Source organism: Rhinichthys klamathensis, unplaced genomic scaffold (assembly GCF_029890125.1).
Source record: "Rhinichthys klamathensis goyatoka isolate OS25496 unplaced genomic scaffold, OSU_Roscu_1.1 h1tg000242l_1, whole genome shotgun sequence".
NCBI classification, from domain to species: domain Eukaryota; kingdom Metazoa; phylum Chordata; class Actinopteri; order Cypriniformes; family Leuciscidae; genus Rhinichthys; species Rhinichthys klamathensis.
This window is the reverse complement of record NW_026606764.1, coordinates 829,378-901,466: the sequence shown is the minus strand read 5'-3', so window position 1 is coordinate 901,466 and position 72,089 is coordinate 829,378. Positions and strand designations below refer to the sequence as shown.

Below are 72,089 nucleotides of genomic sequence, written 5' to 3'. Positions count from 1 at the left end.
AGAAATCAAAACAAACTGACATTGTGACAGTAACATTATTTAGTAATTGTCAGTAATATATGAACATTATTTTATTATTTTCATTATTTTTTGTCTCCGGGATGAGAGGACGCGGTATAAAACTTCAACAGTTACTAATGCACCTCTTGGGGCCATGGGAGTGAGGTTTACAGGCACAGCTATTACTAGCTTGCTTCCATTACACTCATCACTTTAAATCTAACTCCCATTTGGGTCATGGCACCAAATGTAACCCCTCCGGTTCTACTCGAACCTCTCCAACCAGGATTCGAACCAGCATTTCTGCATGGCAGAAGGGCGTGCTAACAAGGATGCTAAAGACTGCAGTCATAGCATTCTGCATTCGCTTGTGTGCCTATTGAGGCCAGGTGAGTGAGGTTATATGGCACAGCTCTTTACTAGATTGGCTCCATTACATCCATATTTTTTTATACAGTAACGTTTTTTTTACCATTAATTTTATGAATTTTTATTTATAGCTTAATTTCAGGGAGTTTTGCATGAGCAAGCATCACTCTCAAACACTAATAATAAACTACACAGAAATGCACAACACTCACTTACTGTCGTACCAATAATTTTCTCTGATTTGACCGTAAAATTTCAATTGCAGCATTAATACAGAGCTATTAAATGAGAACAGGCATGTTTGCTGTGACTCAACATGAACAGCTGGTACACGGGGTGGGTTATTTTTTCCCCAGAGTCTTGCTTGTTGATTGGAGGATGTTCCATGTTTCTCCCTGTCGTGCTGAGAGTACTGTGATAACAGAGTTTGTGTTGAATGCACAATTGTTCAAGCTGTGTGATATTTTGCTGTGCGTGTGTGTGTGTGTGTGTGTGTGTGTGTCTGTGGGTGGATGAGATCCGACAAAAGCCATCAGACAGTTTTGCCGATGTCTGGTGGCAACAATCACATCTGTGTGCCTGGAGTAGATAAACAAGAATTTACTCAGACTCGCACCACAAACATGCAATAAGCTTCTCAAACTGTCTCTGTCATTTACCAGTATAGCGCCCAGACCTCCGAGTTCATCTTAGGCTCAGCTCTCTAGTGCTGAGAGTCTCAGTAAACTGAATTCATAGAATGTTCATTTTACAGTTCTGCACATTTTTGGAGCTTGTTCCCCATTTAATTTTAGCCTAGGAGTTGGGGCTGTAGAGGGGGTTCAGTTAAGTGCAATCCTTCCCTCTTATTGTAGGGATACGTTATGAGAATGGTTTAGGGGTAGGATATAGAGTTAGAACTATGTTTTTGGGCAGGATTGTTGTTCCAGGATCAACAAAAGATCTTGATCCAGGAACATGTCTTTCTTGGCAAAATCACAGCAATCCATAGATACCATTATTATTAAGTGATGCCACTATGCCTCTACCACCTATTAAGGCACTAGTTAGCATGGGTTATATCTATACCACTTGCATAGTATTAATATACTTTGTTAATACATAACTAGATCTACATAACTAGAAATAACTAGATTTATTTTCCAGTTACCCAAAAAGGTCTCAGATGTTGCTATTATATATATATAGATATACTCACTTAAAAATGTTGGGTTAAAAATAACCCAACTATGGGGTGGTAAAACACCTTCCCAACTGTGGGTTATTTTAACCCAATGGATTGGTTTAAACTCCAGTTGGGTTAAAATAACCCAACAGGTGAGTTAAATATTTATTTTTATTTATGACCTTATTTTAATAAATAAAATACACATTGGTTTCAAATATGTTTTGTTTATTTGTATAAAACAAAACATATTTTTCAACAAATATATTTTTAAATTACAACCTATATATTGGGGAGTCTAGCATTTAATGTAAAAATACATAATTGTGTACATACATTCAAAATACACAAGTGTACATACAACACATAATAAATTCAAAACCTATGCAAATATGTGTAAATATGTACAAACAGTACACATTCAAAACCTACACAAAAATGTACATAGAGTACAAATACAACAAATATATACATACAGCACACGGAAATTCAAAATGAACACTACATTTAAAACCTATACAAATATGGACAGAATACACAAATTAATAACATTAAATCCTAATCACAACTTTATTAAAATATCTTCAACTGTACACTGAATGCATTTTTTGTGTTGTTGTAAACATACCTTAAGTAATAAAACTACAAATACATATGTTGACTACTGGACCTAATGATGATGATGATCAAAGTTCTTAATGAGGCAGCAATGTGTTGAAGGAACCCCTCCGGATATATTAAAGTTTGCATGCTACAAAAACTCCCAAATGGGTGCAGAGGTCTTGAAATAGTTTATGTCATAGATGTTAAACATTTTTTAAACACATCTATTGCTTGAAATAAAGTCTTTTGTTCAACTGCTTTCACACTGAATATGATAAAAACTTGTGAGTTCTCTTTTGGCGCTTTTCCACTGCTGGTACGGCTCGGTACGGCTCAGTACGGTTCGGCTCGGCACGGCACGGTTTGGCTCGCTTCGCTTTTCCACTGCGTGGTACGACTCGGCTCAGCACGGCACGGCTCGGTTCGCTTTAGCTCGGTTTGGTTTTCCACTGCAGTTAGTACCGCTTCAAAGTGGGTGGGATTATAGCAGTGCCCTCGGATTTCTGATTGCTTAAAAAAAAAAAAAAACTTGGAGGCAAAATATTTTTTAGTGATTATGTGAATTACACTGCGCAAACCAAATACCCACCGGACGAAGAAGGGTTGGCTCTCAGTCTCCACAGTACATAAAATATTCATTTTATTTTAATTTATTTTATTTGATTTTTCGTGTTCGCATTTATGAGGAAAAAACAATGTTACGGACGTGTTCTCCGTTACGGACGTGAGCGCTCTGAAAGCGGCAATAAAAGATGCTTTAAAACTTTCACTTAGACATCCAACAGAAAGCACAAAACCTTTCTTTAACCTGAATTTCGTTTTGTATTAATTGTATCTTAATTTTAATCAATGTTTCATCAACCAATTGCCTGGATTTAATAAATAAGAAGTAGTAAATATAGCAGACGATAGATAGGAAACAGAGGCGCCGGCTGTGAACTGGAGCTCGTCTCATAAATGAACCGAAACTCAGCATATAAGGAAGCCTACTTACCTCACATGTCTACTTTTAAACAGAACAATTCAAAACGAAAGAAAACAGACTACAGACTGCTCTCTGCTTATGTAATCCTTATGAAATGTGCATTTCTCTCTGGCGCGTTCACTAGGCTAGCTACTGAAGATCGCGAGTCAGCATCGTCAACTTCATAGCCGACAAAGAAAACACTTGTTTATTAATAAACAATTAAAATATCTCCTTGCTATATTTTACATATTCATAATCATTACTTTTGCCGGTTCTTTGTGAAGAACAGCGGTGGCTGTTACTGGCTATTTAAATCTAGCGGGTTTGATGTCTCGCAAATACAATGACGCTGGTAGTGACGATTCTGTCTGACCAATCAGTGATCTGCAGTGTGTCCACGTCACATTTTAGTATCGGTACGGTACGCTTGGAACCTCGACAGAGGTGGTACCATTTAAAGCGAGCTGAAGCGAGCCGTACCGTGCTGTACCATGCAGTGGAAAAGTGCCACAAGTGAGCCGTACCGAGCCGAGCCGTACCGTACCATGCAGTGGAAAAGCGCCAAAGCGTGCCGTACCGAACCGTGCCGTACCGTACTATGCAGTGGAAAAGCGCCATTTGTCCCCATGCATCAAGTCACGTGGATCCAGGCTTGTCTCACTGTTCAGATAGGCACCATATCAGTTCCAACCTTAAAAAAGAATAAATAAAGTTCAGTTAGGCATGCACTGTGACAACATCAACAGTGTTAAATTATGAAAAAGTTACATACAAAAGTTATAAAAAAATAAATAAAAACTTCTCTCCTGGTATGTCGTCCAGAACTGAGCATGGGGGTTTCTCCTTACGAGAAAGGAGATGGTCACGAGCACGTCTTCAAAATCTTCAGGTTCATAGAAGACAGTGGCGGGCGGCAGTGGCTCAGTGGTTCATGTGGGTTGTCTACAAACCGGAAGGTTGGTGGTTCAATCCTCGGTTCCACCTGACCAAGTGTCGAGGTGTCCATGAGCAAGACACCTAACCCCAGCTGCTCCCGATGAGCTGGATGGCGCCTTGCATGGCTGCCGTCGCCCGTCGGTGTATGAATGAGAGAGTGAATGGGTGAATGTGAGGCAAATTGTAAAGCGCTTTGGTGGCCATTGGGTCAGTGAAAGCGCTATATAAATGCAGTCCATTTACCATTTACCATTTACATCAAAGCAGTGCTGTATTGAATTAAACTATGGTCACTCTAATTAGTCATTACACCTGCTTTTAAAGGGTTAGTTCACCCAAAAATTTAAATTCAGTCATTAATTACTCGCCCTCAAATCATTCCAAACCTGTAAGACTTTCGCTCATCTTCGGAACATAAATTGAGCGTCAGCGTCAGTTCTGGCAGGCCAGGTAGTCAAGATGCTGCTAACGCTATCGGCCGACTACAAGGTCTCATCAGCGATCGCTCAGCTGAGCTGCATCAGCGCATCTGCTGTTCATCTCCCCTCGCTGCTAATGCCTTCGCTCAAATTAGGGCGCCCTATTTAAGCAGATTCAGTTCGCTCCTAACTGCTTGCTGCTCGCTCTCTGCAACCCACCTCATCCTTGTCTTGTATAACGTGGCATTTGCTTTTCTGTCATCGTTGCTGCTCTGTTCATATGGGGGAATAGTTCTGCTCTCCCAGTACTTAACTGTGAGCGTTCCCTAATGCTGCTGCTGTCCTCTGACTCTCTTCTATTTCATGGTGCTCATGAAAGGTCAGAGGACTCCCTGAACAGAGCCATACCGCCAAAATTTTAATTATCAACTTTAATTGCAATTCATTCAATACAATTTCCTAATCATTTTTATTGTCTTATGTGTTCTTGACTTAAAAGGTAGCAAAGACATCATTAAAGTAATCCATGTGACTCCAGTGGTTCAACCTCAATTTTATGAAGCGTGATGAGTATATTCTATCCCTTAACCATAATTTACACCTTTATTTACAAAATATTAAACTCAAACGCATGTTCACGAGAGCACCTCGACGCATGCGTGTTGTGTTAATGCGAGAGCAGACAACAAGAGCGTGAACGCAACAATTATGATTTTTTGCACAAAGCACTCACGTCGGTTCATAAAATGATTTGTTCATTTTGTGCTGAGCGCACATGCGCAACATCCTATAAGTTCTACCAAAAAGACTCGGGAGAATAAATACTGTAACAATAAATACATTAATTGATAGCCCAGCAAGCAATAAAGTTCTTTGGCGAAGTTCATAGCTCACAATCCGAGGGTCCGGACTCTGCATTTCCTGCCTGAAGACGAAGGCAGGGGCGTAGCCGACCACCTGGGAGGTATAGGAAGGGACCATCCTGGTGGTGGTGGGGAGGATGGCGGGGAAGGGACCATCCTGGTTGTGGTGGGGAGGATGGGGGGGAAGGAACCATCTTGGAGGTGGTGGGGAGGATGGAGGTAAATGAAAGCGTCAGCATCTGCGAACTCAAACATGTGTAAGTACCGGTCTTTTATACCGCAAGTATTAGACACGATTGGATATATGAGAAGGTAATAAGTGACGTAGCAATTGAGTCTTCCTGGCAGAACTTAACGCTAAAGCTTCCATTTCTGTACTGGAAACAGAATTGATTAGTTCATCTCTCGAGTCTTCGGGTTCGGGTCCGAATCTTTCGTTCTTCCCGTCAGTCCCATAGAGACTATGCTGTCAGTACCGGAAAGAGAAATGATTAGTTCACCTCTCAAGTCTTCGGGTCTGATTCTTCTGAGTCTTTCGTTCTTTTGTCACGTGATGTGATGTGACAGCGCTGGACACATAAATAAGTTAATAATTCCCAAACTGTCTTATAAACAAGCACTTAGTCAGTTCCCTTTCGAGGGAACTCGCGATGCGTCGATGACGCTTTGGAAACGCCCCTGCGTGATTGCGTCTGAAGCACTTATGTCAACTAGTCCAACGGCGAGAGCGAGCGTCAGAGGCGGGTGACGCCACGACCAGGAAAGGATAAAAGCACATCCGGTTTAGAACCACGCTAGCTTCTATGCCTTCAGCAAGCGCTCTATGTGTGTCTATTTATTGTTGTTTGTCGTCAAGCATATATATTTATATATTAGACAGGAGTATGGCGAGCAAACAGCTTTGGATCGTGTGTTCGTCCCTGCCCTCGCTTCATTACGAGTGGGGACACACGCGATTCATGTGTTGTTTGTTTGGGAGTGGATCTTACACGGTCAGCTCTAGTAAATTAGGGCTGATAGTGTTCATTCATAAATTCCCGACATGTAACATATGCACTATTGAGAGTTTTAGCTCTGCTCTTGTTGGCTTTCTTCTCGAGGGAAGAAAGTCAATAAAGATTATTTGGCTCGTATCTCGCGTTTGCCGAGGCAGCACGTAGATTACGGGTCTGCATTAAAGATTCTGTGACTCGATCTCGGATCTCACTTGTGCCGAGGCAGCGCGTAGATTATGGGTTTGCAATAAGATTCTATTGGCTCAGATCTCGCGTTTGCAGAGGCAGCGCGTAGATTATGAGTCTGCATCTCTACAATAAGAATCTATGGCTCAGATCGCGTCCTTGCAGAGGCAGTGCGTAGATTATGGGTCTGCATATCTGCAATAATTAAGTGGCTCTTCTCACGTTTGCCGAGGCAACGTGTAGATAATGGCCCGCAATGTATAATATGCACAGGGAACTGAGCAGACGGGAATCTCCCTTTCTCTCGTTCTCTTGTTATTGTGTGCAAACTAATTTTGTATTCTTTATTGTTTGAGACTGTCTATATTAATACACTATATACAGCCTTTCAACTAGACCGTTTCTACTTGTCTTGTTGATATTTGGCTGCATTTATTTTGTTAGAGAAAATTAAATATGTACTCATCTAATCTCTGAGGAGTTAAATGTCTGTATTAATATACTGTTCAGCTTTTCATCCAGACTGTGTTTATTTGTCGTGTTGATATTTGGCTGCATTTAATTTTTGAGAAAATTAAATATGTACTCATCTGATTCAAAGAAAACCGGAGGGGTAGAGGAGTGCTTCCTGGACTCCAAAGTTTGTTTAAGATAGAGGTGCTCTTTGGATGGGAAACTAAATACCAAAAATTATAAAAGAGAACTCCAAGGCACTCTCAATTGAAAAAATTAAAAAGCCTTTATTATTATGGCTTGGTCAAATTAACCATCTAAAAAACTCCAACGCGTTTCGGCTACATCGAGTTGCTTCCCTCACTGGCTGACATCCTGTTGAGGCAGGGGCTGAGGCCCGGGGAATGGAGGCTCCACACCGAGGTGGTGGAGCACATTTGGGGGTTTTATGGCCAGGCACAAGTGGATCGGTTCGCGTCTCAGGATACGATGCACAGTCCACTTTGGTTCTCCCTCACACACCCAGCTCCCTTGGGGCTGGACGTTGTGGTATAGACATGGCCGAGGCTATGTCTGTACGCCTTTCCCCGATTACTCTGCTCCCAGGAGTTCTGGAGGAGGTCTGCCGGGACGGAATAAGTCTACTACTAGTAGAACCGTACTGGCCGTGCTGACTGGTTCTCGGACCTGGTGTCTCTCCTCGATGGCTCTCCCTCGGAGATTCCAGTCAGGAGGGACCTTCAGTCTCAAGTGGAAGGGGTGACCCTTCACCCCACACCAGAGATATGGAACCTGTGGGTTTGGAGTCTGAGAGGGACCAACTCATTGACTTTGGTCTCTCAACTGAAGTTGTAGAGGGGGGAAGGGGGGAGGGGGGCTTTAGTCGTTTCCTCCGTGGCTTTTAGACCAGGATAGGAATATGGCGGCTTAGAAGCCTTATTATATAAGTAGATATCCCTGTAGGATGTGGTATGCGGCGGGCTGGTCCTCTCCACTCACATTCATAAGGTTTTACAACTTCGACCTGGGCGCTACCCCAGGTTTACAGGTGCTCTTGTCTTAGTTGTGCTCTCAGCATTCACACAGACAGGCTCTTGTTCGTATGGCGTGTTGGGAATTCCCGTTCCCAAAGTGTCATCGACGCATCGCGAGTTCCCTCGAAAGGGAACGTCTCCGGTAACGACTGTAACCCTAGTTCCCTGAGAAAGGGTTGCGTCACTTTGCCATACTTCCTACATCCCTGCGATCGACTTGTTTCGGCCACAGGATGTGCTTTTATCCTTTCCTGATCGTGACGTCACCCGCCCGTGACGCTCACTCTCGCCGTTGGACTAGTTGACATAAGTGATTCAGACGCAATCACGCAGGGGCGTTCCCAAAGCGTCATCGACGCATCATCTCGTTCCCTTTCTCGTGTTTTTGGTCTCAAATTATAGCTTTTTAATTTCTTTCAATTTATAATTTAAGAATTTCTGTTATGATGGTTTTTTCCATATGAATGTGGTACTAAAGAGTTGGTAATGCTTTAAACTTTATCTATGATGGGGAAAATCACTTTGCTAAATATATATATATTATACGTATAGTCTAATAACAACACACAGTTACGTGACATAAAACTGAACGACTCAAACCCGAGACGTGAACGAATCAATTCTGTATCCGGTACCGACTGCATAGCTCAGTTTGTGAGGATGTCACGGGATGAATGAACAGCTTAGATCGGGAGGTGAGGTAAACTAACAGACTGCATAGCCTGAAAGACCCAGATAAATGAATTAATCGTTTCTGTTTCTCATAATTTGGCCTCTTCCTAGCATTGCAATTTTTTTCTTATTCTAAATGTGATCAACATTTGATGTGTTTGGTGAATTTGGCGATTGACAGCTAACATTTTAAATACATTCTGCTGAAATAAATGAAATTACTTGAAAAAAAGAGATTCAAAGATCCGAGTCAGTAAACTTATCCGAACTTCCAACGCATTCTCATCCTTTGGCGTCATATAGGTGACGCCATATGACATTTTGTCGAAATCTTATGCACATGGCATCCTTTAGCGTCAATATAACACGCACTGTTGTGGGTAGGTTTAGGTCTGGGGTAGGGTACGGTTATGACGCCTTGGGATCTGCGTCTCATATTCACGCTAAACGATGCCATGTGCGTTGGATTTAGACGAGCGTCACCTGTATGACGCCTTGGGTTCTGCGTCTCATATTGATTCTAAAGGATGCCATGTGCGTAAGATTTCAACGAAATGTACAAAGCGTCACATGTATGACGCCAAAGGATGAGAACGGGCTGGAACTTCCCACTACTACTATACTGCCCTACAAAGGCAAAAGACCTTAACTCACCAGAGTGTGAAACTGAGAAAAATGATTTTAAAGTTTTTTTGTTGTCCAGCCAATTGTATGATAGGTAGGACAATGAAAATTTGCCAAGTAGTTGTCATAATGAATATATTTATCTACATTAAAAAATTTTTAGCTCAAACTTGACCTTTGACCCTTATTCGGAAGTTACTGTATTCTGCCTTTGCATTATCTGCAAAACAATAATGGGTCATACAAAGGCAAAATACCTTAACTTCTAATTTATTGACCATTTTGGCTTTTATCACTCTATACAAACATTTCTATGATAACAACGATAGCCTTAAAATAACATTTAGTAAGTTCTGTCTAGTAAGGGTTAATATTACATCAATAGTTACAAAATATTACAAAATAAAAAAATAATGAGAAAGACCTTAACTCAGAGTGTGGAACTGAGAAAAATGACTTTAAAGATTTTCAGTTGTCCCTCGAAATTAATTATAGGTAGGACACTGTAAATCTGGCAATTAGATGTTTTTGTAATGAAAATTATCTACATAAAAAAATCTTGAGCTCAAACTTGACTTTTGACCACTATTTTAAAGTTACTGTACTCTGCCTTTGCATTGTCAGCAAAAAGTGAGAAGTCATGCCAAGGCAAAAGGCAGTAACTTCCACATTATCAATATTTGGTTGCTGATCACCATTAACAAAATCATTATAGTAACACCTGTATAAAATCTAGTGATCATGGCATTTATTTAGTATGATTTACACTTATAGACATCTACTTATTGCTACCCTGTGCTTTGGTTGCATTCTGGTGGCATTATTAATACATGAGACATGGCAAAATACCTCCATAGCGGTAAGATCTTCAATTGGTACCGAGTGGCATAAGACTTGATAAACGCGCGTTCAAAATGATTACGATAAAACAGGTCCTCGCGCACATTCGACCCGGGGACTCGTTTATAGTATATTCGTGTTCGAAGGTGTCATGCTCCTCGTACGTTCACGAAAAGTACGAAGTACGAACGCAGTGCTTTCCATCTTGAGACTCGGTGGGGAGCGCGCTCTGGACTACCTAGACGACTAATGCATTTATAGCACAACCTTCTGTGTTCTGCATCTTTTCAGTAGCGGTGGTTTCAGCTGTCTGCCCTATTATTGTGCAGTGCACTTCGCTCGTCCCGCGGATTTATTCCGGACAGTGTGATTGTAGGTACAACCGCTTGTAACAGCTTGTCTGATGTTGTATGCACCAGCAATTCTTGCTTCATTATGTTGTAGGCACCAATATACCGTTGTTGCTTCATTATTATCACTCCCTGTGACATATTAGTCCCGCGTCGGCCCGACTGTGTTCAGGGCGGAGCTGAAGGCGCCGGTGAAGTTTTGGCACTCTGCCAGCTATATGCATGATTGTTTCAACCAGGTCCGGTACCCGATCTGGGTGAGGCGGGGCTTTAGTTCTTTGTTGTATTCACCTGCTACGGCGTGTGTAACATTTTTTTCTGTCAACTCTGCATATATCATTCGCGATGGATAGACTATCGCACGTTTGTCGATGGAGCGGGTTCAGACCATACTAAATGTTCTGACCGCATTTGTGCTGGACAAAGCTCTGAGGACATCAGAAGTTACAGGGACTGATGGCAGCTGTACAAAGTACACCGGCTACATCGTAATTTCAATTTTAATGGAGAGCAAAACAAAGGCAGAACACCGTACAATCTGAAAGGTAGCATTATTTGATAGAACGCCAGCACCGTAACTTCATATTGACGCGCGGCTAAACAAAGGCAGAGTACCGTAACTCAAAATGAGCGTTCCAAAACAAAGCCAAAGAGCGGTAACTGGTGTTACGGTGTTCTGCCTTGGTTTCTCACGGGCTTTTGGAAGTTACTGTTAAGACAACCCATTATTTTCTCGAAAAAACGACGGAATTGACTCAAGATACTTATCCACATGATAAAGGGGGTCTTGAATGTGCCAAAAATATAAAAAACTAATTTTCGACCAAACACGAAGTTACGGTCTTTTGCCTTTGCACGGCAGTATACAGTAGCTTTCGGCAGTCTGTAAAAATATACCTCCGATTTCTTGTCAAATCTAGTTGTACAAATAAATCGAAAAGCTCTTTCCCATTTTTGATGTGTTTTGTGTGTTTTTCGCGGCAGTCATTCTGCCACTCAGTGGGCGTGACCGCAGTCACTCGACAGTTAGGTCACGCGCATACTCTCTATACTGAACATCATTCAACTCACCATTCCAAGAAAACTGTGAAGTCTGGGATGTTCTCTAATGATTTCTTCGATAGTTTTTGTTCTAGAGGATCAATTCCACGCACTGCAGTTTGTTGAGGTGGTGTGTGTCTCATGAACTCCTCAACTTGGCTGTGAGGACTTCTTGCTTTCTTTTGCCACTCAATCATTGTCAGTCATCAGACAGCTCAGACTCTACTGAAATGAAAACATTCTGTATTAAAATGAGGGAAGACAGCTGAAAAAACAAACAAACATAAATAATTAACTGTACCTGGATCTGTAGTAGCCCCAGCACTGTACATTTGGTCTCTCTAATCATTATTCAACTTACCAGCTTGTTAGTAGAGGGACTCCAAGACTGGTGCCAGATAAGGAAGACATCCAAAATGTGTACTATTGTACACTGTCCAGGTCCAGAGTTGAGAACCATTGTCATTCAGCAGTGTAAAACTTTCATTTACTCCTTCCTGTGTTAGAATGAAGCAGAAAATAAGAAATATTTTCAGAAAAGTAAACCTTAAGTTTGTAAAAAAGCTTTTATATACCACTTATTTCAATAGCTTACTCACCTTGAAAGGTTTCAATTAAAAGGCAGAAGATCAACTGTTGTAGTCTGCTTCACAAATTAACCCATTTGTCTAAAACAAAAGTATAACACATTTAGTGCAAAAAATTTAAATAAAAGGCAAAAACTTCATAAGAAAAAAAATACTATAATTGGATGCTTCAGCTACTCCTGTATTAATACAGTTGCATGCACATACATGACTATTCCTATAACAACACTCATTATGAATATACTTCATTTCTGCCAAAATAAAATAGTTGCAGTTTGTTAGTACAGTAAATCAATGTAAAACTGTGTATTCGAAAACATAACAAACTTTATTTAACTAATAATGAACTAATCGTTTATTTGTTGCACAATGTTTTACACAATGTTCTCATGTTTTACGCTTCAATGTTGTTTGGAATATCTGCACTTTTTCATCTTTCTTTCATCTCGGAGATTTCAGCTAATTCACACGGTTCTCACTGCATCTCACAGCGCTCTTGTGGTGTCCTGTGACCGATGTCTGAGCTCACACCGCTGAGCCGAGCTGCAAAAAACTTGTACAAAAAAAAAGTAGTCTGGAGCACTGCTTCAGCTGTGACAGACCATCACTAAAGTCCCTTTAATACATTTGCTATAACGAATATGTCTCAGGTTACGACTGTAACCTATATTCCCTGAGAACAGGGAACGAGTCACTGCGTCGAATGACGCAAGGGGAACGCCTCAGGCGTGACAGGTGTCTGAAATCACTATCAAATCACGGCAATCACATTGACCGGCGACAGCCCGTGAATCATTAATGTGAATGATTAACATGCGACCTGGAAGTATAAAAGAGCGCCTTGCAAACATGACAATCATCCTTTCGTCTGAAGGGACTGTTTGGTAGGCAGGCCCCGAGGCATGGCAAGAAGACGCAGTGTCTCGTTCCCTGTTCTCAGGGAACATAGGTTAAAGTCGTAACCTGAACCGTTCCCTTTCGAAAGGGAACTCGCACTGCGTCGAATGACGCTAGGGGAACGATATACCCAAGCCGCCATGCTAAGGGGAGTGCATGCCCACAGGCAGTGACAACTGTCAGAACCAGCAGATACGCAAGAACCACTCACCCTCTGGTCACACTGGGCTGTCAGTGACAGCATTCCCTACGGTCATAGCCCAAGCTATATGTTCCACAGGAAAACCTCCATAAACGTTTAATGAAAAGCCTACCTGGGCCTGCTCAAGGGCCTAGGACCACAACTTCAAATTAGAAGGGGTCCCTTCTAGGGAACGTGACTAGGGAACCCGAAGGAACCTCAGCCAGTCACTATTCGGGGACATACCACCCGAAATGCCACCAGGACGGCCTAACCTGGTGTCACTTACATAGACACTTCAGTCTTGCCACTTCCTGTCTGTCCGAAGACAGAGCCTCTGGACACTTGCCTTTAGGTAAGGCATCCAACCCGAGGGACTGCGAAGCTGGCAGTGAACCACTCGGCCCGGATCTCAGAGAAGGGGTATCCCGGAGAGCATGACTCAGCATAGTGCTTACAACCCTTACTAGCGAGGGGAGTTACTCTGCTCGATCCACGGATCTACCAAGTGCTTATGTTTCAAAGCACTGAGGAGGCCTGAGAAGGCCTAGGGACTGATCTAACTGGGAGGCCTCACGAGAGGCCTACGACAGTCTGACCAGACTCAGGAGCCCGTGTACTCATAGAGACCCTCGGTGAGGGGAGCACATGGTCCGGCCTGGTAGGCAAACCAGGCTGTAGGCAGAAAAAAGAGGTTCCAGGAACCAGTAGCAGAGAAAGAACACTTTAGTCGAGCCAGGGCGCAAGCTCGCCTACAGCAGCTGCCTGCTAAGGCCAGCTGAACTGATAGCAAGCGGCCACTAGCTTCCTGAACCCAGCAACGCTGGGAAACCACTCACAGGGAGACCTGATGAGGCCTACTACCTGATAACCACTATAAGTGGAAACTTCGCCTTCAGGGAGGCCTGGTGAGGCCTACTACCTGATAACCACAGTGTGTGGAAACTCACTTTCAGGGAGGCCTGGTGAGGCCTACTACCTGATAACCACCATATGTGGAAACTCACCTACAGGGAGGCCTGGTGAGGCCTACTACCTGATAGCAAGTAAGGCTAGCTGTCCAGTTGCCTGTCCTTGGGGCTTTGCCTTCAGGGAGGCCTGGTGAGGCCTACTACCTGATAGCCACCATATGTGGGAATTCGCCTTCAGGGAGGCCTGGTGAGGCCTACTACCTGATAACCCTCATCAGCCGCCGCATTGTCTGAGAGGATTACACCCCTCTCAAGGCGATCGGCGGTCTTCATCTGGGAACCCCATAACGTCACATCCAGACGCTGAACCCTCTTCTCTCGAGGAAGAGGGGCAGACGAGAGCGGAGCGTTCTCAAAGAAAAATGCTCACAATTTGTACAGGCAGCTCCCTCGAGACCTGCCTGTGCGCGCTCTTCCTTCCCAGACAGAAAAACGCACAGTTCGTGTGTGTCACCCAGTGTCAGATATCTTGAGCATGGGTCTTAACACTTCTGAAAGCACTCAGCCTTCTCAGTGCATTTCATAATTACCTGATTTTCAAAGCGGTTACAGACAAAACAGTCCCTAAAAACGAAAAAGGATGATTGTCATGTTTGCAAGGCGCCCTTTTATACTTCCAGGTATAAAATCATTCACATTAATGATTCACGGGCTTCGCGAATGTGATTGCCGTGATTTGATAGTGATTTCAGACACCTGTCACGCCTGAGGTGTTCCCCTAGCGACATTCGACGCAGTGCGAGTTCCCTTTCGAAAGGGAACCGTAAAACAGGCATAATGCTAGATAGTGATTTCAGACTAGTCCTACTTAGTTTATTGTAGTAGGTAACTTACTGGTTGTACATCTCTAAACGGTTTCACTAGTATAATGTTTTAATTAATTACTTTATTACTGCTAGCGAGCTAACGGGTATAGCTAGGATTAATTTCCAATCGATCTCACTTCCTGGAGATCATTAAAACGGACTAAAGGGAACTTCGTTTTAAAAAAATATAAAATTAAGTTTTATAATAATTATATTCAGCGTCTCAGTACACAATACTTAATGTTATATAAAAATGATATGACTTACCTTTCATAATCAGGATGCAGCAGCAGCTTCTGTGTTGACTGTCTGTCACTGGACCGCTAAAATGTGAACCGTCGCTGCGGAAACCGTAGGCTATTTAACCCAACAGTCGGGACCGGGTTATTTCTAGAAATTACCCAACGATTTTATAAATGACCCAATATTTTGGGGAAAATAACCCAACATATTGACCCAATATGTGTAACCCATCGGTTGGGTTAAACAAACAACCCAACGTTTTTTAGATTGTATATATATATATATATATGCTTTTATATATATATATATATATATATATATGTGTGTCATGTGAAGGCTTGACATGATAATTCAAAGAAAAGATGCTTGGCACAGTAGAATAATCATCTCACTTTTAATAAACACCAGGAACAAAAAAGAGAAACACCAGTGACAATGAACAGAAGATACATGAGTGTTTAAATACACAGTTAATGATGAAGAACAGGTGAGACACTAATCAATGAAACAATAACTATGGCTGTGTCTGAAATCGCCCCGTATAGCCTTAAATAGGGCACTTTTTGAGGGGACAACCATTGTAGTGGTGTCCTAAACCATGGTGGATGTTATCGAGTACACTCATACAATCCCACAATGAACCGCAATAACGTGTTTACAACCGATGTATGCTTAACGGCTAGAGAATACCCATAATGCACTGTAAGAATTCCTATGAACCATGTTCCTACTCATGAACTGGATTTTCTAGCAGGGACGGATTTGGACAGTTTGCTCCTGTATCCATCACTACACTTGAATGTGGCATTAGCTGTGGTATCCACTTACCTCTAGTCTGGGGTTGCCTAGCACTGTGACCACAGTAACCAAGCAACATCAGAATTCACATATTACACTGCAATCAAGGTCTTACGTGAGTGGGCACTGTTATGGATGCTCTAGCCTTATTTAGAAAAGTATCTAGCTCTCACCGAGTTAATATGAGCAGGTTGTGTCAAACAATTTTTGTGCAAAACACAATTTTTGATGATTTGACTACAGCTTATTGTCAGTATCATAATTGTCCAGTAATAAAATTCATTATTCCTCATGAGACACAATTTTCTGATTGTTTTAAGATTATGACTTTTCTCAAATGGTAACATTCTGGATTAATAATGAGTTTATTTACATGCACAATCTGAAAAACAAATGTTTTGTCAAATAATACGTCTGGATCGGATTCAGAACGATGATCAAAACACAGATGGAGTAGATAGAGTCCATCAACTTGATACACAAATACACAAAGCTTGCACAGTCCTATACCCCGTCCTGGGTCGACATTTCATTCAGTAACATTAGGCAGTTTTGTTTTATATGCTGTTTTATGTTTATTATCACATTTTACATACGCATATGCTTACATATGATATTGTTTGTTTCTGTTTCTTCGTTGCCTGTGTTTTGATCAGAAGATGCCAAATAGCTTCCGAATAACAGTGAAAACACGGAAAGTCTGAAATTTTCGTCAATGGTGGGGAAAGAGTTAACAGGAAAAAAATAATAATGATTTAAGCAAACCTCAGTTGATACCTGAATTTCTGCATGTTACCCCAGTTTCACTAAATTATGTTTTATTAATAAAGTTTGGGAGGAACATGTTCAAATGATCTATCAGCACGAGAGGAGGGCTACATATAGGCCTCCTCTCGTGCTGATAGATCATCGGATAGAGTAAAAGAGTATGTGTATTTGGCGTGCTGTCCGAGAGGAGGGCTCCAAACTTTGAATTTGGCCCGAACCCAGAGTACTCCCTCCCCGTATCCACTCGCGGCTGGTTCTTATACCAGCAAGAGATACGGGGAGGGAGTACTCTGGGTTCGGGCCAAATTCAAAGTTTGGAGCCCTCCTCTCGGACAGCACGCCAAATACACATACTCTTTTACTCTATCCGATGATTTGTAAGTGTGAACTAGTGAACTGTGAAACAGTTGATTGATTTGCATCAAAACAGGTATGCTAATTTTTTATATCATTGTCCTGATTGTACATGTAGACACTCATTGGCTCAGTTCTAAAATATAGTGAGTTGCCTTCTTGTCACAGTTTGACTCTTTAGTTTCCCCCGTCTCTGTGTATTTGGTTCAGTCCTGTGTCCCAGTTTTCCCGCTCCTCGTTTGTGTTCAGTTCCTTCACCTGTGTCTAGTTAATTTGCCCCAGCTGTGTCTTGTTCCCCTATCTGTTCTCTGTGTATGTAAACCCAGTGTTCTCCCTCACTCCTGGTCGGTTATTGTTTATGTTACATGTATGTGGTACTCCTCGTGTTCAATTAAAATCCTGTGATTACTTCCAAGTTCCTTGTCGTGCGCTTTATACACCTGTGATCGTAACAGAATAACCGACCCAAAAACAACGATGGATGCGGCAGTGCAGCTGATCTTGCTGGAACAGGGCCAGCTATCTCTCGAGGCCCACACCGCGGCTTATCTCGACCTGGCGTGCCTAACCTCCTTCCCCGATCTCTCATTGAGTGTTTTTTTTCATACTGGCCTCAATGTAGAGACAAAGGCACGCCTGCCCGGTGTGGGACCTCGAGAGAACTTCGAGGCATTCGTTGAGTGGGTGCTTTTGCATAATGGGTCGCCATTCACCGTTGGGCTCTGCGACACCCACGAAGAGGAAGCCACCCTACCAGAGTCAGTTCACGTCACGCTAACCAGCAAGCCAACTACTGGATCAGTTTATGGCCGTCCAGGGCTGATTTCCTGCGTGGCCGATCCCCCGCTGATGTCAGCGCGTGCTGCCAAATGGGCCATCGTCCCAGAGTCTCGTCCCGCCGAGACCGTCCAGCCTGAGTCTCGTCCCTCCGAGACCGTCCAGCCTGAGTCTAGTCTCGCCGAGACCATCCAGCCTGAGACCGTCCAATCTGAGTCTCATCCTCCCGAGCCCTTTTCGTCGCTGGTCCTGTCCAGCTCAGAGCCGTCTTCGCCGCTGGTCCTGTCCAGCTCAAAGCCCTCTTCGCCGCTGGTCCTGTCCAGCCCAGAGCCGTCTTCGCCGCTGGTCCTGTCCAGCCCAGAGCAGCCTGCACCACTGGTTCCGTCCAGCCCAGCCAAGCCTGCACCACTGGTTCCGTCCAGCCCAGCCAAGCCTTCTCCGCTGGTTCCGTCCAGCCCAGCCAAGCCCTCACCGCTGGTTCCGTCCAGCCCAGCCAAGCCTGCACCGCAGCTTCACGTCGCCTGCCCACCAGAGCCTGAGCCCGTCGCCTGCCCGCCAGAGCCTGAGCCCGTCGCCTGCCCGCCAGAGCCTGAGCCCGTCAGAGCCTGAGACCGTCCAGCCTGAGACCGTCCAGCCTGAGACCGTCCAGCCAAAGACCGTCCAGCCAGAGACCGTCCACGCCCAGCCTGCCCAGCCAGAGACTTTACCTGAGCCTGAGCTTAAACCTGTCCTTCTCCCCAAGACAATTTGGGGGGGGGGGCTATACGCCTTCGTTATGGCCGGCCAGAGACTCACGGAGGCCTGAAAAGACCTCACCGCCATGGCCACCCGAGGGTCCAACAGCTCCGCCCTGGACGCCCGAGGGTGCGTCTGCTCCGCCGTGGTCACGCCCAAGTCCTGCACCGCCCTGGCCACGCCCTCGTCCTGCTCCGCCGTGGTCACGCCCAAGTCCTGCACCGCCCTGGCCGCCTGGACTTACTGCTCCGCCCTGGCCACGCCCTCGTCCTGCTCCGCCGTGGTCACGCCCAAGTCCTGTACCGCCCTGGCCGCCTGGACTTCCTGTTCCGCCCTGGCCACGCCCTCGTCCTGCTCCGCCCTGGTCACGTCCACGTCCTGCTCCGCCCTGGAGGCTTCCTGCTCCAGACCTCGCCCTCCTCAGCCTCCAGGGCAACCACCCCCCCACCCCATTGATGTTATACGGCGCGAGGTCGCGCCTTTTTGGGAGGGGGCGTACTGCCACAGTTTGACTCTTTAGTTTCCCCCGTCTCTGTGTATTTGGTTCAGTCCTGTGTCCCAGTTTTCCCGCTCCTCGTTTGTTCAGTTCCTTTACCTGTGTCTAGTTAATTTGCCCCAGCTGTGTCTTGTTCCCCTATCTGTTCTCTGTGTATGTAAACCCAGTGTTCTCCCTCACTCCTGGTCGGTTATTGTTTATGTTACATGTATGTGGTACTCCTCGTGTTCAATTAAAATCCTGTGATTACTTCCAAGTTCCTTGTCGTGCGCTTTATACACCTGTGATCGTAACACTTCTATTGCCTACATACTGTAATCATACCATCTAAAGTGGCCGATTGAATTTTATGATGGTTTTAACTGGATTTAGATGGGTAATGCTGGTTGGTTACTGGCCTGATACTGTTAGATAGACCAACTTGGCCAATGTAGCCATACTAAAATGGTTATGGATGTGCCCAAAAAACAATGCGATCTCACAAGTCTACATAAAGTGTTGTTCTACCACAAAAAAAAAAAAAAAATTATTAAAATGACATGTGAAGGCTAAGTATGGTAACCCATACTCAGAATTTTTCCTCTGCATTTAACCCTTCCAAATTAGTGCACACACATTTGGAGTAGTGAGTACACACATTGCAAACCGTGACACATCCGGAGCAGTGGGCAGCCATTATGCTGTGGCGCCCTGGAGAGCGTTTAGGGGTTAGGTGCCTTGCTCAAGGGCACCTCAGTCATTTCCTGATGGTACTAATCGAACCAGCAACCTTTGGGTTACCAGTCATACTCGCTAACCATTAGCCCACGACTGCCCACCCCCAAGTTTTAATGGCACGCCAGGAATCATGCTCCTAACTCGATGGTGGCCACAGAAGAAAAAATATATATTCGGATACACACTAAAATATACTGATGTATTTGGCAGCATCTAAAATGTAAATAATTTATATATGCACAACTTAACAGAAGTTGAAATGTGAATGAATCCTTATGTAATCTATGAATGTTTAATTCATGGAATTAATTGGTTGATTCTGTTGTATTTATGATCAACACAATTGCTTTTTAGTGCAGTTGGCTCAGTTACTTATTTTGAAATTATAACGTAATTTTGTTCTGTGTGACTTCTGTCAGCTCGTTTCAAAGGATTACATAATTGATTACACTTGTCTATCTGTTATGCTTTTTTTCCCCTGCACGTTTCATGTTTTATAACGTTGAAAAGTGGTAAGCTCCCAAAACATGCCTTACACTGGTAATTTAATATGGTAAACATCAGGTTATTAGTGTTTTATTTTTAATTCCCACAAAAAATAGGACGCTAAACAAGCTCGCAGATTTAAGGCAGCGTTGGTCATCGGGTCATATCAGCAGGCACCATGTGAAATGTGGATTCAAGGTGGCGACATAAAACTGCAGTGCGGTTTCCATTTAAGCAGAAATGAAAAGTCAAGACTGTTATGTTGAAGTATGAGGAACTCAAACACGTGAATTGAAGTAAACATTTGAGCTCAAACCACTAGAAAAAGATAAAGTCTTATTAGCCGACTGGATGTTTGTGTTTTGTATGTAGATGCATTCAAGTGCTTGTGAATTACCAGCTAAGCTTACGTTATAAATATGCTGGCCACTATGCATTTGCAGAAAAGCAAACATCCTACATGACTAGCTCGATCTTGTGCAATTAAGCATTTTTCCATTTTTCCCCCTGCGTATTTTGCGTGTGTGCTTTCAAGTGCGGTGGAGACAGGATTTTCTCACCACCCTAAAAATAACCATGGGTGACCTGGGAGAAATCCAATCCCCACATCCAATTGTGGCAGACGAGGCTGCTCTTAACTACTTCAAAAGGTAGAGTGATGAGATTTCAACCGATCGATACCGCGCCGGGGACCGAACCACACCGCCTGGCCCCAAAGTGCTTGCCTGTTTGCCTCTCATCTGTAAGCTCTTGTGTTAGCACTCGAAATTACTTGGCATGTCCAAACCCTCGCTTGTAAGTAGACTAACCTTGGGACCCCCTGTTTAGGGACATTGTCAGGTCTTTGCTCTCACAAATTGTCTTTGTGTGTACTTCACACTCTCCATTTAAATTAACAGGTAAACAAATATTCACACTTTTACAAAAGCTAGAATAAAGAACATCAAACACAAATAAACAGTGCCTGATTTAATGGTATCATTTGGGTCTTTCCAGCAGTAGATAAAGAAAAAGTATTAAACTATTTGATCACTAGTTACCTGTCGCAAATCAATATTTTGTGAACACAAATTTGGGCTATGGGATCCACATTGGGACACTGATGACAAAATTTTGTGCATCACGATTGCATGGTTGCACATCAAGACGTCACTGGAATGCATCACAATAACGCCATGTACTGTAAGATGTCAGGACTGATGTCCTTCACTTGTCATATGAGTTTTATCATGAAATATGTACTTGTCCTCAATTTCTGTCCACTTGAGAGACTGAAGACAACATTTCTTGTTATACAGTGAGCACCTAATGGAAACTGGTTTCAAGGTGCATTGTGGGAATGTTTCAGTGCACAAGTGTCGTTATTGTTAACTAAAACTATTAAAAATTAGATGTGTTGCTTTGGCAACTAACTTAAAATAAGTTGAAGTTGAAGTACTAAAATTACTAAAACTGTCATAAAAACACATCAAAGCTAAATAGAAATATAAAAAAACGAATAAAAAAAATGACAAAAGTGCATAACAAATTACAAAGACTTAAGTATAAAATGAAAAGTGAAAATGTAAAATAAAAGCTTATTAAAATATTAATACATGTACATGCTATAATAAAATATAAACAAAAGCAGATTAAGACACCTTAAATAAAATGAGCCTAAATGAAAATATAAACCACACACACACACACACACACACACACATAGTAACATAGTAACGTTCTAAAACACTTTAAGGACCACGTATCTCTTTGACAACATATAATTGTGTATGAGAGTTTGCATGTGTAAACACCTTTTAAATGTTCTATAGAAAATGTAAAAAATATTTTTACCACTCTGTTTAGTGGTCAGATATGATCAACATGAAGGAATAATGCAGACACACATGACTTCATTGTCTCTTTGTTTTGTGATTTTTTTTTCTTCCAAGGCTGAGTTTCATTTTCAATGAATGTTAATGAGACTTTCTTGGCATTTTGGCCGAAAACAGCGCAGATTAGTCTTGATAGCTATAGCTGCTGTGAGTGAAATTTTTCATGCTTGGTGGTTGTGTACAAAAAAAATGGATTTATTTTCCCCATTTCATATTTTTGCTTTCTCGTGATGAGCTGAACCTCATCACACACACACACATTTGGTTTTCATGTTTTATGGGGTCTAGACATGATGATTTTTATACTATACAAACTGTATAATCTATCCCATATCCCTGAACCTATAGCCTTAAGGCAGGAACACACCAAGCCGACGCCGACGAACTAGCGCTGATGAAAGCCGACTGTGTTGTCGCCTCTCGTCGGGGTAAAAAGCTGCACTTGAACACACCGAGAGAACTACAGCCGACTGTCAGCTAGAATGCGCGTTCTGCGCCTGCGTGTACATGAGACAACTGTCTATTTCTGCAGATATATTCATCTATATTCGTCATTCAAAAAGGGAAACCGACGCTGCCGGCTGCAGATACACATACCGTAAACAAAGCAGTGCGTGCTTACCGTTTTGAATATCACACCTGCTAAACACTTTCTTTATTCCACTCCGCTCGTGTTAATATTGAAATATTCGCCAAGGAACACTCAGGTAAGATGACGTAACATAAGAACAGCCTTATATCTGTAGAGTTTTAACTTTGCTCGCTGTTTTGCTATTATTCTCGTGCATTGACTCTTTCACTAAGCTGAGCAGCCAATCAGAGTTCCCTCTTTCACCGACGGCCCGAAGCCGATTCAACATGTCGAATCGGCCGAAACAAAGCCGACGAGGACCAATTTCAGCCGACGGCACGGAACCGTGCGGAACACACCGAGGAAACTTAGTCGGCCGACGCACAAAAACTGCCCGACGGCCGACCGTCGGCTTGGTGTGTTCCTGCCTTTAAACCAACCGATCACGGAAAACTGTTTTGCATTTTTACATTTTCAACAACAACAAAAAAACATAATTTAGTATGATTTAAAGGCTGATTTCCTTATGGGGACCAAAAAATGTCCCCACAAGGTCAAAGATGTATGGTATTGCCATCATTTTAATACAATGTTTAACTATTAATTAAATAGTTTCTGTCATAACCACCAAGACATTGTGCCATTTTTGCTGAGTAGCTCCGACCACTGTGAAATCTTATTGGTCCAACATACTGTATATCTTTATAAAATATCAAATATATTCTCATTGGCTGTGATTTTTGTCTCTTTGCAGAGCATTTTGCTTTCGGTGATGACATTTAACGTGATCTGACTGTACATTTGACACATTGTGTCTGGTAGCCGTTCACACTAACAGTAGTTTGCAAACACACTGAGGGCCCTATTTTAACGATCTGAAACGCAAGTGTCAAAGCGTAAAGCGCAAGTAACTTTGTGGGCGGATCCCGGCGCTGTTGCTATTTTCCCGGCGGGATAAATGCCTCTTGCGCCTGGCGCAAATCTAAAAGGGGTTGGCCTGAAGTAGCTTCATTATTCATAGGTGTGGTTTGGGCGTAACGTGAAATAAACCAATCAGAGCGTCATCTCACATTCCCTTTAAGAGCAGGTGCGCTTGTTCTAAAGCGGATTCCTATTATAACGGCGGATTTGCCAGGCGCGCGCCAGGAGCGGTTCACAGCCGAGGAGAGCAGCGTTCTCGTCAGAGAAGTGACATTGGGGATGGAGAAACCCACCCAAATTAACTTCTGTTAAACAGGCGTATGATAATTTGGGTAAATGTGTAAGCTACATGCTTTTATAATAAATTGTCTATCTATCTATCTATCTATCTATCTATCTATCTATCTATCTATCTATCTATCTATCGTAATAATGTATGATTTGCAAAAATGAAAACTGCTGCTTAGATGAGAGAATCAACGTGTATGCGCGTTGTGCACACGCTACATTGATTATGGCCAAGCATGCGCCCTTAAAATAGCATAATGAACAACGCGCAACGCGCCACTGACTTTAGACTAGTTTTTTTCTGGTCAGTGGCGCAATTGTTTTATAGAACAGCAAAATAGCATGAGGGAAAGTTTGCGCCGGAACACGCCTCCTCTTTGCGCTGAACCGCCCCGGGGAGCGCAAGTGTATTTCTTAGTTAACCGACGTGCGTCTGTGGAGGGAAAAGTCCGCTTTGCGCGGGTGCAAAATAGGAATGATACATGCGTCAGTGTACAAAGTTATTTGCGCCGAGTGCAAGATAGGGCCCTGAAAGTCAAGAATCTTAAATCATCTGTTGGTGATTCAACAAAGTTATGCCGAGTTTATGCTTATGCAACTGAACATCAACGCTATGTGGCAACACCAATGGGAGTGCAGACTGGGATCCACTGGCTGATACAGATGGATACTGCTGTCCTCTAGAAACGCCTACTAACAACCAACAGCACAATGACATGCGACCTCCAACAATCGAATCACTGTCAATGTGAACGCCCCTTGGAGGTGTACACTTACGCTTTACTCAAATGATTTTTATGGGTTGTTTTTTGGAAGCTGACACAGTTTTGCTTTAAAACTGTCACTCACATTATGGGCATCTTAGCTCTTGGTAAATTACAGACTAGTTTACTGATTTGTTTTTAAGAAGTGCTAATGTGATGCCATGTTCCCCGTGGCTGATCATGACCGTCGTGATGTGCTTTTCATCAACACCAAGCATGTCATTTTGCTTCAATATTTTGAGTTGTCAAAGGATCTCTCTTACGCTGGTGTTCAATTTTGTTTCAAAATCTTAGATTATCTGACTCATGGATGTGAGATAATATTATTTCTAAACTCCTCAATATGGTATTTTAAAACATCCAATAAATACTGTGAAAATTCATATCATTATGCTTTGGTGAAATAATTTTTCTGTTACTTGGTTAACTAATGTCCATCCAAAAGACACTTCTAGTTCAGGTGAAACTACCTTTGTGTCCCAGTAGATCCAGCAGTGGTACAACACTGATTTGCTTTTATGTGGAGTCATTTAGCTGCACTAAATGGAGCATAATTGTATGTCTGCTTTTTACGATCTTTGTTCAGTTTTAATGAAGTCATAACCCCACCGGCGGGAAAGCAAGTAAAAGGAACCAGAGGGAGCTTCTGTGCACAGTGTTTTAGGATAAAAAAAGCTATGTGAACATTTTGTATGCACCCTTTTTTTACACTGTTGTGTTGCAGAACTGACAATGTAATAGAAACTTGTTGCCTGTTTAATGTAACGTATTCCTATGATTGGAAAGCTGAATTCTCAGCACCATTACTCCAATCTTCAGTGTCACATGTGTAGCCATAATCAGATGGCCAGCTCTGGTTTATTAAATTAGATTAACTGGATTCTAATTTAGTAAATTCCCCTCCATTCTGCCATTCGGTGAAACAAAGGAATGGTGTTTTGAATTTATAAAATCATTGACTCTGATTCGCACATGCAGCGTTTTTCTCTAATGAATAGACAAAGGAAGGCCCTGTTTACGACATGTGACTCGAGATGACATCTCACGAGTCTGGCCGACACACACACACACGAACCTTTCTCCAATATCCTCACTGAAAGACATTTAACCAGATGTATTCAATGTGTTTTTATGTGTGTCTGTTTGTCCATGTCACATTGGAATAACTATGATTTTATCGTAGCATAAAGGGAATTATAAATACCTTCATTATGCATTTTTAATATAACTGTATATTCCTATAATCTTCGTGTGACGTGTTTGATATTTCTGTAATTCTCTCAATCTAACGGAGCCGAATTCCGATAGCAGAATGCAGTAATGTGCAGTTTTTACACATTTCATACTCCTGGAGCCGAACGACTCAATATATAATCTCCTCATGACTCAGTCAAGGGGGGCATCCCCCCCCCCCCACACGCACACGAGCACCCTTTAGAACAAAGAGTAATAAAACGTCTCGGGTTACGACTGTAACCCTTGTTCCCCGAGAAGGGAACGAGACACTGCGTCATAGTTGTGACGCTTTGGGGAAACGCCCCCAGCGTAGCGCATCTGAAGCATGAATGAAATCTGTCCAATCCTGATTGGTGCTACGTCATGACGTAGTAGATGACGGCATAACCGGAAGATACAAAGGTACGCTTGGCAAGCACAAACACTAGCTCTTTCGCGATGAAGCTAGCGCTCTGCCTGTGATAGGTGTGGCAACGAGACGCAGTGTCTCGTTCCCTTCTCGGGGAACAAGGGTTACAGTCGTAACCCGAGACGTTCCCCTTCGAGGGAACTCGCACTGCGTCATAGTTGTGACGCTTTGGGGAACGAAATACCCACTATGCCACACCGTAATCACGCCCGCCCCTAGTGTGAAGCTGGAAGACCAGGCACACTTAGGACGCGAGCACTCTGGTGCCAGGCGTCATGGGGAGTTGCAGACTGTAAAAACGTATGAAGGTGTGCGGGGTGGCCCACCCGGCCGCCTCGCAGATCTCCTGAAGCGAGACGCCAGAAAGGAGGGCCACCGAGGAGGCCATGCTCCTGGTGGAATGTGCCCTCACGGCCATAGGTGAAGGCAAATTGCGCACCTGATAAGCCGTGGCTATAGCCTGGACAATCCAATTACTGATTGTCTGTTTAGATGCAGGCAGCCCTTTCTTGGGTGAACCAAAGCACACCAACAACTGGTCTGACTTCCTCCACTGAGAAGACTTCTCCAAGTAAACCCTTAGGGCTCTGACTGGGCAGAGCAGGTGAAGTCTCCCCTCTTCCGCCGTCCCATGAGGTGGAGGATGGAAGGCCTGAAGAACCACTGACCGTGCCGCAGTAGACGGCACCTTGGGCACATAGCCCGGTCTAGGATGTAAGATGGCCCTAACTCCGCCAGGGGCAAACTCCAGGCAAGTTGGCGATATAGCCAAGGCCTGGAGATCCCCCACTCTCCTCAGAGAAGTGATGGCAAGGAGAAAGGCCACCTTGAAGGTCAGGTTCTTTGCCTCAGCCGACTCCAGTGGTTCAAAGGGGGCCTCAGCCAACCCTTCGAGAACCACCGCCAGGTCCCAAGTTGGAACTCTGGAGCGAGCCGCAGGCCTAATCCTCCGAGCCCCACGGAGGAAACGTACAACCATATGGTGCCTTCCCAAAGGCCCAGCACCTATAGGTGAGTGGAAAGCCGCAATGGCAGCCACATACACCTTAAGTGTGGATGGGGAAAGACCGGCGGAGAAACGATCTTGGAGGAACTCCAGCACTGAAGCCACTGGGCAGTTAACTGGGTCCACCTCACGCTCTCTACACCAAGTGGAAAACACATTCCACTTTAGGCTGTACAGTCTCCTAGTGGAAGGAGCCCTGGAGCTAAGTAGGGTCTCGACAACACCTGCTGACAGGCCAGCCTCTAAGTACCGAGCCCCCTCAGGGGCCAGACCCAGAGGTTCCACAGCTCTGGCCGGGGGTGAAATATTGTGCCCCCTGCCTGAGACAGCAGATCCCTCCTCAGAGGGACCTGCCATGGGAGGCCGTCTAGCAGTGCTACAATGTCCGAGAACCATATCCGGGTCGGCCAGCGGGGTGCTACTAAAAGTAGGCTGATCCCTTCCCGGCGGACCCGCTCCAAGACTCCCGGGAGCAGAGCGATCGGGGGAAATGCGTACAGACGCAGCCTCGGCCACGTCTGTGTCATAGCGTCCAGCCCCAACGGAGCTGGATACCTGAGAGAGAACCATAGTGGACAGTGGGACGTCTCTCGAGACGCAAACAGATCCACTTCCACTGGGCCGAATCTCACGCACATGGCCTCCACCACCTCGGGGTGGAGTCGCCACTCCCCGGGCCTCAGCCCCTGCCTCGACAGGACGTCTGCTCCCTGATTTTGGTCCCCGGGGATATACATCGCTCTGAGAGACGATAGTTTCCCCTGGGACCACAGAAGGATCTGGTGTGCCAATCTGCATAGAGGGCGCGACCTCAGACCTCCCTGGTGATTCAGATACGCGACTACGGACATGTTGTCCGAGCGTATCAGGACATGGTGGCCGCAGAGGTCCGGGAAAAAACTCCTCAGAGCTTTGTAGACCGCCAGCATTTCCAGGCAATTGATGTGCCAGGAAGAATGCCGGGTCTCCCACAGACCTCTCGCAAAGCGGCCGTCCATGACCGCGCCCCAACCAGTGAGGGAGGCATCTGTTGAAACGGCCTTCCGGCAACACGATGCTCCCAGCACCGGTCCCTGGGACAGGAACCAAGGTTTCCTCCATATGACGAGGGAACGAAGGCATCTGCGCGTTACCCTGATCATACGGAACGGATTTCCCCTCGGGGAAAATCCCCTGGTTCTCAACCACCACTGTAGGGGTCTCATGTGTAGCAGGCCAAAAGGTATAACACTGGACGCTGCTGCCATGAGCCCCAGCAGTCTCTGAAACTGCTTCACAGTGAGGTTGTGGCCTAGCTTCGCTCTGGAGACCATCGCCCGTATGGACTCCATGCGTGCGGGAGACATTTGTGCCCGCATCTTCGTGGAGTCCCATACAACTCCCAGGAACGTAGTCCTCTGGGAGGGCGTCAACACACTCTTCTTTGTGTTGAGTCTCAGCCCCAGGCTCTGGATGTGGGCGAGGACGACATCTCGATGCCGAATCGCCAGCTCTCGCGACTGGGCCAGTATCAGCCAGTCGTCGATGTAGTTGAGCACCCTGACGCCCTCGAGCCTCAGGGGTGCTAGAGCTGCATCCATGCATTTTGTAAAAGTGCGAGGGGAGAGAGCTAGGCCGAACGGAAGAACCCGATATTGGTACGCTTCGCCCCCGAAAGCGAACCTCAGGGACTTCCTGTGACATGGAAGGATGGAAATATGGAAGTATGCGTCCTTCAGATCTATCGTGACGAACCAGTCCTCGAACTGGATCTGACTCACGATGGCTGGAATTGTGAGCATTTTGAACCTGAATCTCCTCAGAGACCGATTCAAGTGCCTGAGATCTATTATTGGACGCAACCCCCCATCCTTCTTGGGAACTATGAAGTACCGGCTGTAGAACCCGGACTCCCTGTCTGGCAGAGGAACACGTTCTATGGCCTCCTTGACCAACAGGGATTGAACTTCCTGTTCCATAACCCGAACCTGCTCTGGGCCAACCACAGTCCAGACCACCCCGTTGAACCTCGGGGGAGGGCAACTGAACTGCAGCCTGTAACCCAGTTCTACAGTACGCAGGGCCCACGCAGATATATTCGGAAGGCATGACCATGCGCCGAGATAATCTACTAAGGGAACCAGCCTCTCGAGGCTGGCCTCGGGTGTTATTCGAGACTCGTTCCCGACCCCCTGAAGCGGCTGGCCGGCAGGGAGCGGTCGACAACGGTTTTCGGTGGGCGGACGCGTTCGCTGCCCGGCCGCAAGTCTTAATAGAGGCGGCTGGAGCGGCGTGCGTACGCGGGAAACCAGTGTGGCCCGAAGCATACTGGACGGCGGGAACACAGCACTGATTTCCCAAGAGCTCCGGGACGGAAGCGACCTCGATCGCTCCACCCCGGGGGGGACAGCTCTGAGGGGTGCGGCGTCTAGGACCGCTTAGAGGAAGCCTTCTTTGCCTGAAGGACGGTCCTCAAATCGACCTTAGGCTCAGAAGGCTTACCACGAGAGCGCCGCCTCCGTTGCCAGGCTCCCTCGGGAGGGGCGCGGGAGGCGACACTCTGTCTTTGCACCTGACGGTGCGAGGAGCTGGCAGGCGGCTGAGGCTGCCCTCTTGAGGCAGCCTTCCCTGAGGAGCCGGAGCGGCGAGGAAGATACTGATGAAAAGCCGCCGACTGCTTTTTCACCTCCTGAAACCTCTCGACTACTGAACCAACAGCACCGCCGAAGAGGCCAGAAGGTGCAATCGGGGAGTCTAGAAGAAAACTTTTCTCTTTCTCCCTCATCCCCGACAAATTCAGCCAAAGGTGTCTCTCCACACACACCATACCAGCCATGGAGCGGCCGATGGCACGGGCCGTCTCCTTGGTGATGCGGAGAGACAGGTCGGTGGCTTTCCTCAGCTCCAAAATATCATCAGGAGAGGGACCCTCACCCTCATCCAGCTCCTTAAGGAGGTCAGCTTGATAGGCTTGCAAAACCGCCATAGTGTGCAAGCAACTACCAGCCCTCCCAGCCGCCATATAAGCTCTGCCCACCAGCGAGGAAGTATCTCGGCATGGCTTGGTGGGCAGTACCGGGGCCTTAAGGGAAGAAGCAGCCTCGGGGGAAAGATAGCTCGCAAGAGCCTCCTCCACCCGAGGTATTTTCCCATAGCCACGCTCAGCCGCCCCCAGCACATTAGCAAAATCGAGCACTGGGGGGTTGGAGAGCCTGGCTGAAAACGGTTTTTCCCACGACTTGCACAACTCATTGTGCAAGTCAGGAAAAAACGGAAGGCCCCGACGTGGAGGTTGAGACCGGCGCTTATAAAACCGTTCATCCAGCTTACTAGGCGGCTGGACTTCTGGTTCTTCCTGTGGCCAGTCTAATTTTAATTTGGCCACAGCGCGGGTCAGAACCTCCACCAGCTCCTCCTGAGCGGGTGCGTGAAGCGGTTCTGAACTAAGCTCCACATCACCCGCCCCGATGCTCAACTGATCTGATTCCTCAGAACCAGATAGATGAAGCATCTGTTCATCCACCTCGCGGGAAGATACCGCATCGCGGGCTTCCTCACGGGGCGGGAGAACATCTGAATCTTCAGACGAGGATCGGGAAGATGCCGAAGCAGTCCCGTGTCCCGCTGAAAGATCCATCTGTGAGCCCCACGATCTGCGGCGCCGCGCTGCCTCGGCAACCGCGGGCCCAGAACCGCGAGGCTCGCGAGCCTGGCCGCTTGACTCATCAAACACGGCCAGCCGCGAGCGCAAAGCCCTGAGCGGCAGCTTCTCACACTCGCTACAAGCGGCTCCCTCGAGAGCCGCTCTAGCGTGCTGCACGCCCAGACAATGCACACACAGCTGGTGTGTGTCCGTGCCCGTAATATAGCGTGGACACGGATGCACGCACCGTCTAAACTGCTCGCTAGACATACTGGTTAATAATAAGGACAGACAACAGTAAATATGACAAACAGTCACACAGAGCGCTTCAGCTGAAGAGCGAAAAAGCTAGTGTTTGTGCTTGCCAAGCGTACCTTTGTATCTTCCGGTTATGCCGTCATCTACTACGTCATGACGTAGCACCAATCAGGATTGGACAGATTTCATTCATGCTTCAGATGCGCTACGCTGGGGGCGTTTCCCCAAAGCGTCACAACTATGACGCAGTGCGAGTTCCCTCGAAGGGGAACCTGAATTCCCGCCTGTGACTTCCAACTCTCCGATTGGCCAAGCCGACAGGAAGAGGCTGGATTTCTCCAAGGTGATAAATATCGGCGCGCTCCTCTCTCTAACTCGCTCTTCCTCCAACTCGCGCTTCCTCCAACATGTGACGCGCGCTAGGCTCTTGCCTCCTACCTCCGCTTCGACATGTAACTCTCATGTGCCGTGATTCCCGCAGGAATCTTTTCTGTTCTTTGTTTTGTTTTGTTGAGTTTTGTTTTCTGTATTCGACTCTGTTTACTCCCACGAAGGGAAATGAACTTAGTCTGAATTATTCCTTTGGTAACTTTACGTCAAAGACCTTTTAAGCCTTTGAAATTGCGCGCTCTCCGGACACACCCGCACACCACGTGCGCGCTCCTCGGACCCGCCGCAACCGCGTGACGCAAGGACAGAGACACAGACACACGCCTTCTTCACATCAGCCACACAAAAGAGCTTTACCGGTGCAAGTACCCGTTTTACTATGCTTTCAAGGTTTAAGATCTGTTGATTCTTGTTGTCTCAAAGGTTCTGTGTCTGTGATGAATTTTGCCAAACCAGAAGATCTCTCCAGATCTTCTTACTCTCTCTCTCTCTCTCTCTCTCCCTCCCAATCTTTCTCTCTCGCAACCTCTCTCTCTCACTCCTGTTTGTTATTCGTCTGTCTCATTAGTTTTACTGTTTAACTGTACATACATGTATCCCGTGTTTAAATGTAGAATTCTGTATCCGTAGTTTCATTTTATTAAAAACCATTATATTCTTGATTGTTTCTGTCTAAAAGCTCATATTTACAAGTCAATGAAATGATTGATCTATAGCTACAAAGCTTTACAAGTTGTTACTATTTCAGTAACCTAAATTTTATAAACACAAGAAAATTAATGTTCACGGCCAGAAAATTGATATTTCTTGGAGTTTGTAAAAAGGGATAACTTTGTTGAGAAGTTGATAAGTTAATCTTACGGCCGTTTGACAAACCGATTGTTTGATGACTAAATTAATTCCCTTAAAGTTATCTCATATAATTGATCTGTAATGAGACCATTGATATATGAAAGAGGAATTATAATTCGTTATGATTTATCATTCGTATATACAATCGATCTATTTTCAATTTCGATAATTTAACTGTAACATGCAAGATATTAATCATATTCATGATTAATTATTAAAATTCCCTATAAATAATTTTGAGCTAATTAAGGCAAAACTCAATGTTGCTACACATGATCCTTCAGAAATCAATATGCCGATTTGAGCTTAAGAAACATTTATTTTTATTGTCAATGTTGAAAAGAGTTGTTTAATATTTTTTGGGTGGAAACATAATTTTTTTTCAGGATTATCTGATGAATATAAATTTCAAAAGAACAGCATTTATTTGAAATAGAAATATTTTGAAACATTATAAATCACTTTTGATAAATTTAATGCATCCTTGCTGAATAAAAGTACTAATTAAAAAACTATTAAGTAAAAAAAAAAATTCTGCATGAAAGTGTTGATTATATTTATTATTCAACGCTTGGTTTTATAGTGCTAGATTTACTAACAGCTTGTACCAGCACAAACCTTCTTTTTTTTTAAACTAAAGACATGCAGTGAAAAATTAGCGCTGAAAAGGCATGGATACTGTTGTTTTTGCGGCTGACCTTATTGCATGCATTTGTATTTGTGCAAGTCAATTTACTGGTATTTGCGCCATTATTTACCATTTACCGTTGCATTCAAAGTCCAATTGATTTACAAAACTGGATAAGCACATGAATGGCCATAAGACATATGGTTACACTGACTACTGATTGCAAGACAAGTCTGGACTATAATGGAAATTCACCTGGTCTTTTCAGCAGGGGTAAGAAAAAGACTGAAAATCCCTTAAGAAGGCCATACTATTAGCATTTCGTACTATCAAATTGCCTAGAGCTGCTTCTCAAAGAAGCCGAGTAGTGGGAGGGACAGAGCGAGTAAAAGAGCGAGCGAGTAGATATTTGAAAATGGAAATCTTTTGAAACCCCAGTCTCTCATCAAACATTTCCACTCATTTAAGTAAGCATTCACTCAGTGACCCTTTTCCCTCTTTCTCCTACTGTGTCTGTGGCCCGTGATCCCTGGGAGGATGTCCTCTAGCGTTTTTATTTATTTATTTATTTTTAAGAATGGAAGCTGGGGCCTTCCCAACATGTCTTGCGATGGATGTTTTTCTGCTCTGTTTTCTCCAGAGAGTTAGTTGATTGGCTGGAGGGCTGTATGGTTTCTCGTGACCCATTCTTGTTTGTCAGTATGCTATATACTTGCAAATGAGTATACATATAAATTAGTTTTTAAGGGAATCTCATGAGCATGACCCTGAGTGAACCACTTTGTGTCTCTGTATGTAGACATGCTGTAGTGATTCCAGAAACAAGCTGTTTTGCTATGCTACTTGTGCACTTGTGCATTTAGAGGGCACACTATGTGTGCATGTATGAACAAGGAGTGCAAGTGAGCCCGTATAGCTAAATTGTAGCAGCGTTAACATTGTGACACTTCTATATTAGGGCTAAGGAAAATACACTATTTTAGTAATACTTTGTTTTACAAATGTGAAGGTGGATAAAGCATTGTAAAATAAGTAAAGGTATGATTTAAGTGATTTCAGGCCCTAGTTGAAGTTTTGTCTTTTGTATGTGGGACTTTTATGTTTGGTGTAGAAACATCCTGTAGTTGGCAAAATGGACTTTATTTTGATAGGAGGGCACCTTATAAGAGGAAGCCATTTGGGGAGAGGAAGGAAAAGATACCTGTTTTGAACCAAAGATATGGGTGCTTTTTTAGCCTTCTCCTTGGGGGACATTTATGGATTGATGACCCATCGAGGTTAAAGAGAAGACTTGGGTTGTTTTTGGTATTTTTGCCTGTGCATCACATTTGGAGGATTATTATCGTTTTTTGCTGGATATTTGTGGTTCATTTCTGGGGCGCAAGGACTAAGGATTCATAAACCCGGACAATACTCCTCACACATGGACTATTTGATCAAGGACTTTGGGATAAGTGTTATTTTTCTTGATTTGATTGCTGTGTTATCAATATACTTTGTTGGGTAATCTGTTTATGCCTTTCTTTGTCTGATTTCAAGCATTGATATAGTTTTTCCCTTTATTCATTCATGCCTTGTGTGTGCCCTGAACTCTTAAGTGACTACTGGTTTACTTAAGTTGTAAGCCAAGTTTGTTACAGATGGTGGCCCGTATGGGCCCTTACAGAAAAACCACATGAGTTTCACATGTGCAAAAACACATGTGATCCCATGTGACAACGTGGACATGTGATTTTGCACATGTGAAATTTAACATGTGAAATATGTGGAACACATGTGCTTTGCACATGTTAAAGGTAATTTGCACATGGGAAACGTGTGGTTTTGGAACATTTTCATGTGAAACCCATGTATATTCCCATGTGAAACCCATGGGATTGCATGTGAAACCCATGTGATTACATGTGAAACCCATGGGATTGCATGTGAAACCCATGTGATTACATGTGAAACCCATGGGATGTGAAACCCATGTGAAACCCATGTGATTACATGTGAAACCCATGTGATTACATGTGAAACCCATGGGATTGCATGTGAAACCCATGTGATTACATGTGAAACCCATGGGATTGCATGTGAAACCCATGTGATTGCATGTGAAACCCATGTGATTACATGTGAAACCCATGGGATTGCATGTGAAACCCAAAATTCCCATGTGAAATCCATGAGCTTACATGTGAAACGTAAAATTCCCATGTGAAACATTTAATCACATGTGAAACCCATGAGATATCATGTGAAATGTAAAATATCTCATGTGAAACCCATAGAATGACATTTGAAACCCATCAACAATCCATGTTAAAGCTACACACCATGTAAACCTGTAACTTCATGTGAAATCCATGTAAAAATCATTAAGCAATATACCACAGAAAACGGTAGGCCTACCATGTTCTTGTGTAGGCTCTATAGCCTAATGTTTCCCAACATTAAAACAAATAATTCAAAAAAAAATTTTTTTCACTTTTTATTTCATTTCAAAATATGCAATACAAATTGAATGTTTAAAACAAACAAAGCAAAACCAAATTAAAATTATACATAAAAAGCCGCAAAAAACGCAGGTATACGCGCATGTGTGTGTGTGTGGTGTGCGTTTGTGAAAGTGTGTTGTCTCAGTCCTTTGTGTCTCCTGCAGCAGGCATCCTGTTTTGGGATAGAAAAAGATCAAAGATTAGGGCAGTGCAAACCATAGACTGTAAAAAAAAATATGGACGTAGTGTCCGTGACGTCACCCCGTAGGTTTCTGAAAAGCATTTTTATGGGGCTTAATAATTAATTATTATTCATTTGTAATGTTATTATGTCATTAAACGTTTTACGTAAATATGCTATGGAAATACATCTTGCTTAAACAACTGTATAAGACGAGTGGTGCGTCTCATTTATAAAAAAAACTATTGACAGTTTGTGATTAGATCACAATGTAGACTGAGGAATAAACTGAGTCATCAGTCCTCGCGCATGTCGGTTTCGCAAATGTGAACAGACCACATGGGGATCACACTTGGATGTTGGATCGTCTGAATATTACCTTTCTGCTCGTCTCCTCAGATCTTTTAACTTTTGTGCCATGCAGACCTTGATCTCAGTGCCTCCGATGCCTGGGTGCCTCTTTTTGACATGGTCTGTAAGAAATGAGATTGATTACATTAAAATTTGAAAACAAGTTTGACATGAAGTGACATAACTGTCAGATTCAAACTGTGCTTTCCGCGCTATGGCTGGCGCTGACGGACGCGCTCAGCGCTTGTCATATATAATAACTATTGATAAAAGATATTCAGACATGCTTACCAATTATTAGCTGCACCTTTTGTAGGTCAAGGCTCTTTTTTCACCAACAACCCCTTTTTTTCCGTTCATGCTGCCATCTCTTCGAAAGAGAAGATGGAGTCCATAAGAGTTCTGGTTAACTTTTTGTAGCCCTTACATCTTTGAGCATGATCCAAAGCAACTGGGTTCATTAAGTCAGTCACAGACTTGTTCTGCAAAGCAAAAAATAAAATAAAAAATAGAACATTTTCGTCAGGACAGAAACCGTGATCTTTTCAACGTTATTGCATATTAGGTGAGGTTTTCACTTTGGAGCTGTGAGTGTAAATTTTAGCATACAAGTATTTATTGTTCATGCTCGAGTCTTGATACTCTTTTACCTTCATATTCCAGAGTTTAGGGGTAAAATGCGAGAAATCTCCTTTAGTGGACTTGGATATGCTGGGCACTACTCACTGATCTATATAAATGACTTGATTGCTCATGACGTCATGTAAATTGAAGTCACCATATTCTATTGAATTAATAGGAAATCATCTGACTTTAATGAGTAAACATGACCTAACGAGTCAGTGTTTTTTATATTTGAATTCTATACATTCTTACCATGTAAACATCCAAAACATTTCTGATTATTATCAATGTTGAAAACAGTTGTGCTGATTAATGTGTTTGTGTAAACCATTGTAACAGTTTAAACCATTTTTTCCCCTCCAGGATTCATTGTTAAATAGACCACAAACATATGAAGGGTAGTTTACACTAATGTTCAAACATTTGGGGTCAATGATAGATTTAAAAATGAACAGAAAAAAAAGAAGAAATTCATATTTTTACTCAGCAAGGATGCATTAAATTGATCAAAAGAGAGAGTAAGGATTTCTGTTTCAAATAAATGCTGTTATTTTAACCTTTCTATTCATCAAATAATCCTGAAAAACACAAAAATATGAAGCAGCACAACTGTTTTCAACACTGATAATAATCATAAATGTTTTTTTGAGCATCAAATCGTCATATTAGAATAATTTATGAAGGATGATGTGAAGCTGTGATGCTGAAAATTCAGCTTTGATCATAGGAAGTAATTGCATTTTACAATATATTCACATAGAAAACAGTTTTTATTTATTTATATTATTTCACAATATTATTGTTTTTAATGTTTTTTGGTGAACATAAGAGAAAGAGACATAAACATTTGTACCAAGACAATTAGTGTATGTTTGACATTAGTGTATGTTTGGCGTTTTACTTACTAATCATATGGTTCATCAATAGTGCTTTAGAGATGAAGATCAGCTCCACTCCGCTCCGTTGAAGGGCATCAGCACTGAAGGATCTAAGAACACAACAAGCCATTTGTCACTGAGCCAACAATGCAATGCCAGGTTTATTGAAAGGAAAGAAGCTACAGCAGAGGTGAAATGCAGAAAAGAGAAAGAATTTAAAGAATATACAGAATATAATTTCTTAACTAGGATAACAGAATTTGTTTTTGGGTTTACTTATTCATTTAATTTTGCTCATACGGTGTAACTTCGTTTGGATGTCAAAACCTTCTTAAAATAAACAATTTAAAAAAACAAATTGAGAAATAAAATGAGGTTATTTAATGAGCTTCCTCGGCTCACCTGTGTCCTAACGTTACTTCTCCGGCAGCAGCTTTCTCCAGAAATGTTGAAGTCGTGGAGCTTTCTCTCTGTTATGGGTTATTTTGTTACTACTGAAATCACAGAACATTTTTTAATCAAAATGTGTTTAACGTTACCATTGAGCTAACGTTAGTTTCAGCCAATTTTCTTGCTCCTGAAAGTAACATCACCGATACGTTATGTTTACGTTTGTGTTAAATAAATTAGCTCACTTCCAAGTAAAACCTTTACAAAACCTCTCATCTACACATAAGAGGTGATTAAAAGCCCAAACTTTAATAAATAAAAGTTCAACCGAGTTAACATTACGTTAGCCTAGCTAGCTGCTACCTCTTCAGAAAACGGTTGAGATCCTAACGGACTTTTTCCGAAGACACTACACCATGTAAATTTTTAACAGAATCGTGTCAATTACAAGTAAGAGAAATGTCAAAAACAGTTGTGAGTATTATTCGTGTGATTTTAGAGACTAATCTCACCTGGAAAAAGCCGTGAAAAGTTTAAACAACATCGAGAGAGGGAGTTTTGTTGCTTACCAGTAGCAGTGGTCCCGCGCCGTTTCCATGGCAACTCTGCGCGCCGGCCGCTCCAGTGTTTGAAATACTCGAAAGTTCACGCGCACGGCATTGATTAAACCACGTCAAAATCATGCAGCACTTAAAATGAAAAGTTTAATATCCACTTTATTTTATTTGAAAACGTGCTTGCAGTAGCCTATTGATTATATCAAATATAATATACTGTTGATTATGTAAAATATATTTACAATATAGCTTTAGAAATGGTAAACAGTGTTGAAATAAAAGTATTGCAAAAACTCATTAAAAACTATACGTGTATATAAGTGTTAGTATATACACATGCATTATAAGCTTTATGTTCTATGCATTTTGTGTGAAAAAGGCTATTGAAGCTAAAAATGTACAGTATTTGTGACGTGGTAACATAATTCACATGTTAAAACCTATTACAACGTGCAAATATATTTCACATGAGCTCCACATTATTACCTATAACATGTTTTCCACATGTGCCACGTGTTCCATTAAGTTCACATGTGGTGACATGTTGTTCACATGTGGTCGAACATTACTGCATGTGGTGACATGTTGTTCACATGTGGTCGAACATTACTGCATGTGGTGACATGTTGTTCACATGTGGTGAAACATTGTTCACATGTGATGACATGTTGTTCATATGTGGTCACATGTGGGCATATGTGGTCACATGTGGTCACATGTGGGCACATGTGGAAAACATGTGATAACATGTGAAATTCATGTGTTTTTTCTGTAAGGGGGGACACTCATGTGTATGGTGGTAATGAAATGAACTGATTTAACTGTGTTATCTAATTTGTTATTTCCCATTTTGGTCAAACAGTGTTTTATACTTACAATGGAAACTGGTAATTCTAATTCAGAGGCAGAGTTAATTCCAGTAGATGATGTGGGTGTAGCAGAGTCCCTTCCTTTCAATCCTGCTCCACCTGGAAATGTATACAGGAATCCAGGATCTGTAATAGAGATAAGCTCACTGTTGGGGGAAATGTATATTGACAGCCAAGCTGAAGAGAGTGATGATGAGGCTCAGCCTGTTGTAAATCCGTTAAGAAATGAGATTGGAGGAACAGATTTAGTAATATCAGACCTCTCTCAATCAGTCCAAGAATTACGTGCTGAAATGGAAACCTTGAAAGATGGTCTTCGAACATCCTGTGAGAGTGCCGTGAACCGTGAAGCTGTGTTCAGAGATGTGGTGAATCAACGGTTCGATGACATTGAAAATTTCATGCAAAGATCTTTGGCTAAGCTAGAAAGTGGAGTTATAGACTGTCTTCAAAGAAGGGATGAAAAGTGGCGAAAGGAAGTTGACCGTATTAGGAAAACCAGCACTCCAATGACCCGTTTTTCCTTTGGGGCTGCCACTTCAAACAGTGAGAGAATGCATTCAACTATACCAACTGCTTCCTATCCCAAACCCCCAATTCATTTAGAATTCCCTAGTTTTGGAGAAACCAGAGAAACCAGTGATGTAGTGGAGTTTGTGGAGCGATGTGAAAATTTTTTGACACTCAGACACTTGTCAGACACCGAACTTGTAGCCACCCTAAATGCTGTTCTCTCTGGACCTGCCAGGAGTTGGTGGCTGGCAGAAAGAAATAAGATCCATAACTGGGACGAGTTTAAAGGAGCCTTTTTGGGAGCATTCCTTCCCACTGACTATCTCACGGAGGTAGAGGAACAACTTAAAGCTATGATCCAGGGTCCCGATCAATGCATCAGAGATTTTGCTTATGACTACAGGGCATTATGCTTAAAGTGGAAGACTGATCTTCCTGAGGAAGAAGTGGTGAGAAGAATCCTAAATAACTGTAACCCTTCTCTGGCAGGAAGCTTAAGGGGTGCTGTGCATACAGTGGAGCAATTGGTCAAGGTTGGGTCATTGGTGGAAAGAGACCTCAATTCCAAAAGAGACTATTGGGCCAAAATAAATCAGATAAAAGCTAATGAAAAAGGGAAAAAGAATCCAACAGCCCGTCATGTCAATGTCTCCAAACCCCTGTCTGGACCAACTCAACATCTAGCTTTAGTGCAGGCTACCACCCCTCCGTTGCTGCGAGCGGTTTTGGGAATTCGGGGCAAGCTAGTGGAAGCTATCCTAGACACTGGTTCCACATTCACTTTAATGCAGAGACAGCTGTGGGAAGTGTTGGCTAAGCCAGGTGAGCAACTGAGGAAACATTTCAACAGGACTTTCATGCTAGCGGATGGGAAGGCCCAAACCTCAGAAGGCAGAGTCCATGTGACCTACGAGTGGCATGGAATGATGTGGACAGTTGACACTTATGTGATGGCAGACCAACAGCTTGCTTGTCCCCTTATATTAGGCCTGGATTTTTTAAGTCAAACGGGAGTACGTTTACATGTGGGAGAACATAGTTATGAACTGTGTATCAATGGACGGATGACTGTGTTTCCTTTTCTCTGCCAGCCCCTTGGGGAAGAATTATGGAGCCAGCAGGAGGAACAGGTTATCAATGTGTTTATGGCACTGCCATTAGAGGCTGGAGTACCTGAGTCAGTAACGGTGGTGGAATCTTCATTGAAGGATGATCTGATACAGAGCTATCCTCAGGTAATACAACAGCTGTTGCATGCATGGCCTTCTGTCTGTTCCAACAAGCTGGGGAAGACAAACCTAACCACCCACCAGATCATAACCACAGATGACCTCCCAGTTAGGTGCAAAGCCTATCGAGTCTCACCTCTAAAGAAGGATATAATTCGGGAAGAGATTGAAAGGATGCTCCAAGATGGCATTATTGAGCGTTCACAATCTCCTTGGGCATCCCCAGTGGTACTGGTGCCTAAACCTGATCAAAGCCTACGGTTCTGTGTTGATTATAGGCGTTTAAATGCTAAAACGCCTCAAGATGCTTATCCAATGCCCCTCATCCATGATATTCTAGAATCCATGCATGGAGCAAAATATTTCAGCACGCTGGATTTGAAATCAGGGTACTGGCAGGTGGAGATGGAGAAGGGTAGCCAGGAAAAAAATGCTTTTGTCACCCCCTTTGGCCTATATCATTTTTTGACAATGCCGTTCGGTCTGAAAAATGCAGGAGCTTCTTTCCAGCGTCTCATGGAGAGGGTATTGGAGGGGTTGAGAGGCAGCATCTGTTTTGTATACATCGATGATATTATTGTATACTCTCCGTCTGAACAGCAGCATCTTCAGGATCTTGAAGCGGTCCTTTGTAGACTTCAAAGGGCCAATTTGACCTTGAATTTGAAGAAATGCCATTTTCTCAAGACTGAGCTAAAATTCTTGGGCCATGTAGTCTCAGGAAAAGGGGTGGAAGTGGATCCGGAAAAGACAGCTGCTATTTCCAACTATCCCATACCTCATGCTCTTCTTTCCTTGCAGAGGTTTGTAGGCCTGATAGGATGGTACCACAAGTTCATTTCTCATTTTGCTGAGCTTGCTGCCCCCTTGTATCATTTGCAGCGAAAAAATGTTTCCTGGGCTTGGACCAAAGAATGTCAGCAGAGTGTGGAGAGTCTGAAAGTAGCCCTACAACAAGCCCCTGTGCTGGCCCAACCAAATTTTCTTCATTCATTTCAAGTACAAACTGATGCCAGTGCCATCGGACTTGGAGCAGTACTCACGCAAAAGATTGATAATGAAGAATTTGTTATCGCTTATGCTTCGAGGAGTCTAAGGGGAGCCGAACTAAATTATGCAACCTCGGAGAAAGAGTGCCTAGCTGTTGTTTGGGCAGTAGAAAAATGGCACCACTACCTGGAGGGGGTACCCTTTGTAGTTTACACGGATCATGCAGCATTGACGTGGGCCTTTAACGCTCCAAAGACCACATCCAGACTCACCAGATGGACCCTAAGGCTACAACGATTCCAATTCCAAGTTCAGTATAGGAAAGGTAGAATGAACGTGGTACCTGATGCCCTATCTAGGTCAATCCAAGATCAAGCAATCGTGGCTGCCTGTGTAGCAAAGAGAACCTTCTCATGGAACTTTGAGTTGCCATCCTCTCTGGCTGAGATAGCAGAAGCTCAAGACCAAGACGAGCAGGTAAAGGAGTTGATGGGTAAAGTAGAAGTGAAGAATGAACAAATTGATCGGATAAGATGGGATATTCAGCAGGGCGTGTTATACAGAGTTATACCGTACGCTGGTGGTGCCAAATACCAGCTGGTGGTGCCAAAATCCCTTGTCCTCCCTTTCATCGACTACTTTCACAACAATCCTTTAGGAGCTCATCTCGGGAAGATGAAGACGCTTTTGAAAATTTTGGAGGTGGCATGGTGGCCCGAAGTCAGAAAGGATGTGTGGCAACATGTTAAAGAGTGTGTTGTGTGTCAGCAATACAAGCCTTCCAATTCAAATCCTTTGGGTTTCCTCCAATCGACTGAGGTGAATGAGCCTGGTCATATGCTTGGCGTTGACCTCATGGGACCGTTCCCTAAAAGTAAAAAGGGCAATAACTTTCTTTTGGTAGTGGTGGACTACTTTACTAAATGGGTTGAGCTTTTTCCTTTGAGAGACAGTAAGACTCCACGCATATGTCGAATCTTAAAGGACGACATCTTCACTCGTTGGGGGGTCCCGAAGTACATCCTATCAGATCGAGGCCCACAATTCCTCAGCCAGCTCTTGGTTGATTTGTGCAGAAACTGGGGAGTAACTCAAAAAATAACTACCAGTTACCACCCACAGACCAACCTCACTGAAAGATTGAACAGGACCTTGAAGACCATGATGGCTTCTTATGTGGGAGAGAACCACCGAGAGTGGGACATGTGGCTGGCAGAGTTTCGATTTGCAATAAATAATGCCAGACATGAATCTACTAAAAGGACGCCTGCGGAGCTCACTCTGGGAAGACAACTTAAAGGACCTCTTGAGAGACTGGTTCAGTTTTCACCAAACCCCTCACAATCTTCATACTCAATAATAGAAAGACAGCATCACCTCGCTGAAGAAGTTAAACAATCTGTGAGGAAGGCACAACTTAGACAAGCCAGGTACTATAATACCCACCGGAGAGATACACAATTCCAGGTGGGAGACCTGGTCTGGCTGAGGGCCCATCCTGTTTCTAAAGCTTCTGAGTATTTCTCTTCTAAATTAGCCCCACGATGGTCAGGGGCAGCGAGGGTGAAGACGAAGCTTGGCCCAGTGAATTACAGAGTCAGATGGATTCATCCAAATAACAGAGAAGAGACAGTAAACGTTGTTAATTTAAAACCCTTTTGGGGAAGCCTCCCTCAGTAGCCGCTGGCAGGGGGGGGGGGGACTCTGTGACACTTCTATATTAGGGCTAAGGAAAATACACTATTTTAGTAATACTTTGTTTTACAAATGTGAAGGTGGATAAAGCATTGTAAAATAAGTAAAGGTATGATTTAAGTGATTTCAGGCCCTAGTTGAAGTTTTGTCTTTTGTATGTGGGACTTTTATGTTTGGTGTAGAAACATCCTGTAGTTGGCAAAATTGACTTTTATTTTGATAGGAGGGCACCTTATAAGAGGAAGCCATTTGGGGAGAGGAAGGAAAAGATACCTGTTTTGAACCAAAGATATGGGTGCTTTTTTAGCCTTCTCCTTGGGGGACATTTATGGATTGATGACCCATCGAGGTTAAAGAGAAGACTTGGGTTGTTTTTGGTATTTTTGCCTGTGCATCACATTTGGAGGATTATTATCGTTTTTTGCTGGATATTTGTGGTTCATTTCTGGGGCGCAAGGACTAAGGATTCATAAACCCGGACAATACTCCTCACACATGGACTATTTGATCAAGGACTTTGGGATAAGTGTTATTTTTCTTGATTTGATTGCTGTGTTATCAATATACTTTTTTGGGTAATCTGTTTATGCCTTTCTTTGTCTGATTTCAAGCATTGATACAGTTTTTCCCTTTATTCATTCATGCCTTGTGTGTGCCCTGAACTCTTAAGTGACTACTGGTTTACTTAAGTTGTAAGCCAAGTTTGTTACAACATAGTTGAGAATGTATATTTATAATTATACATTTTAGAAAATTATAATTCAAATTAAAAGTTAATTTTTTTTAATATTATTTTGTATTTTATTTGTAATAAATAATAGTTTATTTAGTTTTAAGTTGTTTTTTTCTTTAGGATAGTTTTAGTTTTAACACAGCACAAATTGTAACATCTTCCAACTGCGGTACATGGTACGCTTTAGAATCTGCACCATACTCGTAATTATACCACCTGTAATGATTGAACTAAAAAAACTAGAGAGAGTTGGATCCAAAAGCAGTTATTTTATTGTCAAAAAAATAAACCTAAACAAATCAAATACGAAAACCAGAGAACAAGGAACAGAATGAGCACACCAAACTGCCATGAAGGACAGGACTCAACAAGGAACACAAGAAACACTTGGGTTTGGGACACACCTGGGAACAATCAAATAACTAATCAACAAGAAAAACGTCTCGGTTACGTATGTAACCCTAGTTCCCTGATAGGGAACGAGACGCTGGGTCAAACGCTGTGGGAACGCCCCTGCGTTGTGCATCATGAAGCACGTATGGAATCAGCCCAATGGAGAGATGGAACGTCATAGGCGGGTGACGTCATCGACCAGGAAACTATAAAGCACCCCAAAAACACAAGCGCATCAGCTTCTGATAGGCCTGAAGGAGCACTAACGGGAGTGCCGGGAGTATGGCAGAACGACGCAGCGTCTCGTTCCCTATCAGGGAACTAGGGTTACATACGTAACCGAGACGTTCCCTTTCAAGGGAACTTCGAGCTGCGTCAAACGCTGTGGGAACGCGAATACCCACGTCGCCATAGGACCAAGTGACCGTCATGTGAGAGCTAGCGCACAGAGGACGAGAGCACCTGTGCCCCAGGGGTAGAGCTTAAGTCTAAATCATAGAACTTAATAAACGTATGTGGTGAAGACCATCCAGCCGCATCACAGACATCACTCAGGGATACTCCTGACAATAAAGCTTTAGTAGCGGCCATACTCCTGGTAGAGTGGGCTCGTACAGCCAAAGGTGAAGGCTGACCAGCTGACTCATAAGCAAGTGAGATAGCCTCGACCACCCACTTGCTCATTCTCTGTTTAGACGCGGGACACCCTTTCCTAGGTGGCCCAAAACATACAAATAGTTGTTCTGTCTTTCTCCACAGGGCAGCTCTGTGGACATAAGCGTCTAACGCCCTAACAGGGCAGAGTAAATTAAGTTTCTCCTGGTCTGACGACAAAAATGGAGGAGGACAGAAGGCCTGCAGGACTGTAGGTCTAACAACATTAGTAGGTACCTTGGGAACATAACCTGGTCTAGGATGCAGAAAAGCCTTAACCATGCCAGGCGAAAATTCCAGGCACGAGGGTGAAACCGACAGAGCCTGCAAATCTCCGATTATTTTTAGTGAGGAGATAGCAAGTAGAAAGATAGTTTTAAAAGTGAGAAACTTCTCAGGAACTTCTTCGATAGGTTCAAAAGGAGCTAGGGAAAGACCTTCCAACACAATGGCCAGATCCCAATTCGGCACCCTCGTACTAACTGCTGGCCTCAGCCTCAAAGTGCCACGGAGGAAACGAGTTATAAGCGGGTGTCTCCCAAGAGAGACTCCACTGAAAGGGACGTGGTAAGCAGCTAGTGCCGCCACATACACCTTTAGTGTGGAGGGGGATAACCCTGTGGAGAAACGCTCCTGCAGGAATTCCAGCACTGCACCCACTGGGCAGTTAACTGGGTCCTGCAGGTGTTCTCCACACCAAGAAGTGAAAAGTTTCCACTTCAAGGCATAAAGCTTCCTCGTGGATGGAGCTCTGGAGTGAAGAATGGTCTCAACAACCTCGGTTGAGAGACCGGATTCTATGAGCTGGGCCCCCTCAGAGGCCAAGCCCACAGTTTCCACAATTCCGGGGGTGAAATATCGTGCCGCCCGCCTGAGAGAGTAGATCCCTCCTGACCGGGAGCTCCAAAGGAGGGCCGTCCAGGAGAGAAATCAGGTCCGCGAACCACACTCGGGCCGGCCAGAACGGGGCTACTAATAGTAGGCTGACCCCGTCCCGGCGGACCCTCTCCAGAACTCCTGGTAGCAGAGCAATCGGGGGAAAAGCGTACAGACGTGACCTCGGCCACGGCTGCACCATAGCGTCCAACCCCAGGGGGGCTGGATGACTGATGGAGAACCACAGATGACAATGGGTGGTCTCCTTGGAAGCGAATAGGTCCACCTCGGCGCGACCGAAACTAAACCAAAGGAGCTCCACCACCTCGGGGTGGAGTCTCCATTCCCCCGGCCTCGGCCCCTGCCTCGACAGGGAGTCCGCTACCACGTTCAAATACCCAGGAAGATACATTGCTCTCAGAGATAGTAACTTCCCTTGGGACCACAGGAGGATCTGACGGGCCAACTTGTAAAGCCAGCGAGACCGCAGGCCCCCCTGATGATTTATATAAGAGACCACCGACGTGTTGTCTGACTGAACTAACACATGATGACCTCTCAGGTCTGCTAGGAAGTGTTTCAGAGCCTGAAACACCGCCAACATCTCTAGACAATTTATAGGCTACGATAGATGATGGTCCTGCCACAGACCTTGGGCTGGACGACCACTCATGACCGCCCCCCACCCTGTGAGGGAAGCATCCGTCGTTAGCGTTACGCGACGACAAAGAGCCCCCAACACAGGACCTTTGGATAGGAACCAAGTTTCTTTCCACATGACCAGAGCACGAAGGCAGCGCCGCGTGACTTTGATCGTGCGGAGCGGATTTCCCCTCGGGGAGAATCCCTTGGTCCTGAGCCACCACTGTAGCGGTCTCATGTACAACAGGCCGCAAGGTATAACGTTGGACGCTGCTGCCATCAGACCCAACAGTCTCTGAAACTGCTTTACAGTGAGTAGCTGGCCTAGCTTTACTTGTTTCACAGCTGAGAGAATCGAAGCGATGTGGGTCGGAGAGAGTCGCGTCCGCATCGAAACCGAGTCCCAAACGACACCCAGAAAAGTGGTCTTCTGAGAAGGAGATAATACGCTTTTCTTTGTGTTCTCGATCTCGATGCCGAACCGCCATCTGCTCTGACTGAGCTAAAATCAATCAATCGTCGATGTAATTGAGGATGCGAATGCCCTGAAGCCTCAGAGGCACTAGTGCTGCATCCATGCATTTCGTAAAAGTAAGGGGAGATAACGCTAGGCCAAACGGAAGAACCCTGTACTGGTAAGCCTCGCCCCTGAAGGCGAACCTCAGGAACTTCCTGTGTTGTGGAAGGATGGAAATGTGGAAGTATGCGTCCTTTAGATCTATAGTGACAAACCACTCCTCGGATCTGATTTGTGACACGATCTGCTTGATAGTGAGCATCTTGAATTTTAGCTTCCCTACCGAGCGATTCAATAGGCGCAGGTCTAAAATTGGACGCAACCCCCCATCCTTCTTTGGAACGATGAAATATCGGCTGTAATAACCTGACTCCAAACTGGGAGGAGGAACCCGTTCTATAGCCTCCTTTCGAAGGAGCGTTTTCACCTCTTGTTCCATTACCAGAGCCTGCTCGGGGCCCACCACTGTGGGCAGAACCCCTCTGAATCTTGGTGGACGACACCTGAATTGGATAGCATAACCCTTTTCTACTGTCTGCAGGACCCAATGAGATATTTTTGGAAGGCTTTTCCACTCTGCCAGAAAATTTACTAAGGGTACCAGTCTCTCGAGACTGGCCTCTGGTGTAACTTGAGCAGCAAACGCAGCGCCCTGTAACGGCACACCGGCAGGGAACAACTGGTCTGACTGCTCTGAGACCCTCCTCAGAGGGCGCGAGCGTCCCTCGGGAAAGCGCTCGCTGGGATCGTCTGCGCCCCGGCATAAAGGTGGGGTTGGCAGAACAGACCCCTGAGGGCACCGAGGAAGAATGGGCACCGTAAAAAGAGGTGAACACCTTTCCGCCTCGGTGGGGACCACCCTCAGTATCCTGCACGCCGTGACGTCAGGACTTCTTCTTAGCCGAAGCCTTCTTAGCCAATATAACTGTCCTCAGATCAGTTTTATTACTAGACGACTTCGGCTGAGAGTGCCGCGGCTGAGCCCACTATCCAGCAGGGGGAGCACGAGACGCGACACTCTGCTTCTGCTGCGCTCTATACGATGAGCCCGTAGACGGCCGGGGCCGTCCCAGCAGCCCCAGGGACGTGAACTTTCAAAGGGAGAAACTTTTTAAAAGCTGCTGTTTGCTTTTTCTCCTCCTGGAATTTATCAATTACAGAATTTACAGCATCACCAAATAAACCCAGGGGAGAGAGAGGAGCGTCTAAAAGGAAAGCTTTTTCTTTTTCTTTTATATTTGTCTGATTTAACCATAAATGTCTTTCTGCGGCCACCAGAGCTGCCATAGATCGGCCCACTAGCTTGGCCGACTCTCTGGTGGCACGTAGGGATAAATCAGCAGCCTGACGCAGTTCGCGAACTACGTCAGCACTGACCTCCTCACTCTCACTCACGTCCTTCAGCAGGTCAGCCTGGTATGCCTGCAAGATAGACATCGTATGCAGACATGACGCAGCCTGACCTGAGCCGAATACGCTTTACCCACCAAAGCCGAGGTATTTCTTAGAGGCTTGGTGGGTAATGCCAGTGACTTAAAAGATGGAGGAGAGATGGCTCGCAAGCGTCTCTTCTACGCGAGGCATAGCACCATAACCATATGATCTAGCCCCCAAAATATTTGAATATGTGGATGTCTGGGGACTAAACACTCTATATGAAACCGGTTTTCTCCACGATTTCGACACCTCAGTGTGGAGATCGTGGAAAAACGGCAGGCACCGGCGTGGAGGTTGCACTCGTGATGGCAAAAATCTCTCATCTAACTTAGACTTTGAAACAGACTCCTGTCTAGTCACTGGCCATTCAATGCTGAGTTTTTCTACAGCTCTTGTTAAAACCTCCATCAGCTCATCACTTTCGGGAGTGTAAGGTGGTGAATCCTCCACATCTCCCCCAATACTAACAACATCCAGCTCCTCAGAACTGGATAGTTGTAGTACTGGTGTCTCAGCCTGAGCGAAAGAAACCGCAGCGCGTGCTTCCAAACCCGGGACTGAGGCACTGAAAATCATGAGGCAATGAAAATCATCCTGCCTACTCATTCACATAAAACAATACATTGATTTAAATTTCGTCTTTGAGCTGGTAAATGGAAGATTGCTGGTTCAGTTCCCTCAAGTAGACATTGATAAGTCCTTACTCAAAACACTGAACCACAGGTTGCTCAAGGGTGGTTACCCCCAACTATAATGCTGTTTTATCCATAAAAGTTGCAGAAAACATACCATAAGTCTCGGTTGAGTAGTGATCGGAAAGCATTCTTTACAGTAAACATAAAGAAAAAAAGTTAGATGGCAATAAGATTCCTCAAAAATGTAGAGGGAACGAGTCTCCAGATGCTTTGCACTTTATATGCAATGAGAGAAGAGTCATAATTTGATTTGGAAATGAGCTGAGCAATAGATCTCCACAGCCTTGTATAGATGGCTTATACTTTAAGAAATAAATGACTTCGTTAAAAGTTAAAAACACTTCTTTCATTATTTGTTTACTCCAAGACCGTTGTGCATGATCTATCAAACCAAAAGCACACATTTCACATAAAACAGATCGGGTCATAATCGATGGTCCTGTCCTATATTTATTTCCACAATCAGCTCAATCTTTCTGTCTCGGCCTCTCGTTGCTCGTGCTTTTGGTGGTGAAATAATTTAGTTACTCTCTTTCTTTAGGTTAGAGTCTTTAGGTTATACAACTCATGGTCGAGCAGCTCCCTGATTCCATTGTGCTGAGAAGGTAGAGGGCTTTTATAGGCCGAAGTAATCCAAACTTTACTCCAGGGATACCCTGTAATTTGTTTCCCTCCTTTGGAGAAAGAAGGCTACAGGGGAGGGTATAGGTAGAGGAAAAGTTAGCAAGGTCCAAATAACGCTTTTACATTTATTCCTCCCCTCCTGACCCCCATGAACCGCCAACCCCCCCCCCCCCCCCACTGTGTTTTGCTGTGCCCATCTCATTTGCTTTCTCTTTCTTACTACTTTTCTACAGCTCTGATCGGAAGAAATTACCAATGGGCATGGAGAATCTTTTCAAAACCTAGTTAAGTCTAATTTCTTACTCTGTTCGGCAATGCATTTACAGTTAAATAGTGAAATGTGTAAAGGGTCAAGAACCTTTCTATATGGAGACCACATGACTCTAAGTTACTCTAAGGGGCTGATTACACGACACCGGTTTCAGCAAAAACGTAAAACTTTTTATGTGTTTTGCCCGTTCGTTTACATGACAACAGCGTTTTGGGTGGCTGAAAACGCAAACTTTTGAAAACGGGTTACAAAGTGCAAGTTTTTGGTCTTGTGTAAACAATGAAAACGTGAATCTGTGAAAACAATGACGTCATGCACATGCGTATTACTTGTTCTGTCTATAGTGTTTCATCGCCATCTGATGGCCTGGCAGCAGAATACAGCGTTTTTAGTCTTTTTCACGGATTATTCATTCATGGGGATCATTTTGACAATGGTCTCGTCTGTACGCGGAAAACTCAACAAAAATAACTTCTCCGTTTTAAGCATATTGTTGTCGTGTAAATGTACCCTAATGCAGTACTGAAATGCTGATTGCTCTTTTTCTGTCATTATGAAGAAGAAAAGGTTGGAAAGGCTGTTTGGATTTAATTCTCCATCTCTCTCTCTCTCTCTCTCTCTCTCTCTCTCTCTCTCTCTCTCTCTCTCTCTCTCTCTCTCTCTCTCTCTCTCTCTCTTATTTTTTTATTTGGGAAAGCCAAAATGGCAATTTGGTTGTCAAGGAAAAGAAAATTGAATGATGGTGGATCAACTGATGTGGTTGCAGTGTTAAAGGGGTTAATAAAATCCTTTATAAATATAGAGTTTAGCTATTACAAGTTGGTTAATGACTTGGATGTTTTCGGAGGTAAATGGGACATAAACAAATATATTTGTGATGTTGACCCTGATGGCTGTCTCCAAATTTATGCATGAGTGAAGTTTGATCGTAAAGGAAATGAAAGAAAATAAGGGGAAAAGAGGGGAAACCTTTTTTTTTTTTTTTTTTGAAACGAGTATTTTGCATTTCTAAGATGCTATTTCATGTCTTGAGACTCTGTTGTTGTTGTTGTTGTTGTTGTTTTTTAAATCCATTGCTCTCATTCTAGGTAGTTTTAAAAGTTTTTTTTTTTTTACTAAAAATGTTATATCTTTAATGTGTTTGTAAACAAAGTGATCTTAAAGTCAAAAGTATCTCTCTCTCTCTCTCTCTCTCTCTCTCTCTCTCTCTCTCTCTCTCTCTCTCTCTCTCTCTCTCTCTCTCTCTCTCTCTCGTTTTTATATCCACCCATCCATCCACTTTTCCAATTCTCCAAAAGAATAATCCCCCAAAGCATGCATCAGAAACCAAATCAAAATAAGCAACAACCTCAGATCAGTTTTCCCAAGAAGAATAAGTAAAATTTGGGGGTTTGGTTCGCTTGGTTTGACCCTTTTGCTTCTTTCTCTCAGACTTCTTTCTCAATGTTGGCTGAACGATTAAACTTTTTTTTTTTTTTTTTTTTTTTGGTATGACATTTTTTTCTGTATAGGTTTATTGCAATCACACTGACATTGGATTCAGAAATATTTTTACAATTCTACAACAGAAACTGCATGGATGTATCAGCATCAAGTTGTGAAATGTAATGTTGACATCCTGTGTAATACCCGCTCTAACCTTATTCCGCTGTGGAGTAATTCCCCTCTCATGGCCATTGGGAGTAGCCTGCAATGGGTTATCCAGGGCAAGGAAATACGATGATAAACAGAAAGAGGAGATACTCCCACAATATGATACCTGAAACACGGAGAGACGCCTGCATTCAGCTAACAATGAGAGATCTCCAGACTGGATTAGTGTTGCGCTAAGAGGGCTACAAAGTCAGGCCATTACCCAGACAGCAGCAGTGGAATAGGGCTGGAGATAACATCACGGCACGCAAAGGGAATAGAGAGGGTTAGCCTTGGCCCAATTGCACCCCTTCCATGTTTTCCTGCTGCTGATAAACCTTGTCAGATGAGGGATAGAAGACATTGAGGGTGTAATTTTAACAAGAATATTTTTTGTTAAAACAAACTTTGAATGATGGCTTTACAAAGCATTGCTTTCAAGTTTGAATGAGTTTAAAAAGTATTCAATTTTTTATTCTGCAGGTTGATGTTTTATTAACAAAGTTCAGGAGAAGCATGTTCAGATAATCTACCCAATTAGCTCGAAAGGAGGCTTGTATATAGAGCTGACTTACCTCTGTTCCATGACAGTTTTTCCAGCATCCCTCCTCCACCCCAACGCCTCACTCTTGATTAGTCCTATCCTAGCCAGGGGGAGTGATCTGTGTTTGAGCCAAATTCCGAGCTCGGAGCCCTCTCCTTGGACAGCACGCCAAAATACGCATATTTAACCCCATAAACCCGAAGTGTACTGCCGGTGTTACGGTTTAACTGGTTACCGTCTTAAGTTTTGACCGTACGCCAGATGTGATTTTTCCAACGCTATCTCACGACCAATTCGTACGAATTCGTACGAGTGATTAAAAGGTGGCTAATTCGTACGAATTTGTACGAACTCACTCGTACGAATTCATACAATTTGTCTAAACCCACGTGATGGGTAGGTTTAGGGGCGGGGTCAGGGGTAGGTCATTCGTACGAATTCATACGAATTTGGTAACTCGTAAAATATGTACGAATTAGCAAAAATCATACAAATTTGTACGAGTGAGGTCGTATGAATTCGTACGAATTAGCCAACTCGTAAAATTCGTACGAATTGCCGTGAGAACAGGTTGGATTTATCACTTCCGAAAGCTTGTGCAATACGTCCATTAAAATTAAATATTTGCACTACATGATGCTGGTATTATTGTAGAGTAAAAAAAATAAATAAGGGATTTCATTACTTTTAATGGTAAAAGTTTGTTTAACAAAAACGCTAATAAAGATATACTTGTTTCGGGACTCGAACTGCGTCAAAAAAAGCACACAGCTTAACGTTAAAGCGTCTTATCACAATGGGCTATCACATAGCGACAGAATGCAATAGGTTGATGTACAACTCATTCAAAAGGCTTCTTTGTTTCATTATGGGAAGGGCTGGGCTCATGTTAACTTGTGCCTCACGCTCACAAGCTGATATATAGTCACATTATATTGTACGACACTTGAATGGCATTTTCTCGTCAAAACTCATGCTGCTCCCCTAAATAATACACTAGCTAAGAAAAAAATAATAATCAAGTTGTACAAAACTACTACCCTGATCAACACGAAACAGGTGTCATTTGAAAGCTCAGAGTCAGAACATTACAATGAATATAACCAATTTGAACTCATAAGTAGTGCTCAGTCATTTGCTGATAAATATATTTTTGTTTTGCATAATTTATGAAATACTTTTTTGCACTATGTACTGCAATATATCAAAAACGTCACACAGCTCTGATAGTCATGTGTCATATGTCATTTGAAAGGTCTCAAAGAGTAGAATACATAAAGCATAATTGTTTTGGGCTTTGACTAAATTGAGTTTTTGTACGTGAAGCCCCGCAAGACCCATATGTAAATAATATACCGATACGGCATTTATGTCACGTTTTTACTCATAACTTCATGAAACATGCCCCGATCGTAGATTATTTACAGCAGATTTAAACGATTATAATGGGTCCAAACATAATGATCATAATCCATTTCTCAGATCTAAAGATATTCTCATGGAGTTCTAACACAATAATACCACAGAAGCATATAAGTATATACTGATGAAGAACTTGATTTGCGTTTTCGCCTATAACTTCATGAAACATGCACAGATCGTAGAAAATGGCACAGAATTGTTTACAGCAGATACTCACGATTAAAATGATTTAATCAACACAATCTATTGCGTTGATCACAAGATATTCCTCATGGAGGAACAATTTTAAAAATACCTATTAGGCATTATTGTCAAGGGCCAAACAAAAAGGCTACCTTGGTTCCAAATGCTGTAACTTTTGATAACTTACTTTTTGATTGCTATAACCACAAAATTTTATCCAGATGTAGCTCACATGTGGGTAAACGTCAATAAAAAAGAAATGTCCTCCAACCTTTTTTCCTTCCTGAGTCATTGCATGTCAAATAAGAAATATATGTCAAATTATAATTAAAATATATATATTTTTGTGTCTTTTATCAGCATGAGAACCTACAATACCTATCTTTTGACTCTACTTGCTATAGTTTTGAAGTTATTAGTCTTTAATTTTGTGTTTGTCACTTATGTTTATACATGTAAGTGTGAACATACATACGGCAGTAGGTGGCCACAAGTGACTGTATTTACAGTACTGTATGTGAGTCATTGAATCATTCAGTCATTCGATTTGTTCAAAATCACTTATTCATTCAGGAAAGAATCAAGTGACTGCTGCATCCGAAATAATATACTTCCCTATTATACAGTAGGCAAAAAAGTTAGTGACAAAAGAAGTATGTCCAAATTCACAGTATTCAAAGGCAAAACATACTCAGATGACCTACTGCTTTCGGTAAGATTCTTATTATATAGAACATACTTCTTTAGCCATCATGAAGTAATCTCATTCAAAATAAGTACCTAAAATAGTATGCGATTTTAGACGCAGCCGTTGTCTTTGTACACTGTCTTTCAGTACACAGTCATTTAGGAACATAACACTACTGTGTGAGTCAAAAGTCTAGAGTGAACAAAGTTGTATTAGCTTGATTGTTAGCATTTACAATCTTGCCAAAGCATATATATAACTTATAAGTATTAAAATATGCACACATATTGCACTGATTATGCATTATAAGATGGAAACCTAAGATAAATACATGTAAATGTGTACTTTTATCAAAGAAAAGTCACAAATGGTTTAAGCAAATCCCAATCAACCCTCCTGCTGATTTGCTTTGCCTTATCGCAATTCTGACAGGTTATTGAATGTGTGCATGCCTTCTGCAAGGTCATTTACATGTCAAGAGTGTAGAAATATATTGTATGCAAATCCTTAAAATTGTTATTTGTTTGTTTGTTTAAAGGGTTAGTTCACCCAAAAATGAAAATTCTGTCAGTAATTACTCACCCTCATGTTGTTCCAACCCCGTAAGACTTTCGTTCATCTTCGGAACACAAATTAAGATATTTTTAATGAAATCTGAGAGCTGGATCACTCCTCCATAGGCTTCTTAAGGGATCGAAACTGGCCGGCCCAAAAGTTATGAAAGACATCGTTAAAATAGTCCGAGTGACTACAGTGGCTCAATCTTAAGTTTATCAAGCGACGAGAATACTTTTTGTGCGCAAAAAACAAACAAAAAGAACGACTTTATTCAACTACTCTGTAAGGCCGTGATATTTCGTATTCTCGTATTCTCGATATATTCTCGTCGCTTGATAAACTTAAGATTGAGCCACTGTAGTCACTCGGACTATTTTAACGATGTCTTTCATAACTTTTGGGCCGGCCAGTTTCGATCCCTTAAGAAGCCTATGGAGGAGTGATCCAGCTCTCAGATTTCATTAAAAAATATCTTAATTTGTGTTCCGAAGATGAACGAAAGTCTTACGGGGTTGGAACAACATGAGGGTGAGTAATTACTGACAGAATTTTCATTTTTGGGTGAACTAACCCTTTAAGGTTATTTTGGTAATTATCAGTGTTTTCAAATGTCACTACTTATTGCCAAGGCTTACTGGAAGCCCAACAGATTTGTGGCACGTCTATGGAGTCATTTAATAATAATAATTAATAATAATAATTCGTTACATTTATATAGCACTTTTGTGGGTACTCAAAGCGCTTTACATATAAGGGGGAAATCTCCTCAACCACCACCAATGTGCAGCATCCACCTGGATGATGTGACGGCAGCCATATTGCGCCAGAACGCCCACCACACACCAGCTTACCGGTGGAGAAAAGAGTGATGGAGCCAATCAGTATGTATGTTGATAATTAGGAAGCCATTTTTATGGATAGAAGCCAATGGGCAAATTTGGCCTGGATGCCGGGGTTAAAAACCTACTCTTTTTTTCTTAGGACATCCTGGGATTTTTAATGAGCACAGAGAGTCAGGACCTCAATTTTAGGACCCACACAGACCACAGGGTGAGCACCCCCTTCTGGCCTCACTAACACCTCTTCCAGCAGCAACCTAGTTTTACCAGGAGTCTCCCATCCAGGTACTAACCAGGCTCAACCCTGCTTAGCTTCAGTGGGCAACCAGTCTTGGGCTACAGGGTGATATGGCATTTAATGTCATAGAAGACACAGTATTAAATATATACTATAAATGTCATTGAAGAGTGTTTAGCTTATGACAAGCAACATAATAGAAATTACGTCTCTGATGGAAGTGTGTAGTGAGATGAATTAGCGACCATATGAACCATATGCAATTTACGTCATTCAGGGCTTTTCCGTGGACTCTCACTCCCCCCCATCACTTTATATGAGCGAATATCTGTAGAGAGGAGATGGTGCCAGTAATCTAGAATGTGGTGAATGTCAGCCAGGAAGTGAACGGCAGGTGATGCTGTGGGGGCTTGAACTGACCTTTGCCTTTTACTCTGATTGGACACAGCTGGTATTCATAGACCCAGAGAGAGAGAGAAAGACTTCGGGCACAGCCATGACACTACACTTCTTTGGCAACTCCATTTATTGGCTACAATCGCTATGACATCTGTACCATATGCCACCGTATAAAGATGGATGACCATTTACATTCATACTCGCACACCAATTCCAACTACCAAAAGCCAATTTATGTCGCTTTGCCAATGGCCCGATTTCTTTCTTCCGTTTTAACACAGAGCTATGGATATTTTCCTTTTTTTTTTTAGAAGTTTTATGTTTTTGTTTAGCATGTTATTCTGAAGAAAAAAATCTCTTATTTGTCACTTTCTGTGGGGAAAAAACTCAGCATGACTCTCTTCTTGTTCTTTCTATTTTTTTTCTCTAATTTTTTTTACATGACTGTTACATCTATCATCTCTCTCTCTCTCTCTCTCTCTCTCTCTCTCTCTCTCTCTCTCTCTCTCTCTCTCTCTCTCTCTCTCTCGTTATCATTTATGTAAGCTAATAATTATGCAAACATTTTATTTGTTAACGCAAAATATTTGTTGAATTTAAGTGAATTTGTTATATAGAAACATTGTCTACTGATGCTGCAAATCTGTTAGAAAAATCTGTTAGAAAGAGATGATCCCTGTTTGTTTTAACACAAATGTAGGAGGGGAGACGAACCAGTGAGCTTTAATTAACAGCTTCTCAATGATCATAATTGCTGTCAAGTAGATTAATCAGTACTCAGGAATTGCTCTTCATTTTATTTATCATCCCTGGCACAATGGAGTTCTTCAGATCTGTTGAGTTATAGCGCTTGTCATCTGTATCTCTCTCCTTGAGTTTCCATTTTGTTAATGAAGCACCTGCTCACTCATAATTCAAATTAAAGATTAGTCAAGCGTTCATTAAGAGAAGTGCTCAAGCCCTTCCTTTTATTTTATTTTGTATTTTGTAGATTTTCTTGAAATAAATCTCTCTCACACACACTCACCGATGCTGCATTTATTTGATCACAAATACAGTAGAAACTGTAATATTGTGAAATGTTATTAAAATTTAAAATGATTGTTTTCTATTTTTTATATATTTTAAAATGTAATTAAGTTGGCTTGTGAGAGCCAACATACTGAAATCCTATTTAAACTTATTATTATTAAGTTGGCTTGTGAGAGCCAACTTACTGAAATCCTATTTAAACGTATTATTAGTGGGTGCTTGCCAAAGGCAAAGCCCCAACTATTACTATTGCTTTTTTTAGTCCGCAAGTTTGACACGCAACTCCTCCTGCAGCTTTTGTCACAGACCCACAAATGAGGCGTCAAATCATGCGGATTATTCAGGAATGGTGTGCTATGACTTTTATAAGCGATCGGGGGTACGATGTTTGCCCCAGGGGCGAAAAAGCGTCCGAAAAATCCCATAGACTTAACATTGCGACAAACTTTGACGATTCATAGCTTAGAGCGAGGATTTCACAGAAGCCTGAGATTTACCACATTTGAAGAGGCTGACAGGCTCTGTAAAAACATACCTCACAATGGGGTAAAAGTTGCAATTCTATCTATCTATCTATCTATCTATCTATCTATCTATCTATCTATCTATCTATCTATCTATCTATCTATCTCTAACTAATCTATCCATCTTTTTATTCTTTCTAACTAATCTTTATTTCTTTCTAACTAATCTTTCTTTCTTTCTTTCTTTCTTTCTTTCTTTCTTTCTTTCTTTCTTTCTTTCTTTCTTTCTTTCTTTCTTTCTTTCTTTCTTTCTTTCTTTCCAATCTATCTATCTTTCTTTCTTTCTTTCTTTCTTTCTTTCTAACTAATATTTTTTTTCTAACTAATCTTTCTTTCTTTTTTCTTTCTAACTAATACTTCTTTCTTTCTTTCTTTCTTTCTTTCTTTCTTTCTTTCTAACTAATCTTTCTTTATTTATTTCTAACTATTGTTTCTTCCTTTCTAAACTAATCTTTCTTTTTTTTTAAACGTTAAACTATTTAAAACTTTAAACTACTTTAAACTTCAAACTACTTTTAAACTTCTTCAAACTTTCTGGTCCAAACTTTCACAAGCCAACTTAAAGTTTGTCTCAACGAACTTTTTCTAGTTTATTCCTGTGATGCAAAGCTGAATTTTCAACATCTCACTCCAGTCTTCAGTGTCACATGATCCTTCAGAAATCATTCTAATATGATGATTTTCTGCTCAAGAAACATTTATGATTATTGTCCATGCTAAAAACAAGATGTGCTGCTTAATATTTTTTATTTGCTGCTTTAAAAAAGTTCAAAAGAACAGTGTTTATTTCAAATAGTCGTTTGTTACATTTTAAATGTTTTACTCTCACTTTTGATCAATATAATGCTGTTGAATGAAAGTATTTATTCCCTTAAAAAAATAAAAAGTATATATATATATATATATATATATATATATATATATATATATATATATCATACTGCCCTAAAACATTTAAAAGGTAGCCATAATCAAACTCTGCACTGCCAGTCCAATTCAATTATTGTTTCTGCATATGTTTCTCATTCTGAGTATTGAACGTAATCATTTACCCTTTAATGTTAGTTCACTTCAGCACTGTTATTCACCTTTCTATAGAATGTAGCTTCATTTTTCTGCACACATACATCAAAACGTGTTATTCATAAATACAATATTTTTTTATTTGTGCAAATAAATAAATAACTGCAGTAATATAATTGATGATACTATAACTTCCAATGAGCAAACCCATTACAGCTGTTTCATGGACACAGTTATCGTATGGCAATGTTTATTTCCGATCTACTGTAGAGATATCTGATTCGAGAACAAATGCATCAAAGATGCAGCAAAAGATGTGTGTCATGTTTGGAAATAGATAAATTATTCCATCATGCATCCATAAATTTACTGTGACATTAGCTGGGATTACATTCACGTCTGATATATAATGGGAAACAGGATTACAGGGCTTGTGCAGCAGTATTGACATTCTTCATTCTTCTGGTTATGATTTGCTGTAAACCGGTACTGAATTGCAGTCTGTTTGTTTGGGCTGGACATAATATTTGTTGGACCAATGGCATGATAACAGATGGAGAGTATGTTTAAACATTATTATTTTCACAATTCTATTTGGTGACGCTAGTGGCTCAGAATTTACACTCTTCACCTTTAATATCTGATAAAAACATGCTGAGCTTCGGCCTGTGTGAAAGCAGACAGACAAACACACCATGTGATGGCCATAAGGAGAATGTTCCGGAGCAGCACAGTTGGAGTGTTTTTATGTGTGCTAATGGATCGCTGTGAGATTGACATGTCTAATGAAATATATGTGTCTCCCTCCCAGAAGAGAGGAAGGGTAAATAAGGACAGCACAAGAGCTGGGTTCAGAATAGCGTACTGCCTAGCACACAAGCTTTCTGTGCAGTATGTAGCTGAATACTAATACTAAGACATTTTAAACAGTATTGTTATATATAGGGCCTATACGGTTAAGGTTTGCAGTGTAAAACCGTATTGGGGTAGAGAGAGCACATCTGAAGTTCTCTTTCATTCCTCTGAGAGCACGACAGAGACAGAGGGAATACACTCATCTATGATGAGTTAAAAGATCTTGTGATTTCACAGTAAGCAAGCACAGTCAGGGTTCAAAATGAGTGTCATGTTGGGAAGTAGCAGATAAATTCGTGATAGATACACACATTTAGAATAGAGCACTCTCTGGAATATGACTTACACATCTGACTAGAACATTATCAGAAAATTACCACATTTAAAGTCTTGATCATTTTTTCCAGTGATAAACAACCAGGCAAAATACATTTCTTAATTTTCTGTGACATTAGCTGTGATTAGATTCATGTCTGATATATAATGCAAAACAGAATTGCAGTGCATTTACAGCAGTACTGATATTCATCAAACGTTGTAATCTAATAACCCTATATGTATTAAAAATGTTAGTTAATACCCCAACTGCTTAACTCATTCCATTCAAATGTTGTTTTGTAAATTATTTCAGCATTTGTTGGATTTTGTACTTCGATTAATATTTGAAAAACTCTCACTTACATTAAAGGGATACGCCACTTTTTTTGGAAATAGGCTCATTTTACAACTCCCCCAGAGTTAAACTGTTGAGTTTTACCGTTTTTGAATCCATTCAGCCGATCTCCGGTTCTGGCGGTACCACTTTTAGCATAGCTTAGCATGCATCATTGAAGTGGACAAGACCATTAGCATTTCTCAAAAAAAAAGTGACCAAAGAGTTTCGATATTTTTCCTATTTAAAACTTGACTCTTCTGTAGTTACATCGTGCACTAAGACCGACGGAAAACGTAAAGTTGCGATTTTCTAGGCTGATATGGTTAGGAACTATACTCTCATTCCTGCGTAATAATCAAGAAACTTTACTGCCGTACCATGAGTGCAGCAGGCGCAATGATATGACGCAGCGCCTGAAAATAGTCCCCAGCTCGGTAACTTCCAACGTGACCGGGACTAAGTTTGTGTAGTTTCAGTCGGCAAATTAGGTTTTCAGGCGCTGCGTCATATCATTACGCCTGCTGCACTCATGGTACGGCAGTAAAGTTTCTTGATTATTACGCAGGAATGAGAGTATAGTTCCTAACCATATCAGCCTAGAAAATCGCAACTTTACATTTCCGTCGGTCTTAGTGCACGATGTAACTACAGAAGAGTGAAGTTTTAAATAGGAAAAATATCGAAACTCTTTGGTCATTTTTTTTTTTTTTGAGAAATGCTAATGGTCTTGTCCACTTCAATGATGTATGCTAAGCTATGCTAAAAGTGGTACCGCCAGAACCGGAGATTGGCTGAATGGATTCAAAAACGGTAAAACTCAACAGTTTAACTCTAGGGGAGTTGTAAAATTAGCCTATTTCCAAAAAAAGTGGAGTATCCCTTTAAAGCTGCAGTCCGGCGTTTTTCCTCTTTGTCGCCATCTCTGTTCGAAATCTGAAATTGCAGTCATTCGCGGAATTATCAACTTTACGTGAGTTGTACTTCAACACCCTCGACACGGCACAGCGCGGATGAACACAATGTTAGAGGAGAGTGTGTGGCTGTCAGTCACCGCGCCGGTGTGGATACTGGCATTCAGAATCACAGATTCTACTTTTTGGAAGTATGACCAACATAATAATTTTCACCGGAAAATGTCATCTGAACATCCACTTTTGTTCTGGTTCTGACATTGCAGTAAATTGCGCTGATTAAATCTGACAATCGCTTATAAGTCATCATATCACGCAAAATCGTGCAAATTATAATTTGTTCTCAAATTGTTAATGTTAACAACGTAAGCATTGCGTGACTACATGTAATGTCCTTCCGATGTGTATCCTTGCTTTCGCATGGGTACGGGTACGGTTGTAGTCTCTTTTTTTCTGTAGCCACTCCAAAGTCCGAACGAAGTCTTTTGCATTTTACAACGGGTGAATCTGTTGTCACTGGTGATTGTCGTTTGAACCTTTCTGGATCCGCCATCAAATTGATAATTTTAATTATATCAAGTGCTGTAAGAAAAGGCTATAAATCTCCACCTCCAACATCCTCACTCGCAATATAGCCTACTAGCCGAGACTCTTCTTTATGTGTACAGATGTGACGTAATGACGCAAAGACATGCTCGAATCTCCCGTGGAAATCCACCAGTACCACTGGAATTAAAAACATTATTACAAGCCTACCGCTTTGAATCGAGCTAAGGCAAGCAGATAGTTTTGAACACTGGCTGGTTATGTATTTCTCAAATATGTATTTTGGATAATTTTTAACCCAAAAAAAGCTACGGACTGCAGCTTTAATAGCACAATTTAACGGAAAGTAAAACCAATATTTCATACCAAATTTTGACTGGACCCCTATATACTTGCTGAATTGGGATTATCCTGTCTTCCTCTTCTTAACCAGCTGATTTTACACTGCACAGTGACCAAAGCTGCATCCGAATTCCCCTACTTATTATGCACTACCTATCAAAATTTTAAAGTCCCTCTGTGGAGAAAATCAAGCTTTTCATGTTGTTTATGTATGTCTATGGAGTGTTTTAAATATGCTTTAAGACAAACCATGTGCAAATTCATACGTCAGCACCATTGCTGAATACTTTCTCCTTAAAATTGGAGTGAACCAAAGACAGTCTCAAAATCGCAGTTTGAAATCGCTGGTGTTTCTGATGTCACAAACTATCTTGTAATCAATCACATCAACGTGTGATCGTCAACGAGTGAATCTCTGGTATGAGTGAGTGGATGCGGGGCTAATTTGCATGTTCATAGAACCGTGTATACCAAGGCCCTGTTTACACGAGAACGCTTGCGGGTGAAAACGTAAAAATATTTGATCAGATGTGCCTTTCGTTTACACGGCGATGGCGTTTTTGGGGCTTAAAAACGCAAAAAAAGTGAAACCACCCTCTGTGGAAATCTTAAAAACGCTCCACCGTCGCGTTCCCGTCTAAAGGGTAAAAACGCAAAAGTCTGCTAGACAGTGAAGGCACAGATCTGCTCACGGTGGCTTTCGTCGCGTACGTGTTTACGTCACAGGCCTGCGCCAGTACTGGGAAATAACAATTACAGCAATAACTCCACCTCCTCGTCTGCCCAGACAAAATTCTCTGCTTTTGCTGTTCGCTTTGCCATGTCTTTTGACTTGGCGCTACTAGGGAGAGAAGTAGAAGGAAGGTTGTACGCAGGCGCACGGACTTGGTGTTGTTGTGTGGCAGTGCTTCACATTGCCACCTAACCGCCTGGAGTGCATACTACATTGAATTTCACACACTTTTGCGTCACCATATGCACGCAGATTTCCCACCCATAATGCTCGTCTAAACGCAGAATAAAAAGTGATAACGCAACGCCACTTTTGCGTTTTCTCTTCAGATCGTATCCGTGTAAACATAGCCTAAATGAGGCAAGAGTGTAGAGTTACATTCAAGCTATTTTAAGGCATGAATATATTTGTTTTCTAGGAAAAAACGTTTAAATATATAATTGTGGTGATCAAAGATGAGTTTTAAGGGATACAATTATTGACTACAGGGCCCAGGTAGCCAAACAGATGTGGGCCAATAAAGGCCCAGATCCGGCAAGCCGGAAGAAATAACTCGGCCCAGTTCCGGTTGCCGGACTCTTGTGAAACGCGGCAATGAATGACGCGCCAGAATCGGCCCGAGTACACTGGCCCGGGTCCGGGTGCCGAAACTGAGCCGGCGCTGCCGGAGTCGGGCCATAATCACGCCAGCATAAATTGTATAATTAACCGGTACTGGCCCGAGTCTGGTTTTCCGAAGTCAAATATATGAAATGCAGAACTACATTTAATTAATAAGAAATCCAATAATAAATTTTGCCAAAAGCAATATTAGCTTGCTAAAATAAGTATATTCATGTATTATGTTTGAAAAGTTATTGGTTACCAAAAAAAAAAAAAAAAAAAATGTATTATTAAAGACTTAAAGAAATATATTATAACATTACTAAGTAGGCTATGCAAATATTCAGAGGCTTTAAGTGTTACACTTTTGTACTGTAGGCGTTGTGCTTTACTGCTCTAAACTATTTGTCAGTCGCAAAATCTCTTTTGCTGGTACTATATTTTAGATGAGCTCAAACAAACCTTCACTTTTCATGAACTGAGAATGATTCTTCTAGTAACACTGAACACATGACAGCATGGTCGTGATATGACATATGACATGAACATTTAACAAATATTAACACAAAATTTTAATAAAATAAACAATCTACTTGACTGTACTGCAAAAAAATATCATTGTTTTAATCCTGCCAAGAGGTCACGCTCCAAATGAAAATGACACCATGTAAATTTCAGAATTTTTTTTATTTATTTAAACATTTTGACAAGATAAACATAAAATAAAATTGACAACAAATGCATAAAACCTGAGAAATTGTATGAACTCTCAGGCTCACCTCAAGGATATCCTAAAAGAGGTACAGAATGACAGAAAGAATGCAATTAATAGGGGACACTGAATGACACGAGATAGATCTCAATAGTAAATGGAAAACAACCTTTGAAACATACCTTAAGAAGAATTTTTTTGTTTTAGGGCCCGCTCTCTTCTCCCCCCATCCGTATCAGATGCCAGCTGCAGCCATCTTTTTATATATTTCTCAGTTTCTCCATCCAGAGTATTCAGTATTCCGATTCTGTCGGATAGATTCTTTAAAAAGAAAAAGACCATGGGAATGTACTATTGAAAAGGAATCTATTTCAAATACAATAAAGTATATTTTTTTCATAAGCTTGGAACTTGCAGTAATTGGTCAAATTATGCACACTGTGACTGAATGTCCACACCGAAATTCAGATCCTGAAATAAATTAAATAAATAATGAATAATTGTTATTTGTACCCCTAAAACAGGCAGGGCTGCTACATCGGTTTTCATTGATTTATTAATTCTTAGAGTACCACTGGTCCTACTTCAAACAGTGCAACAAAATAAATCTAAAGAAAATATGTCTGATTTCAGTCTCCTAAAAGAAAATGTATATTTACGTCTAGATGTCAAATCTACAAATCTAGATGACAAAAAATACAAAATAAAAAAATAAAAAAGGGGCACATTACACAGACTAATATACTGTTTAATTACATAATAAAGGTTAATTCACCATAAAATAAATGTTTAAATCCAATAATCAGATGAGATGATCCTATACTTTAAAAAGTATTAGTCTTTAAGCCAAGATTAATGACTAACTGCATGATCTACATAGCTTTACTGAACCTAAACACAAATATTGAGAATGTGACTGACAAATATATGCATATACTTACAAAGCCAAAGACGCACTGTGCTGTGGCTCTTAAAAGAGCATTTGGGTGTATGTAACAACTATTACACCCAACAAAAAAAACAACAAAAAAAACAAGGGAAGGAAAAGATGAGAAAAAGAAAAACATCACTGAATTTTATTCAGAAATATTGCATTTACAAATCGAAATGTATTGATTGTTCATCAAAGATCATTGATTGACTAATACATTTTTTAAGAACATGGCAAATCATACATGCAGATAATAATAATAATTCATTACATTTATATAGTGCTTTTCTTCTCGGCACTCAAAGCGCTAGGGGGAATCTCCTCAACCACCACCAATGAATGATGAATGCTAGATTGATCACAACGATCAGATGAAAATTGACACTAAAAAAAGAGAAAAATATTATTTTCATGCCATTCACCATAAAATCAATAAAAGCTGTTATTTATGAATATATCAAAACTAATAATTTTATAGTTAATTTAAATATTAATTTTAAATAATTCTACTTCAATATGATTAATCTTTTTTTTTCCTGGTTGTATAAATGTTGTACCTTTACTGTATTTTTTATTATATAAAAAGTGCAGTTATTATTAGTATTATAATCTCACACGGGTAGGCTACTGTAATGCTTAGGCATTTCTGTCTCTCACTCACTCGTTCACGCGCTCCTGAGAGAGCGAAGGCCTTTCACGCAGCCAAATATTAGGGTAAAATAATATTAATAATTGTAAACTTAGTTTTAAAAAAACTAACGTTAACTTTATCAACATAAATCTGAAACGAAATAACGTTAGGTTTTTTCAATCCTAGCAAATCTGCTCCATAAAGTGTGAATGAGGTCAGACAGGCCTATAACGGTATTAACGGTAATTAGCGGCGCTGAAAAGTGTACCATATACGGAAAAAGCCACAAAAAGGGCAGAAAGCCATTGTTTATGAGAACTGTTAGATCTAGATGTGTGGGCCTACGTTTAAAATACAGGCCGTTCATTTTATACATATATATACAAAAAATCCTTTACCTCAGCAAAACTCTCAGTCCGGCGATGACCTCTCATCCAAAGGGGAGTCCGGCTGTGCGCGCGATGGGCACGTATCCCTTGCTTATATACTTCTTTCGCGGTCTTTGCACTTTCAAATAGTAACGTTACGTTTATATATTTTTTTCTTTATTATTATAATTATTATAAGCAAAGTCCATTTTGATGGGATATAGGCTAATAGGCTAGTAGTAGTAATAATAATAATAATATTATTTTTTATCTTTTTTTGTTTTTAAGCAAAGTCCATTTGGATGGGATCAATAATAATAATAATAATAATAATTATTACTAGTAATAATAATAATAATTATTATATGGAACTTTTAATAATAAAAAATATATAGCCTACTAAAAGTCAAATGTTTTGGTAACTTCAGTTCGTAAAATTTATTTAACAAGAACATGAAAAAAAAAAAATGTATAAGTCATTCCAATGTATTTTTTTAATACAGTATAGGCTATTTATTGTTGTTATTATTATTTTTGCCATAATCCACTCTCTATTTTTCCTCACATTAAAAAATCATGGGAACTCAAATATGGTCCTTGTGGATTTTTTATTTCAACATGGTGAAAATAATATAATAATTGTATTTGCCCTGGTCTCCCATTTGCTGTACCCCATTTAAGTTCATCATGCTAATCATTGATATAATTAAATCATAAATAATATAGGCATATATATTTTTTTATTAAAGTAGGCTACAACATTTTTAGTTTATAATTCATTTTTGTTAAAGTTTTAATGGTATCAGGTAAAATAAAATAAAAATCATAAATTTAAAACTCATTTTGAAGTTCTATGAATTGTGGCATTTTTATCATTTAATGTGCCTATTGCGCCATTTCTCAACCACAATCGGCCCAGCTACACACAGCCAAAACCTAGCCAGACCTGGCAACCGTTACTGGGCCAGAGCTGGCTCACTTTCGGCGTGCCGCTGCCAGTACACAGCCGAGTGAGCCGACACTCAGCCGCGATTGGCCCGATTCCGCTGGCTACCTGGGGGGGGGACTTTAATACTTTTAATCAGCAGGAATGCATAAGATTGATCAAAAGTGACTGTAAAGACATTTATACTGTTACAAAATATTTATATTTCAAATAAACACTGGTCATTTGAACTTTGTATTCATCAAAGAATCCTGACAAAAAAAAAAGAAAAAAAAAACTGTCACGGAGTGTTTAGTTTAAGTTTCATTGTGGCAATGAAGAGAATCTGTGCCACGAGTCACATAATTGTTTGTTTACTTTCACTTTCACGTTTGCACAAATGGGTGGAGTATGTCAATCAACGTTAATCACAGAAGGAAATTGAATATAAGGAAGCGTGTCGTACCTGGGAAAGGGCGTCACCCGTTTGTGAATTGAGAAGTTTGTAGTGAAATCGTGATGGATTGTTGGGGAGAGACGGCCGCTTGTCGATCTGTTGTTTCCTGTGGTTGAAGTCTGGTGTGTCGCGAAAGTCGTTGCATTCCCAGACAAACTATTATGGATCTGTTTTAAAGACAAGCCGAAGCTGCTTTATCCGCCTATCCTAGTGTCGAAGAGGACACTCGATACTCACTAAAACTGTTTCTTGCCTGCAAATGTGGTCAGTACCTCTGCGCCGCCATACACACATTACTACACACACACACACACACCCACTCGCATTTCACTTTTGCACATTCAGTGTGCTTAGTTGTTTTTTCATAAATTTATGTTGCCTGTTAAAATGATTGTTTGCTGTTGGTGATTTGCAACGAAATGAATGAGTTGTTTACTTTTGTTTCTCTTTTCCTTTCTTATGAACAATTTGTGAATGAATGTGGACACGAATCTGCCAACGTGGATTCCCAGATAGCATGTATAATCGGCCCGAGCTCGGCTGCCCCGCGGTGCCTGCGGCTGAGACTCGGCATCGGCGTGTGTTAACCGGGCCGAGTGTGGCCCGCAGCTCGCTCTGGCACATGCATTTGTTACGGCTGTAAAGCACTGGGCCGATTCATGTTCACCATAACTGGTAACCCGGCTCTGGCTGTATGATCTGGACCACTTCTGGAAATGATTCGGCTTAGATTAAATCAAGGATGGTTTTAATGTAGCAATAATTAACATAAAACGGTTAACATTCCACGGTTACTGCAGCAAGCGTCAGCACGCATGCTCAGCTCATCACTGGAATGACGTGTGCACAACTTTGGGTGAAATAAAACTCCACGCCTGACCACAGACAGTATAAGAAGTGGACAGAGCCATCTCATTGGAACTCAGTTGAGACAGTTGAAGCCCATTTTTAGCGATTTTTGAGCACTTCCGTTCCTGACGCGCAGACTTAAACCGACTCAAACTAAGCTTGATGACGTGAGACAGACGTTAATCTTCTAGACCGGTGCGTGAAAATTGCCAACGTTAATCTTGCAGAGACGGGGAACTTGAGCAAAGAGTTCTTTGGCGTGAGTGAGCAGGAGTAAGTATTCCGTTGCTTTTATGGACTCATTATCTATGGGCTTCTCCCTTGACGGGACGTCCCCCCGATTGCCTGCGAGTTTCTCCTCCTGTCTGTACGGTAATTTCTGTACAGCGCGACAGAGAGTCGAGTGGTTATGACGCAATCGTTAGCCTATTTTTACAAAAACTGTTTCATACGGGGCCATAATGTAACATAGAAGGTAATGGAGCCCTTTATACATTGTCGTGTTTCTTTAGAAATAAATAATGGACAAATGGAGTCTTTAAACGCCTCAGATGTAAAGTTATTCGCTGTCAAAGTGACGCCAAAATGAATGGGAGTCAATGGAAATGCTAACGCAAGTGAAGTTCTGCTACAACATGGCGGCACCCGGCCGGCTTCAACTTCCGGTCGATGGATTACCCCCCTGCGCCTGACTTGGAATCATCCCTTCTCGATTCTGCGCCATTACGGTGAACTTGAGCTAAGTCTTTCAATTTCAAGCATCAACATTTCACGCTGAGCATAGTTTCAATCGAGTTCCCTTAACATCCTATATTAACTCTACATTTCGAACTGTTGCTGATTAAATGTTGATTATTATCGATCTGTTTAAACTTTGTTCGTGGTCCTTTGACATGTTTCCCTCCAGGTGAAACGAAAAGAAAGAATTCAGAATTCAATTAAGAATTATTGACAACATCAAATTGTTTATCATGTCTAAGTAAAGTAGTGCAAGTTAGGTAACGTTAATATGAAAGTGGCTCCGATTTTTATGGCGCGAATGAAGCTAACATTGACTAGCTGGGCTGTTAGCTCTTCTTTGCAGCAAGAATGAGTACATTAGACGCCATTTTTATTGAATGCAATTTACGTGAATAATATTTACGAGCACAGTCTTTGATCTGTGGAAGAAAATAAAGTGGAACAAAATTTTAGCTGGATTAAGGCCAATTCACACCGCACAGACAAATGGCAACACATTGTCAAAGTATACACATTTTGATCCTGTAAGAAAATGTTTATTTTACTTATGTAAATTGTAATAGAGGAATGATGTGAGACTTTGGTATAAGTCATGCTGAAAGCTGGGTCATTGTCTGTTGCTGAGTGAGATCGGGACTCTTATTATGAAAATGAACTGGGGACTCTTATAGAGGAGCAGTATTGCGCCGGCGCCCTCGCAGTATAATTACGATGACACGTTTGCTCCTGTTTTTACAGGTATGATAACAACTTAATATGCACACGAGTCCTGTAATTCCGATGTATGTTCATGCTGCAAACATTTTGTGTATTAATGTTCTGGGTTGTGAAGATATTGATTATGTGCAGACCGTCCGCCATTTTGTGAACGCTGTGACATGACGTGGTCGTGAAATGCATTTAATGGCCTTTTGCGCGGGGCCTGTAACAGATGCACTTTCGACATTTAACAATATCGAGAAGAAAGTCGTGTCTGAAAGCTGCAATCTTTTACTTGTATTGGTTAAAATGAATGGGCAATATCTCGTGTTTTTCCGTGGGTGCTCGAATTTGTCGGTGGCTGTTGGCTTATTTTTCATAACATGTTTGTCTGCGGTGTGAATTGGCCTCTAGTTGTAGTTTTATGGTGCAAACTGAAGTAACGTATGCAGTATAGTTAACATTAACCTGTCCTTCCAGAAAAATGCTGATTTTTTTTTGTGATTGTTGCGGGCAAAAATCCTTAATTATGCGGCACGTTTTCTTAAAAAATGCGACGGAATATGCGGAATATTTATGCAATTGTATGCGATGAAAAAAAGTGATTCCCCAAACACCCTGTTCTCACTAGGCTACCTTAATGTAAAGAGTAACTTCTTATTACTTCCTATGATAAGCAAGCATACTACATCACAGAAAGTGCTGGGAATATTTAAGTTCTCATCTTGTTTTATTTCATACTTTAATAAACATATGGCTCAAACTTACAAAACATTGAGTCAAACAAGTTCTGTAGCTTTACAAAAGGAATATGCTAACGTTACAACTTCTGTAAAAATGAATAAAATATATATAAAAAAAATGTTTGCTTTGTGTTTTACAGAGTTAGCTATACAAAACAGACATCTGTTAAAATAAGTGCTTCCAGTGCACAATATCTTACTGTAATGTAAATTTACATGTCTTGTAACATATTTGTGGCTTTTTTTTTTAAATTTTAGAACACCCCACACATGACACACAGAACAGGTCTTCTCGAGAGGCTGTGCCTACAGGTAGGAATTCTACAAAGTGATCTTTCTCGGTTTACTCTGACATATCTACATATAATGTTTTGCTACTAAATGCTTTTGGAAGCTATGCTTTTTCTTGTCTTACAGCAATTGCCAAGGAGATCCTCATCCAGCTCGATTCTATCAGAGCAGCAGTTGCTCATCCTGTGCAGCTCCAAAAAATCTCCAGCAGTCAAGCAGTTCCAGACTTCATGCCAGACCCAACACATTTTGGGCTCCCAC

At 42.0% G+C, this 72,089-nt stretch overlaps 1 long non-coding RNA gene across 1 annotated transcript; it reads right to left on the bottom strand.

The window, feature by feature from the left end:
- Nucleotides 1–35,626: 35,626 nt before the first annotated feature.
- LOC130100471 (uncharacterized) lies at nucleotides 35,627–36,625 on the bottom strand. Its single transcript, XR_008808880.1, has 3 exons — nucleotides 36,459–36,625; nucleotides 36,196–36,289; nucleotides 35,627–35,807 (listed from the first exon to the last, which is right to left on the bottom strand). It is a non-coding gene; the product is annotated as an uncharacterized LOC130100471 (long non-coding RNA).
- Between the last annotated feature and the right edge of the window lie 35,464 nt (nucleotides 36,626–72,089).